The sequence below is a fragment of the Cryptomeria japonica genome, chromosome 1 (genome assembly GCF_030272615.1).
Source record: "Cryptomeria japonica chromosome 1, Sugi_1.0, whole genome shotgun sequence".
In the NCBI taxonomy this organism is placed as follows: domain Eukaryota; kingdom Viridiplantae; phylum Streptophyta; class Pinopsida; order Cupressales; family Cupressaceae; genus Cryptomeria; species Cryptomeria japonica.
The window spans coordinates 123842007-123914095 of NC_081405.1; the positions used below are offsets into that span (position 1 = coordinate 123842007).

General features: G+C 37.0%; 1 protein-coding gene across 1 annotated transcript; it reads left to right on the forward strand.

Moving 5' to 3' along the window:
• Positions 1-19665: 19665 nt before the first annotated feature.
• Positions 19666-25212, forward strand: LOC131026682 (tubulin alpha-3 chain). Its single transcript, XM_057956609.2, has 5 exons — positions 19666-20003; positions 20187-20401; positions 21630-21829; positions 24135-24643; positions 24734-25212. The coding sequence occupies exons 1-5, from the start codon at positions 19891-19893 to the stop codon at positions 25044-25046; spliced, it is 1350 nt and encodes a 449-aa protein (XP_057812592.1). The 5' UTR covers positions 19666-19890; the 3' UTR covers positions 25047-25212.
• Positions 25213-72089: the final 46877 nt, after the last annotated feature.

Below are 72089 nucleotides of genomic sequence, written 5' to 3' on the forward strand. Positions count from 1 at the left end.
GATCGTATGTGGGCCCTGAAGGCTGACCCAGGGCCCACCCAGGGCGCCATGGTCCCTATGGGGCGCCCTGGTCCCCCCAGGGCGCCATGGTCCCTGACAAGGGCGCCATGGTCCTTGCAGGGCGCCATGGTCCCTGACAGGGCGCCATGGTCCCTTACAGGGCGCCATGGTCCCTTACAGGGTGCCATGGTCCCCAATCAGGGCTTGGCGAGGGGTTTCAGGACTAGCATACGATGTTCGACAGTTTGCATTAGCGATTTTGATGATTGAGTACTGATTACGGTTATGTTTTTGTGTTACAGGGCCTTCCGTACATGAGAGAGCATATAGCGGGACATATTCTTCACAGTTTGCGAGATCAGATTCTGCGGCTTACTCAGTCAGAGAGAGACACACTGTCGATAGTAGGATTATGGTATGTGATCCTCATGCCAGCCATTCGGTTCCATCCTGCGATGCTGATGGCATTGATGGAGCGATGGGATCCTGACACATGCACTTTTCACCTTCTAGTAGGAGAGCTGACAGTCACACTCGAGGATGTGTACCGTATACTTCGTCTTCCTACCAGAGGAGCAACTGTTACATACGCGACCGATCGGTCAGCGGAGGATCATCAGAGAGAGCAGGTGTATTGCATAGGGAGAGTCATGCCGAGCGAGACGAGAGGTCGCATCATGGTTAGCTGGCTCTTACATCCTACAGCGGAGGTACCCCTTCTGAGACGCCTTATGATAGCCATCATAGCACTAGCCGTCTGCCCTAATGGGCGAGGCACACACATGCATGGGGGTCTCACATGGTGTATCAGAGCGATGGAGAGACACAGGAGAGTGTATGCTTGGGGTCGGAGTATGCTTGCACATCTCTATCACGACCTTGAGGAGTATGTATTTGGACAGGGGTGTAGTTTGATGACATGCACACTTTTGCAGGTGTGGATTTTAGAGCACTTCACATGCACCAGGCCCGTCGGCTTTCCGCTGAGTACAACGAGCGAGCGACCTAGGGTGTTCGCTTATCCACTTACCAGCGAGTGGAGATTTGGAGATTTGTTATATTGGAGAGTGATTTTTGACAGAGTGACAGCCAAGGTGACAGTGTGGAGACCTTACCTACGGATGCACAGATGGGATGGTATGGAGAGACAGTTAGCATGTCTACAGAGGAACCGCCTACTGCGGGGACGATATGCACACATCATAGTCCCTTTCTACTTCGACCGAGTACGGAGGCAGTTCGGGCTAGAGCAGTGTGTTCCAGCCGATGTGCCCATCTATACTCGACACTCGCGGGTCCTTCCCAGACCTAGAGCAGTAGCGAGACCGACGATAGATGACATCGAGACTACAGACTTAGAGGGATCTGATCAGGATGTAGTCACTGACTGCTCTGCAGAGCCTGGAGCACAGCGCAGGTACGTCTCATGGTTTATGAGATCATATCCAGGTCCTATCTTTCCACCAGATCATCCGACAGGCTATCCAGGCCCATGGAGACACGGAGACCCAGACGAGGACCAGGGATCCAGGTCAGAGGAGGCAGAGGAGGGAGAGGGTCATGAGGAGGCGGGAGATCCTGATCCACCTACAGGCGATCAGCCCAGTGCCGAGGAGGAGGAGGAGGATACAGATAGAGAGGAGGACGAGGGAGATGCAGGTGATGATGCGGATGAGGACGAGGATGAGGATGATGAGGAGGACGACGAGGAGGAGGATAGAGATGAGGAGGAGGAGTCGGATGCAGCTCCCCACCATTCAGGAGACGATACCATAGCACTAGATCCACCTCTTATTCCCCAACAGGGGGAACATGAGGCAATACGGAGGCCTGTCCCTAGTACCGTCCAGCCTACACCCATCGTGGATAGATTATTCGAGCGAGGGGAGCCTAGCGGTTCCCAAGCACAGATACTACCATATCATGATCCCTACTGGCGCGAGGGAGATCCAGGTATAGTAGGTTTATATTGATTGATTGACGTTTTGATGATATAGAATGGTACTAACAAAAATCTGTTCTACTACCACAGCTAATGTGCAGGAATGGCGTTCCCTGATTCAGCAGGCAATGACAGACATTTCCATGATAGCACAGATCCCCAGTTCCTCACAGATTGCCTATAGGCCTCAGGGGAACGCGGGTCGGCATGAGGATTTGTTTTTCCCATTCCGAGTACAGGTAGATATATGGAGGGAGAGAGAGAGAGTCCTATCAGAGGACCTCCAGCAGGCGCGACAGAGAGAGAGAGAGTCCTATCAGAGGACCTCCAGCAGGCGCGGCGAGATCTAGCAGCGGCTCGGACCGAGGCTACCACCTATCGCGCGATCCTTATGGATAGGGATCGCAGGAGTTCCTCTCGGAGTCACTCACGATCTGTATCGCGCTACACACCCATGGGTCCACCTTCACGGCCAGATTAGGAGGGAGCGTCCAGTCGACACTCTCCAGCCACTAGCCCTAGGGATAGGAGATGATTTTATGATGTAGGAGAGGTCACATTTTTGGATGTATAGTGACCTATATTTGTATACGATCCACACATATATATATGTATATATACATGCTTCTCTTTTGTCTCAAATGTGTTATCTTTAATGCTTAAAACAATGTATATTTTGTTTTGATTAAATCTAATACATCTGGTAAATGTACATGTATGTTTAGAATTTAATTTCCATGTGATTGATTTCTCAATGCTCCATGATTAAATTGATACATGTGTGACTTAATAAAAATATTTAATCAAGTACTACATTGATGATAAGGAAGACATATGCATTAAGTCTAAGAATCATATAACTAATGTGATTTAATTTTGAACTTAAACACAACATGATACGATTCTACTTAACACATAACGACACTGTATAATATGCTAGCATAATGGAATGTAAATCTTTCACAATTTACATAAATGAATTCAAGACAAACCATAAAGTAAGAAGACACGCTTGTCAGGAACGAAGCAATATAGATTAAACAACATAACATTTAATCCTATTTTGCTTTAATTAAGAGACACTAACATATTATCCAATGTTTGAAGAATTGAAAAGATGAAGAACGAAGAATTAAGCATAATATCTACGCAAGTGCATAGCATTGATAGGTTCTTTAAGAGGCGTACCATCTACATCCGCTATTTTGTAAGCACCTGATCCATAATCCTCAATAACGATATATGGTCCAAGCCAATTAGGACTGAATTTTCCCTTTTCTGTAGGTAAGGCATTCACATTGCGCTGATTCTCATAGAGGACTAAGTCACCTACTGAGAAGGAACGTTGAATGACCCTATCATTATAGCTTCGTTGTAGAGTTTTGTGATACACTTGAATATGCTCAAGAGCGTTTATACGTTGTTCATCAAGCATCTCAAGCTGTTGAAGTCATTGTTCTCTATAAGAGTCATCATCTACTATACCTTTGAGAGAAACCCTAAGTGATGGAATCTCTAATTCTAAGGGCATAATAACGTCAGCACCATAAACAAGATTATAAGGAGTAGTTCCCGTAGCAATTCGTACACTCGTTCGGTAGGCCCAAAGAGCATAGATTAGCTGGTTACTCCAATCCTTACCATGCTTATTCACGGTTTTGCGAAGAATTTATTCAATTATCTTATTGGATGATTCGGCTTGACCATTTGACTGAGGATAGTATGGTGTAGAAAATTGATGTTTGATATGATACTTCTCGAGGAATTTCTTCACGTCCTTATTCTTAAACGATGTCCCATTATCTGAGATAATAGTAGAAGGTATCCCAAATCGAGAAATGATGTTTTCTAGAAGAAATTGACAAATCACTTCAGCAGTGGTAGAGCGAAGGTGAATAGCTTCTACCCACTTCGTAAAGTAATCTGTTGCGGTTATAATGAAGGTGTGTCCTTGAGATGAAGGAGGAGAGATTTTACCAATAAGATCCAAACCCCATGCGGAAAAAGGCCAAGAAGCTACTTGAGAACGGAGTTCTTGGGCAGGAGCATGAATCAGATTATTGTGTTGTTGACATTGATGACATTTTTTAACAAATGAAAAGGAATCCTTCTGCATAGTTTGCCAATAGTATCCCATACGAAGCAATCTATGAACTAAAGATTTGCCCCCAAAATGCCCCCCACAGGCACCTGAATGTGCCTCTTCAAGAGCAACAAGGATTTTTGACTTGTTAAGACAACGAAGGAGAAGACCATCATAACCCCTTCGGTAAAGGACATTAGAAAGAATGATATACCTAGCAGACAGCTTGCGGATTCTAGCCCTAGTGTTTCTATTAGCGGAATCAGGAAAGGTACCATCAGTCAAATATCTTACGATATGCGAGTACCATTCATCTGAGTCTATAAAATCACAACATGTTACCAAGCTAGAATCGTCTACAATAGCTAGAGAAATAAGGTTGTGAATAACAAATTTAAGATCAACCACAGGGTCCTCTAAAGATACAAGAGAAGCCACACATGCCATTGCATCCGCATGTCGATTATCTTTTCGAGGAACAGGTTCCATAGTATAAGAATCGAAATTTTGTAATAAAGAGATAGCAAGGTCTTTATATTGTGATAATTTGTCTTGTTTTGCTTGATATATTCCTGTTACTTGTCTTATAATCAATTGCGAATCTCCATAGATATGTATGTGTTTTATGTTCAGAGCTAAGGCTGCTTTTATTCCCGCTATAAGAGCCTCATACTCAGCAATGTTATTGGTACACGGGAAATTTAGACGATAGGATAAGGGAATGGGTTTCTCTGTAGGAGAAATCAGAACAACACCTGCCCCCGATCCCGTATGACACTTAGAGCCATCAAAGTATAACTCCCAAGTTTCATCTTTCTCTATAGAAAGAATGAAGTCGTCAGGAAAGGACTCAGGGTTAGGGAAGGAGAAAGGTGAAGGGGCCTCAACTAAGTGATCGGTCAACACTTGTCCTTTAATTGCTCTTTGTGAAACAAATTTAAGGTCAAATTCAGTTAACATCATAACCCACTTAGCTAGACGTCCTGATAAATCAGTTTTAGAGAAAAGATGCTTCAAAGGCTCAAACTTTACCATGACATGGACTTCTGAATTTAAAAGATAATGTCTCAATTTCTGAGTCGCAAATACCAAGGCCAAGCATTGTCTTTCTATCGCAGAATATCGGGTCTCATAATCGAGTAAGGTACGACTTATGTAATAAACCGGACATTCCTTACCATCTTTATCATGTTGTGCCAACAATGCTGCGAGAGCATGAGAGGAAGCAGCTGTATACAGAAGGAAAGGTTTAGAAGGTTCGGCAGGTTGAAGAATAGGAGGACTAGCCAAATACACTTTCAAATCTTCAAATGCTTGCTGACAATCCTCATTCCATTGAAAGGTGATATCCTTTTTAAGAAGTTGAGTAAAAGGAAAGGTACGATCCGCAAGCTGAGACACAAACCTACGAATAGCTTGAATCTTTCCTTGTAAGCTTTTAAGTTGAGACACATTTCTAGGAGGTGGCATGTTGACAATAGCATCTATTTTCTTAGTATCCACCTCAATCCCACGATGCGAAACTATGAACCCTAATAGTTTTCCACTATCCACACCAAAAACACATTTGCGGGGATTCAAGCGCATGTGATATTTACGAATTCTTTCAAAGATTTGACGAAGGATTTTAACATGATCTATGCGAAGAAAGGATTTGGCCAAAATATCATCAACATAATCCTCTAAAATCTTATGCATATAATCATGAAAGATAAGGGTCATCGCTCGTTGATAAGTTGCACCGGCGTTTTTGAGTCCAAAAGGCATCATTATCCAACAAAACGTACCCCAAGGAGTGGTGAAAGCAGTTTTGAATTGATCTTGAGGGTTAATAAAAATTTGATTGTAGCCTGAAAAACCATCCATGAAGGATAACAAGGCATGTCCTATCGTAGAATCAACTATCATGTCAATGTTTGGAAGAGGGAAATCATCTTTTAAAGAAGCCTTATTTAGATCCCGAAAGTCAGTACACATTCTTATTTTGTTGTCTGGTTTAGCCACAGCGACAATATTTGAAATCCATGGGGAATAGTCAATAGGGTGGATAAATCCAGCCTCCAATAATTTTTCAATCCCAGCCTTAACAAGCAGAGCCACCTTAGGATTCATTTTTCGAATCTTTTGTTTCACGGGCTTAGCATCAGGAACTAAGACAATATTATGAGTAACGATCTTAGGATCTATACCAGGCATGTCAGAATATGCCCAAGCAAAGATCTCAGGGAATTCATGCAATAGTTCTTCATATTGTTTCTGTTCCTCTTCATCCAAACATTTCCCAATTTTAATGACTTTCTCTTTATTGCAAGGATCCATCTTAACATCAGTGGTGTCACTTATGAGAAGATTACTTTGTTGAGGAGTATCCTTTAACTGAGGGAATTCTTTCACAATCTCGTCATTATCAATCTCTTTTCCAAAATAGGCTTCAGTGTTCAAACAATAAGGGAGTCCCCTATTGTGATGATAATGAGGAAGAGTGTCATAGGCTCCCAAGAACTCAGCTAAAGCATCGTCAGTAGGGAAGACATCCAAAGCACAGGCACACGAAGGATCCCCATCAATATACTCAGGATGATGTATTGATAAAGATGTAGAGATAGCATTAACACTAATGCATGGTCTTTTAGAAGCTTTAGTACGTTTGCAGGGATTAAAGCCAAGTCCAAAGGCATAATTGTGAAAATTAGTCTCTAGAGGAACTCTTATCCCTTGTTCATGAGCACCACAACCTTTTCCATGATACCCATGCTTAGCAAAAATGCGAAAACCACGACCATAACGATCAACCATTTCAGGAAGAGAAGGTGGTTTTTCATAAGACAAAGAATCAAACTCTTCATAATTAGAGATGTGAGGAGAAGAAGTTTGAGAGGCGGCCACAAAATTATTACTCATAGATTCAGGTAAGGTTGATTCTTTCTTTTCAACTTTATGATTTTCAGCTTCTTCCTTCTTTTCAACTTTAATTTCTCTAGAAGGAACCTTATATTCACCCACAAATGTAGGATTAAAATCAAGGGATCCCCAATCGTCGTCTTCGAGGATCTTCCCAGGATCAAAATCCTTCTTATGTGTAGTTTCAAGTCGAGAAGAATCTTCTCCAAGAGCTCCAGACTCATCCAAAGAATTCTGATCATCGGAGAGCGAGGATTCACCGATAGGTATCTTATTTAAAGATTCATCACTAGATGAGGACGGCTTAGAAGAACCCCCCTTAGAAGTGGATGTTTGCAAACAAGCTTGAAAATTAGTATCACCTATCAAGGTATATGTCTTATTGTTATAAATAAATTTAACTTGTCTATGCAATGTAGAAGGGACAGCTTGCATACTGTGAATCCAAGGTCTCCCCAGTAGCAAGTTGTACGTTAGATTTCCCGACATAACATGGATAGGTGTAGGCAAAGTAACAGGCCCCACTGTGATGGGTAAGGTGATAGTACCTAATGAAGTTTTAGCCACATTATCAAAGCCTCGAATAGGACGAGAGTCCGGTTCAATTAAGGATGTATCCACATTCATCTTATGCAAAAGATTAATGCTACACACATTAAGACCAGAGCCATTATCTACTAGTGTTCGCCTTATAGCCGTGTCTTTCATGATAACCACGATCATCAAGGGATCACATTGATGTTGGATTTCACTAGTAGGCAACTCATCTTGGGTAAACACAATTTGAGCTTTAGGATTCATCACAGAGTTAACCAAAGATGCTATATTACTAGATGTATTCGGTGGAGGAACATTCAAATCTTTCAAGGCATCTTGTAACATTCCATGATGAGCGGAAGAAGTTTGAATCAAATCCCAAAGGGATATCTTAGCAGGGGTAGCTTTAAGTTGTTCTATGAGATCATATTCCTTACTAAGAACTTGCAAAATACGAGGAGCTTGTGGAAGAATCGGTTGAGGATTCGGAAGAGAAACTGGGATAACAGGAGGAGGACTAGGTTGCCTATTATTTCTGGTATGATAAGTATGGGCAACCGCATGATAACTCTCTCTAGTTATTTGCTTGGCATAATTATAAGGACTTATAGGTTTTCTTCCTTGCACAGTGATGATTGGTTTATTCGGAGTACGAAAGGAATCATGATCATACCCTCCTTAGACAGTAAGGAGAGGTGACTTAGAAACTTGAAAGGTGGGAGAAGGATAAGCTCCTTGGAATTCAAAGAGAGGCTTTTTATGTTCATTCAAGTTTATCATGTTAACTAATTTAGAAGTTGTGTTTTTGTCTAAAGATTTCGATAAAGCCGCAAAGTCATCAAGAGCATCATCCAACAAAGCATGATCATATCTATTGAAAGGTTTATCTTTTGATTCAAAAGGAGACATCTCCTCATAGAGGGGATTGTTGAAAACAACCATGTTACTAGATTCAGTGGAAGAGTTGATAGGAATGTACCCTTGAGAGGACTCATTCAACTTATCTTTCTCATCACAACGAAATGGCATAGTAACAAGGTTTATGAGTTTTTGGTAAAATGAAGGTTTGGCATCTTTAGGGTTTAAAAACTCATCTAAAGCTTCATCTAATTCATCTTGGCTATACTCATAATAATCATCGAAAGCATGAACATTTTGCAAATAAAAATCTGACATTTTGAAAAGATTGCACAAAACTTAAACACCCAATGCAAAGAAACACACTTTTTTTTTTCTTTTCTTTTTAATGAAAATGAAATGAAAACACACTAAATCTAGATCTAGATCTAACAAATGCAATGCAAGAGGAAGCAATGATAGATTCACGTCGGGTTCACCAAAATGTGTGAGAGAAAAAGTGACACTAAGCAAACATGCCCTAATCTCACTTTCAATCACACATTTGTGGAATACGAAAGAGCCTAGAGATATCGCACAATTGGCTACTTCTTTTTGTGAAAGAGAGAGCCACGGGATATCTATTCCCTTGTTGAAATTGTAAGATCAAGTAATGCAAGTTCAAACCCTAATCCCAAAATGCAAGTATGAACTAATAACAAGATTGCAGAATTGAGATTAAACAATGAACAGCTGTAAATACAAGGATGAAATAAGAATGCAGATGTGTACCCGGAGTCAAAATCGGACTGAAAATGTTCGGGATGGGGGCGCGGGCGCCACTGTCCTGAGAACTGCACTGGAAACTGCTGTTCTGCACTCTGGAACACTGTCGGAAAGCTGTCTGAAAGCTGTCTGTCCGGAGGACCAGGGCGCCCAGCGCCTCTGTCCCAGGGACCAGGGCGCCCAGCGCCCCTGTCCTGGCAGGACCAGGGCGCCCAGCGCCCCTGTCCCAGTCTTCTGCTCTGCAATTTGATACAGAGTGCTGTCTCGACCTTCTCTCTCCGGATCTGTATCCCGCGGTGTCGTCTGAATCCCGAAACCTGCAATGATATCTGAAAAAGGGTGTATGGGCGGCTATATAGGGTTTTGCCTTAGTCAAACCCCCGCTTCAGTGATTTCCACCTCCACGAATAGCCAAGTTGTTTTGTAAAATGTATTGTGTGTGCAGACCTAGTGTGTGTGCAAGGTCCTAAAATGCAAGAAATCAAACTAGAGCAACCTAGAAAGTAAACCCTAATTGCTTGTAAATGATAACGTAAATGCTCTAAATCAAGATGCAAAGTGATCTAAAGCATGAATAAATAATGTATTGAAGCTTATGTAAAGACATGAAAACAACATGAAATCATACCCAACCCTCAAGGGAGGAGTACAAGCCAATCTTCAGTCGGTAATCTCCTATTGTTCTTCAATGTCTTCCAAGCCCTAAATGGATGAATGAATTTGATAGATGCTTGATAGAAGGATGTTGTAAGATGTTGAAGTCTTCAAAGATCTGCTCTTTCGCTGCATATGAAGTTCCTGAAAACAAAATTCCCATCCCTTCAAATGAAGAAAGAGAGCTCTTATGTAGGAAACCCTAGATCGTAAATTCGTATTTTGGCCGACCTAGAGATTGAATATCCCGCCAATTTCTTGGGGTTAAGCTTTATTTTATGATTGGATCGTGCTCCTAAAATTTCGGGAAAAATGTCCGGGACCATGTGCACTCCGGGCGCCACGGTCCCGACAACTTTTCACCAAATTTTCAGGGCCGTCGGATATGATGATTTTAGAGAGAATCCCGAAGTTACAGGTGATTTCGAGATGTTTTGACCCCAAAACCAAGCCCCCAAGTTCGAAATAGGACTTAATTAGGGTTTTTGATTGAGTGATGTATTGGAGGAATAAAATGCGAAGGGCGTGCTTTAGTGAAAGGGCCCAACTTTATGATGTAGAGAATGATGAAATAGGACCTTAGACCTAATTAATTTGATTAATTAAGTGCTAAAGGAGAAATGCAATGCAGAATGTAAAATGCACTAAGGCGGGTGCTAAACTAGGTGTGAAATTGTACCACCCTAGCGAGTGCGTACAATTTACGACGCTACAGAAAGTTAACTGCATTTGAACTTAATAGTTTTGATAATAGTGTTTCCAAACCTTCTGAATCTGCCTTCAAGGCTTCAGTAATTGGTACATCAGCAAGGAAAGGAAAAGATGTTTATCATAATCATGACTGCAGGTCTAGTCATGGCGGTAGCAGAGGTGATGGTGATGATGAAGATCATCTGATGGAACTTGAGGCATTACTTGCTAGAAGATTCCCTAGAGGAACATGTAAATATAAATGTAAATTACCCTTGAAGTGTTTCTCTTGTAGTAAGATTGGACACATAGCTACTAATTGCTCTAACATTGATAAGAAAGATAAGGCTAGAAGATTCAAAGGAAAAAACAAGAAACATTGTTATGTTGCAGTGGATGAAGGTGTGACCGATGATGAATCAGAAGAAGGTGACGATGAGGAGATAGTATTTGTTGTTGTGAAGGAGGATCTGACTGATGAGAAGGCTTTGGTGTCTCATATGGATAACATCGATGAATGGATAATAGATAGTGGTTGCTCACACCACATGACCAGTGACAAAAGTAAGTTCCTATCCCTTGAAGAGTTTGATAGAGGTGTTGTAAGATTTGGTAATAACTCTCCCTGCATGGTTAAAGGTAAAGGATCAATTTCATTAAATGCGAAGAGTAATGCAGATGATGTCTTTTGGGTTGAAGGACTAAAACATAACCTCTTGAGTGTTGGACAACTTAATGATAAGGGATATCTACTTGAATTCAAAAGTGGAGTGTGCAGGATTTTTGGAAATAATGGAGAATTGATTGCTACTGGGAAGCAAACTAGAGGTAATTTATTTCATCTGAATACTAATGTAAATGATTGTTTGGTGGCAAAGATTGAAGACAGCTGGTTGTGGCACAAGAGATTTTGTCATGCCAATTTTGACAATTTGATTAAAGTTAGTAAGTCAAGTATTGTTAGAGGTTTGCCCCATCTTGTGAAACCGAACAATGTATTATGCAAAGATTGTCATATGGGTAAGATGAACTCTGTATCCTTTAAGAGTAAGTCTTTTTCTTTAGAGAATATTCTTGATTTGGTTCATACTGATCTTTGTGGTCCTATGAGGACTAACAACTATTTTGGTGATAAGTATTTTATGATCTTTATTGATGATTATTCCAAAATGATGTGGGTAACTTTTCTAAGGGAAAAGTCTGAGGTTTTTAGTAAGTTTAAAGCATTTAAAGATCTTGTTGAGAAAGATACCGAGAAGAATCTAAAATGTTTGAGATTTGATCGGGGAGGTGAATTTACTTCTGACGAGTTTGTGAAGTTCTGTGATGAACATGGAATTAAGAGGTAGATGTCAACTCCTAGAACTCCACAACAAAATGGGATAGTAGATAGAATGAATAGAATAGTTGTTGAAGTTTCTAGAACCATGTTGATTCAAGGTGAAGTACCGAAGATGTTTTGGAGAGAAGCAGTCAACATTGCTATCTATACTTTGAATCGGGTACTTGTCAAAAAAGGTAATAACAAAAAACCTTATGAATTATGGCATGGAAAGACTCCTAGTGTAAGCTATTTCAAAATCTTTGGGAGTAAATGTTATATTAAGCTCGAGATGATTACACTAAAAAATTTGATGCTGAGTGCGATGAAGGCATTTTTCTTGGTTACTCTACAAAGAGTAAGGCATTTAAATGTTATAGCAAGAGAACTAAGAAGATCATTGAAAGTGATAATGTGAAGATAGATGAACTCCTTGAGAAATTTGGTGAGTCCAGCAGATTTGAGCCTGAGAAAGATGAAGAAATACTTGTGTTCATAGAACCGAAGGTGCAGAAGACTGATGAGCAAAATGTTGCAAAAATAGGTGCTCAACTAGTAAATGCAGAGAGTGATGAAGAAGATGAAGAACATGAAGCAGGAAGCACAACATTGGAATTGGTTATTCCAAGGTATGTCAGGTTAAATCACTCAGAAGAACAAATAATTGGAGATAAACATGTTGAAGTACAAACAAGGAGGAAAATAAGAGAAAATTCTTGTTTGATTTCTACTATTGAGCCAAAAACAGTAAGAGAGGCATTAAAGGATGATGACTGGATTAGTGCAATGAATGAGGAGTTAGATCAGATAGAGACAAACATGACATGGACACTTGCTCCCAGACCGAAAGACAAGAATGTGATTGGAACCAAATGGGTTTTTAGAAACAAGTTAAATGAAGAAGGAAAGGTTGTGAGAAATAAAGCAAGATTGGTTTGTAAAAGCTATGCATAAGAAGAAGGAGAAGATTATGGTGAAACCTTTGCACCTGTGGCGAGATTGGAAGGAGTAAGAATGCTACTTTCTTATGCTGCATTTAAAGGATTTAAAGTCTATCAGATGGATGTTAAATCAACTTTTCTCAATGGCATCCTTGAAGAAGAAGTATACATAGAACAACCGGATGGATTTGCTTTGTATGAAGACAAAGATATGGTTTGTAAACTACATAAGGCACTGTATGGATTGAAGCAAGCATCGAGAGCATGGTTTGAAAGGTTGCATGCACACCTGATCAAGATAGGATTCCAACGTACCAGTGAGGACAATAACATATATCTAAAGATTGATGGAGAGAAAGTATTGATAGCTGAAGTATTTATGGATGACGTTATCTTTGGTGGTAATGATGACTTATGCAGATTTTGTTGAGGAGATGAAAAAGGAATTTGAGATGTCTCTTATTGGAGAGATAAAAATTTTATTGGGTTGCAAGTCCAGTAGTTGGATGGTGGAATTTTTGTCTGTCAGAGTAAGTATGTCAAAGAGGTGTTGAAAACATGGAAGATTGTAAACCGGTTGGTACTCCGATGGTGACAGGCTGCAAGTTGTCTAAGCAAGATGGCTCACCATTTGTGGATGAGAAAGAATACATGTCTATGATTGGTAAATTGCATTATGTCTTTCATAGTAGACCAGGTATTGCACATGTTGTTGGATTGGTTGCTAGATTTCAAAAGGATCCCAAGGAGACTCACTTGGTAGCGGTGAAAAGGATATTCCAGTACCTGAAAGGCACAGTAGATTATGGTTTGTGGTATCCTTATAGAGGAAATTTCTTTTTGGATGTGTTTACTAATGTAGATTGGGTAGGCAATGTAGATGACCAGAAAAGCACTACTGGTGGAGCTTTTCTTCTTGGAGGCAAATTGGTTGCTTGGACATGTAAGAAGAAAACTCGTGTTTCTCAGTCAACATGAGAGGCAAAGTATGTTGCAGCATCAATGAATTGCACACAGGCAATCTGGATGAGACATGTGCTTGAAGGATTCAGATTTGATACGTTTGAACCGGTAACTAGTTACTGTGATAATACTAGTGCAATCAATATTTCAAAAAATCCTATGTTACATGCAAGAACAAAGCACATAGAATTAAAATATCATTTTCTAAGGGAAAGAGTACAGGCAAAACAAGTCCGCATGGAGTATGTGATAAGCAAAGAGCAACTAGCAAATATTTTTGCAAAACCATTGCCGAAGACAACCTTTGAGTATCTTAGAGGTAAATTAGGGGTCAGACCCCTACTCAAACAAAACTAGAATGCATGATGCATCAATCCAGTGGGCTTCATGACTATATTTCACTTTGGATTGATGAGATTCAGGCTGCTCCGCAAGGGGAGTAGCTTATATGTGTTTGCAAACATGCTGAAGACAACAATTGCAACAAACTTGATGATTTGTGATGCTTATGCACCTTTGGCATTGTTGTCAAAGGGGGAGAATAAATATGATTAAGAGAAGACATATGATTAGTTGGAGTAGATATAGTGTAACTAACAGATGAGATGCAATAGAGAAGAGAAGAGTTGTAGAGAAGGTCCAGAATAGGAGTATGTTGATATTTAGTGTTGCCATCAATGCCAAAGGGGGAGATTGTTGGCATGTTTGGCATAACTGATGATCGTGAATGACTGTACTGGTAGAGGAAGATGACATGATCAGTTATTTATATTGTCATTGATGGCAACCAGGTTCAACTGATGTTTAATGATATTTATAGTTGGTTTTTGGTGATTAACTTGTTGGCTAAGTGATTTGGTCTACCAGAGTAAGAGTTTGACAGTTTGACAGAGTTTATCAGCAAGACTACGAATTAGGACCTTAATCGGTAAAGAAGATAAGTTTTGATGGAATCGGGTGATTGGTGATGTTTGGTGACTTTTGGTTTGATACATAAGCTTTTATGATGGATTTGAGTATGTAACCAGAACCACATCCTATGATGGTTATTGGAAGGAATGTTTTAAATTTCAGATGAAGTTTTGCCAAGGTTTAAGGATCGGTAAAGAATTCTCTTAACTGGTAATGATTTTTGATTTGGCAGTGATGTACATCAAGTTCAAGTGTTGATGATAATGCGACACAAGCCACATGATGAGTTTGAAAGATGTTTTGGTGCGTTTGGAGAATGAATTTCTTGGGAATGTGCTAAGGGTTTGACTTTGTACCAGATCGACTTGCTGTGACGATTTATGATCATTCAATGATCAATATTGATTTGTAATTGATTGTAATGATCCTTATGATGATCTGTAATGAGTTGTAAAGATCTATGATGATCTATGTAGTAAGTCTTAGGGTTTTGATGCCAACCTAGTTATAAAAGTTATTTATGTCGACAAGGTTGATGTTTTGAAGTGTCAGTGATTTTGAGAAGTGTGAGAAGCTGAACCAGTGTGTGTGAGAAGATTTGCCAGAGCGATGCAAACTTAGAACTTAATTGGATCTGATCAATCAAGCAGTAGAGTGCTATACACAAATCATTCACTGTTGTTCTTTAACAATTACAACAGCTAAAATCCATTAACCGGGTAGGTCCTAACATGCCTCACATTGTAAAATCCCCTAACAGGGTGACTCAATATCTGAGTTCTAAATCCTCTCGTGAGGTTGATCCTAACAAATCAAAGCTTCTAATAGAGCTGAGGTAAATCCCTTGATCGAGTGACTCCTAATAGGGTATGCTCCTAATAGGGCATCATTGTAAGCTTCTAATCGGGCTTGGCTCCTAACAGAGTGTATTCCGAAAGAGTGCAAAATATTTGTGGGTACTAATTCCCTCAGTGGTTTTTCGCTATTTGGGTTTCCACATGAAAAACATGGTGTTCATGTGTGGTATGTTTTTCTTGTGATGTTCATGTTTTATTTCTGACAACTAGTAAAGACAGTTTATGTTTATTTATCAAAGATCTTAAAGTGGTTACTGGTATTGATGATTATATGATTGACGAAGCATTCTGATCAGTTAATAAGTTGGTAATTGTGTTTGTTGATCTGACATTGAATTAATGGCTGATCTGATTAATAAGTTTGCATAAGAGGAAATGATTATCTAGGTATGATAAGGAAATTTGTTATGAAGATTTGGTTTAAGTGTTGAATGTTTTTAGATCTGAGATAAGTCTATTTTGGTGTTGAAAGTTTCAGTTTTTGTTAATACTGATTCACCCCCCTCTCAGTATTAACCAGATCCTCTAGGTTTATCAGTCTATGTGTATATGTGTAGGTACACATATATACACCTACACATGGTCTCATAATTCATGCTTAATTTATATAATGGTACTAAATATCTTATATGCACTTAGTCCAATGATTCCACATTCTAGTTATCTCATTTACTAGTAGAGTAGGCTATTATAATAACATTAAATAGAGTACACAAATATATTTTACAGTGTTTTGACAAAGCATTGGTAATATAAGATATGTATAACAAAGTATGAGTACTCAACTACACTATAACAAAGGTTGCCATTATTAAATATGCATGGTAGAGTATATGTGCTTCATGTTAGTGTGAATGAGGTTATTTACTAGTTAAACATTAGTGGGGACCTATTCACATGTTAACTTTACTTAGGTCCCATGTGGCATTCTAGAAGTATTAGTTGTTAAGATAAGAACACATCACATGTTTTCTTTATGACTTCATTTAGTTTTGGTCTCTTGGGCATTTGATATTTTCATTAGGCATTTAATAAGTGTCTCATGTTAGTTTTTCTTACTATATCTCACCTAAATTCCTATATATATCAAGGGTCTTGTAGATTTGTATCTAGAAGTATTAGTTGTTAAGATACAAACACATCACATCTTATATTTATGACTTCATTTATTTTTGGTCTCTTGGGCATTTAATATTTTCATTAGGTATTTAATAAGTGTCTCATATGAAATATGCACGATAGAGTATGTGTAATTCACCTGTAATATAATGATTAATAAAAAAATGAATATGATAGCGATTTATACTTGGAAGTATTATAACAGACATAATTATTCACCACTTCACCATATGATATCTAAGATAAGAAAGAGCGTCACATTTTTAATTTATTATGTTTGTTGTTTGCATTATATGAAAATTTACTTCACTACAAGGATTGGATAAATTAAACTTGAACAACAAGGTAAGAAGTTAAATTGGCTGGGTCAATCAGCTCCAAAAATCAACATAGTATAATGTTAGCTAGAGATAGATACATAAATCCAAAAACATAACATAATAATAATTGTTCTTGCACCCTTATGGAGAATAAATGCAACAATATCATTGGTATATTCATAAAAAAATTATTCTTTTATGGTACTTTTTTTGTCTTTATAAATGACAATTTCATGACCCACAATTTCCTCTATAACTTGTCATTTCTCCAAGCAATAAAGATACAATATGCTTTACTTTATTCACTATTTGGTGGGTGGCTAAATTGACTTTTGGTTATTTTATAATCTACTCATGTTACGTTTGTATGAATGTGTATATATGTGTATATGTGTGTATATACTCACACAATATATATGCATAATCTTATTTAGGCATAATGTGGGATCTCTAAAAAAACAAAAAAAATTGTGAAAGGTATTAAATATGAACCCCCAAAAAGATGCTATAGATGAGTTCACTTAATAAGGACCATAAAAAGGGTGATAAGAGGGTTTTCATAGAGTTTGGTAATGGCTCGAAAAAAATTAAACATTTCACAAAAAAATTATATATTTTAAAAAAGCAAGCTCCTCTTTCCTTACATTCTTTTTATTCTCTTTTGCAAGAAGCCTTTAACAAAAATATGCATGATATGTATTTCATGAGATAAATAAGAAAGGTTCCAGACATCTAACCTATGATTTATCTCCTATGAATTATCTTTCTTTCAAACTTTCTCTTTTCTTTATGTATTTTGCTAATTCTTTCAAAATTTCAATAACTCCTTCCTTCTTCCTTTTGTTTTTCCCAAAAATCCCTTAATAAAATTCACATTCAATTTTCCCTCTTCTCCCTCCATGCCCACATGGTACATACCATTTACAACTTTCTTAAACTCCACTTAAGTGTAGTTGACTCCACTCAAATTTTACTTGCTTTTGCCTCATTTCTAGGTGTCGGGGTGGGGTGATACCAATTCCAAGGAGGAGTTGCATTAACATTTTTGGTAGGGTATTTATTATTTGAATTTCATATTTTTATGCATGTGCTTTTAAAGTTAATTAGTCATTCATATTCTTTGTATGATACTCCATCTTAATCAAAATTAATTCTTTTTCATATTAAAAAAAACAAGTTAGATAAAAGAATTAACTCCCCCCCAACCTTTCATCTACCCAATTGATAGCCATGAAACAACACAATCAAACATCTAATTTCATAACCAAAATGTAAACAAAACTTGACCTTTAACCATAATTATTGGTTAAGCTAGTTATGAAGAAACCAACAAAGACGAATTACTACATGGAACTAATAATTATAACAATGACAATACTATATGTGCATGCATGTATATAACTGATTCTTGATGGCATGGTATGATTACTTATAATTTCTATCTACTACTCTCTTTAATGATGTGTTCCCTCCTCTTCTAGGAGGGGAAAAATATTTCTTTGCATTCATCTCATCATCATAAGGCAGTTAGTTCGTTAATCATAATCATAACATAATCTAGTTAATAATCAAAATTTACATTAATGATCAAACAAGTTAATACTACTATGTATAACTATATGTAATGAATCATAAATTTACATTAGAATGGTCTAAACAATAGAACTACATATATTCACATTTTAAATCTATATAATCGAGACATCAATTTTTTTTTTTGAAACCTCATTAAAATATTTAAAAATTGGATATCACATAAGGAAAGCGAAAGCCAAAGACAACAAAAAAGACACAAACTTAGTAGACCCCCGTGGAAATGGCTATCTAGCCCCTAAGATGCACCAAGACATCAATACCCCTCATATATTATAATACATTGTAATGGATGCTTGGTGCATCCTAGAGGCTGGATATCCATCCTCCCCTCCCGCCTCCTCTATCCCATGATTATTTAATAATGATTATTTTTTATCAACAAGGAAGGTTAAATTTATCATTATATAATTAAATCTAAACAAATATTGGTAAGAATTTTATAAGTTATAGAAGAATAACATGTGATATCAATTTTTTAAGAGAAACTTTCAACCCCACCTCAAAATTCTCTTGTCTAAAATCTAAGAACTAAAAGGTCCCCACTTCGAAATTCCCTTGAAGTCTAATATCTAAGAACTAAAAGGTCCTATTTCTTATAGAATATTCTATTTTATGTTTTAGTATAATTTTTTCTTTTTGATGAACCATCTACTTCATAAAAATAGCTCTTCAACTACTCAAAAGACCCCTTCCCAAAGAAATAACTTTAATATGATTGTATGTTAATCAAATTTATAAAAATTGTAACTAGCTTCATAAAATAACATCTTAAAATATGAGCCTCATCACTCCATATAAAAAAATTAAACCTATTTAATGTGATGTCAAAAACCAAAAAAAATTGTTCGCTCTCTTTTGTTGTGAGAATGAGCACCCCGATTTTGTTGCCTTTAATATCAAAAACACCTTAAAAATTGAACCTACCATTCCATAAGAAAAATTTAAACCTATTTAATGTGGGGTCAAAAACCCCCCCAAAAAAAAATGATTATCCAAATACTCAATAAATATTAAACGTAAAAACTAAATGAGAAAATCATTTTCAATTTTTATTTTATTAATTTCTGGAAGCTCCACATTACCTAATCCTGCCACCGCATCCACCGGAACAATCAGGCTGTCCACTGCATTTCGTTGGCATTGCCCACTAGATAACCCCTCTAACACAAAATAAACAAATTCAAATAATTGAAGGGTCCACACGGATTCCAAATAAAAATCCAATACAGTCCAAACACAAGAAGCTAATTTTTTCAAAAATCTTGTGTACTAAAGGACTCGAGAAAGAGCTTCAGATCAGTTTGCTTTACTTAGGTTTTTGATCGGGCCTGCAACAAGCAAAACTATCTCCCTCCCTATCCGTACAATCCGCTTGAAAATAAACTGCATTTATTTCGCATCATCTTCATTTTCCGATAGAATTAGTGGGAAATGAGAGAAATTATCAGTGTTCATATTGGCCAGGCTGGAATTCAAGTAGGAAATTCATGTTGGGAGCTGTACTGCCTCGAGCATGGAATTCAGCCAGACGGAACTATGCCCAGGTGAGTTTTACTTCATTTTTTCTGTTTTCTGTTTTTGGAATTTGAAACCCGTGTCGATCGCTGGAGTGGGGGCTTTGCTTTGGTGGGTTTCTGTTTGGTGATTTGGGTTTGCTTGATTATATCTTGGATGGGCTTTGAATGAAATTTGATGAGTTGTGTCGGGAACTTTTGTTTTTTGGGCAGTGATACGTCGGTGGGTGTGGCACACGATGCTTTTAATACGTTTTTCAGCGAAACTGGGGCGGGGAAGCACGTGCCCAGAGCTGTGTTTGTAGATCTGGAACCGACTGTCATTGACGAGGTTCGAACTGGGGGCTATCGGCAGCTTTTTCATCCTGAGCAGCTGATCTCTGGAAAAGAAGACGCTGCCAACAATTTTGCTCGCGGTCATTATACTGGTAAGAAAACAATTTTCTTTTGTCATCTTTGACTCGGACTTAATAAAGGACACTATCCGAAGAAAACTGTGGTACCTTATTCTCCTGTTTGTTTCTCTTGTTATGAATCTCGTCTGAGGTTATTAGCTGGCTTTTAAGTGATTCAGGGTTAGCTTGGATCACACTGTTAAGATTTCTTAATATGGCTCCTACTTAAATGTCTAGCTTAATTGTTACACTACGACCCAGGTCATGTGGACGTTTTCCTTGAATTTCAATATAAAATTCATTTTTTAAAATTTCTGTTTCGTAGTGTAGATGAGGTTCTGGACTTTTGTGCAATGTGGCAAGTTTGGATCGTATATGTAAGAAAGGCGAACGATCGAATGTACTTCTTATGTTCAAATCATAACCTTGGTTACACATTTTTATGAACTCGTGTTGCTATATGTACCTATAGATTGGATTCGGACTCAGTCCCAAGGGTTATTTGTTCTCTATGTCTTTGGAAGTTGTAGAGCCGCCATGGCTCTTCTGACCGGATTTTTTTCTCTTTTGCATCTGCTCGGGTTCTGCATGTGGATCCATATTTCACTTACCCACATTTTGATATTCTACAACCTTGTTGAGATTTCCTTATGGTTATGGGTCATCACTCTACACCTCAATGACATGTCCTCCTGGTCATGGGTCACTGCACCATGATCATGGTAACATGTTTCTCTGGTATGGGCCCACTGCCCCACCACCTCAGTGATATGTTGTCTTTGTTAAGGGATGCTGCTCCTCAATCTTGGTGACATGTTTTAGTTATGATATCTTAGCGGATCATGCAGCAATGCATCCCTTTACCATTACACTACAAACTTTTTAACTTGTAAGATTGGATTTGAAGGTCTTTTATCTTTTTCTCTTTTTAATGTGATTGAACCTGTGGTGGTTTAGATCGCTCTCACAGTAGTGTACTCTCTACCATTGCTTCGCAAATTGTTGACGTTTTTTGATTAGATTTGAAGTCTGCTAGTTTTTTAATTATTTCAGTGTGGTGTTAGATTCCTGGATCACCCTCAGACTACTGTTACACGATACTTTTAACTAACTAGATTAGATTTGAAGTCTGCTATATTTTTACATTGTTACATTGAGGTGTGGACATTTCTTGATCATTGTTACACTAATATATCACTTCAACATTATATTCACAGCCACTTGACTCGTAGATCTGATTTGATCTTTGTTTTTTTTACAGTGGGAAAGGAAATTGTGGACCTTTGCTTGGATCGAGTAAGGAAACTGGCAGATAATTGCACAGGTTTACAGGGGTTTTTGGTTTTCAATGCTGTCGGAGGAGGAACTGGATCTGGGTTGGGTTCATTGCTTCTTGAACGGCTTTCTGTTGACTATGGCAAAAAATCAAAGCTTGGATTTACCATTTATCCATCTCCTCAGGTAAACTATGATCAATGCTGCAGAAGTAATTAATTGGGTATATTTTGAGCACTTTGTAAGAATTAGTAATGCTGATCTGATGTAGCTTGAGCATTTTGTAGCTGTATTAGTTTTGTTATAGAATTGCGTATGCTGTTTGTCCTTTTATTTTGCAATTGGAGATATTGACTAAGACTTGATGAACCCATTTTTTCTTTACCCAAGCATATTATAGTTCCTTTATTAGTGATGGACCATGGTATTATGTATGCTGTCTCTCCTTTTAGTTTGCAGCTGGAGACATGTGAGTAAGATTTTAAGATTCCATTTCATCTTTTTTGCTGCACCTTTTAGTGGCTCCTTAGTTTCTTTTCATATCATGATGTGGCTTATCCTCATTTGATTTTCATTGCTTCCTTTTCAGAAACTCATTGCTTCTTTTCCTTAACGAGAAATTAAGTGATCTGAATCTGTTTTGGGGCAGTTCTAGTATTGCTCTATATAATTGGGTCAACATCAGTTTTTATGCAGCCCCCTTGGTTTAGGTTGTTTCTCTGCTCTACTTACGTAGGTATTAGTTACATGCCATGAGTTGATGCTGCCAAATAGGTTAAAATTAGTCTGTTATGTTATCTTTCTTTCGGTGTCCTTTAGATAGATATCTATAGTGGTTAAGCTAAAACATTTATTAGGTAATGTGTTGTGTGTTAGAAATTGAGTTTTATCAGATTCCAACATTAAAGGAGGGTGTGTGATTTTAAGTGAGGAGAGCTATATATCATTGAGTAATGTTTTATATTCTGGATTCTTTGTTGAAAAACCGTACCGAGTTTTTAACAATTAAAAATTAAAAATTAAAAACCGTACACATCAAATTAAAAATTAATTAATTATTTTAGAATTAAAAAATATCATTATGTAATATCTATATAATTAAAATTAGTCTATTGTGTTATCTTTCTTTCGGTGTCCTTTAGATAGATACCTATAGTCGTTAAGCTAAAGCCTAAAACATTTATTAGGTAATGTGTTATGTGTTAGAAATTCAGTTTTATCAGATTCCAACATTAGAGGGTGTGTGATTTATTTAAGGAGAGCTATATATCATTGAATGATGTTTTATATTCTGGATTACTTTGTTGAAAAACCGTACTGAGTTTTTAACCCAAAAAGGGGTGTATCATTGGATAGTGTGTGTAAAGTCGAGTTGAAGTGAGGTGTATATTGTTGTATGGTGTGTTGAGTTGAGTGGAGGTGTATAATATTGGATACAGAATTGTGTTAAATTGTATATGTGTTAATGTATTTTTAATATTGTTTATGATATCCTTTTCCAGTAAATGTGATATATAGAGTTTAGCGAATAATTGGGTAAATTGTTGGGGGATGGTTTATGATAAAATAGTGTGGGCATTCTGATATTCAATATTCTCTCATTAATTTCTTTTTGCTTTCAATGATTGGCCTTGCCTGATTTGAGTTATATTTGCCTTTGTCTTACTCAATTCAAAGAAATTGTGTGGGTTCTTGGTGCAAAGAAATTGTGTTGAAATTCTTAATTTTGAATTGTTGGAGATGAAATTTTAGTTCTGCAAACATGGGCATTTTGATATTCTGGTGTTTTATTTGCTTTTGAGTGGAGGTTTATATTATTGGATAGTATGTTGTTCTGAGCTGTAAGTGTAATGGATTCTTTATATTGTTTATGTTATCCTTCTTCAAGAAAAGTGTTATGTGGAATTTAGTGAATAATTCTGTACATTGTTAGGGGGTGATTTCAGATTTCTACTTGCCATGCCGAGGATTCCACTGATCTGTGCTTTTTTTATTATATCAAAGAGAGCCATAGCTTTTTTTGATTTGATTATTGTTTGCTATAATAAGAATAAGTGCAAATGTTATTCTTCATTCTCTCCAAAATCAAGTTCTATACTTGCAATAATATCAAAGTTCTTTCTGTTATTCATTCTGCCCTAAATTCCATTTCTTCTTTTACCTATTCATAAAATTTCACTTTTCTATGTTTCATGTTCGTCTAAAAAGTTTCTCTGCTTGATTTTAACTTACTCATTTTTTTCCTTCCCTTAGATTTAAAATAAATTGCGTACATTTGTGGCACCAAAATTCTTCTCATTTATTCTTTTTCTCCTCAATGATTGGCCTTGCCTGAATTGAATTTTATTCTTCTTTGTCTTATCTAATTGAAAGAAATTTAGGTTCTTAGCTGCAAAATTATGATGTTGAAAAATTGAATTATGTGACATGGAATTTTAGCTCTGCAAATATGGGCATTGAGGGGTCTTTGAAACATTTTATTTTGCTTCAGGTATCTACGGCAGTTGTGGAGCCATACAACAGTGTCCTGTCAACTCATTCTTTATTGGAACACACAGATGTTGCAGTTCTTCTGGACAATGAGGCCATATATGATATCTGTAGAAGATCCTTGGATATTGAGAGGCCCACTTATACAAACCTCAATAGATTGATCTCTCAGATTATATCTTCACTGACCACATCTCTTAGGTTTGATGGAGCCATCAACGTGGATGTGACAGAGTTTCAGACAAATCTTGTACCATATCCTAGAATCCACTTCATGCTCTCCTCCTATGCTCCAGTGATCTCTGCAGAGAAAGCCTACCATGAGCAGTTATCTGTGCCTGAGATCACAAATGCAGTATTTGAACCCTCCAGCATGATGGCCAAGTGTGACCCAAGACATGGAAAATATATGGCTTGCTGTCTCATGTACCGGGGGGATGTTGTACCCAAGGATGTGAATGCAGCTGTGGCAACCATCAAGACTAAGCGAACTGTTCAGTTTGTTGACTGGTAGGTGGACAACTGTTTTTCTTTCATCTGTTTGATCTGTAATTTCATTCAATTGTGTTGCTTAAGCTTCTTTTTTTGGGTGGCCAACAGGTGTCCCACAGGATTCAAATGCGGAATTAACTATCAACCACCCACGGTGGTGCCTGGAGGAGACCTTGCTAAGGTGCAGCGTGCAGTGTGTATGATCAGCAACAATACTGCAGTAGCTGAAGTGTTTTCTCGCATTGACCACAAATTTGATTTGATGTATGCTAAACGAGCATTTGTCCATTGGTATGTTGGCGAAGGCATGGAAGAGGGAGAATTTTCTGAGGCTCGTGAAGATCTTGCTGCTCTCGAGAAGGATTATGAAGAAGTTGGAGCAGAAGGTACTGATGATGTTGATGGAGAAGAAGAATACTGAAGTTTTATGTAACCTACTTCTACTCAGAATTGCAATAATTTTAAATAGTGGCTTGGATTGATTTTTCATTTTTGTAATATACTATTATCAATTTCTAGTATTGGGTACTGCCAAATTAATTTTTTTGTCAATGGAAGGTAAAATCAAATCAACAATTTATGCTTCATTCTTTTCATTGCAATCTGTTAAAAGTTTCTTAATAAAAATAATTTGGCATCATTGTTCTGGGAGGGAGTTTTGGACTTCAGTTTTGTGCTGGATATCGGTTTGTTATCATGTAACTCAACCAACAATGCTTCTAAGCGTTTGCTGTTGACATGATATGATCAAATGTATATTGGTGCGAAATATCACCTATATTGATTTCAGTTGGTTCCCCATTCTGGAGTTGAATTTGACTCCACGGACGATGTACTGCATTGATAACCTGTTGTTGGTTTTGGAAGAAAGAAACAATAATTGCCATAGACATGAAGTCAAAAGTCAAGAGGATAGTCGTACATATTTGGTCTATGCCATTCATAATGATTCAACTCATAGACAAATAGAATGACAGACTACTTTTAATAGATTTGCAGGCTCTATTAATTCTTCCATATAAATTATATTTTCTAAGTTTTGTTTGTCTTTTTAAAATTATGTTGCAGGTTTTTGACTATTTTTTTCGTCTTGATTCTTTTTTCCTTATGCTTATGTTCTATGCTATTCAATGAGAGTGATTACATTCGGATTGTTATGACCTCGTCTGCAGTGCATGCCTGATGAATCTACTATAATTCTAAGAAGGTGCTTTTTATTGCCTGATCTTGCTTGTGGCTACAGAATAGAATGGGTTCTCTTGCTCTCAATCTTTCTATTCTGCATGCCTTTTGAGTTTCTGCAGGCATGTTATCCATTTTGGGATGAATGTTCCATGCAAAACCTGTTTTTAGTTAAATTTCTAATGTTTTATCATTTATGACTAACATGCAAAATTAATTTTTAGTTGAATTTCTACTGTTTTGACAGGGGAAGTTGTATGAATGGTTTTATAATTGTACTTATCTGTTTATCGCAATGGTCAATTATATTTACCATGCAAGATGGTATAGAATTACTATAATATCAAACTGATCTGCATTATAAATATGAAATCAATGCTCGGTGATTGTGGATTCTTAGTGCATTATCATATTTTCTTCTGTTAATAGATGAGTGCACTCGTGGAAGATTCCATGGACATTAATGTTAAGGTAATTGTTATGCAAGTCCCCTGCATTTATAGCACAGGATTTTACATTAGCTGACTGTTGAATGCACTATAATGGATGCAAATAAATATGAAACGATTATGTATTTCTTTGAATGACTTTCACTGTTAAAGGTGGCTGGAGACGTCAAATGTTACTGTTCAAAAGTTGAAAGCCTTCTTGCCTACTTATAACTGCAAAATAAAACCCTCGAGGCACAATAAAAGCATCAAAGTATTACTATTTGCAGTTTCCCGTCATTAATGAAGGGACGTAACATTCAAATATTGGTTTATAAGCTGTTGCAGGTGGAATTGAAGATGTTATTATGTCTAAGTTCATAAAGATAACAATGAAGACAAAATTGTTGCTGAAGACATTTGATGCCAAATCATGGAAAAAATATTGATTTAATTAACTTGGAACTCAATTAGATTCTGGTTGGTAATTTGCGTGCACTTTGGTTTTGTTTCCTATTTAATTAGCGTCGCAGTATATGAAGGATAAATTGTATACCCGCGGAGGGAACCACAATTTCTATTCACGGTTCTTTGGCAACATAATGAACAATGATGGATTATGAAAGCTATGAAGCCTGAATCAAAATTTAGTAAAGAAACTTAAAAAACGAAAGAAACTTGGGGTGAACAAAGAAAAACCTGGCCTCTTTGGTCTCCACTTTTGTACTTTGCAGTCCATGTAGCTCAAAGAACTAAGGAGAAACAACTCTCAGGATCATCATAGCTTTCATAATCCAATTGAATTATAAATTAAGAATGAGGAATATTACAGGGAAATTCAAGAATCTTTGATTTATAAACAGTTGTTCAAACTAGACAAAAATGAAAGCATAATCCCAATCACTGATGAAGATGCATTTCTTTTGGTTGAAGAATTGCAGATAAAATTCATTAACGAAGAGGGTTAATATGGCCGAGACACTTCTAGAAGGAACTACGAGGAGACTTGAAAAAGGTTGCCAAGAATAAATTAAAGTTGGAAGGCACATAATAACAGTTGAATTCTAACTTCTGTGAGATTTGAAGTTGAAATTAAAAACAGGTCCAGAAACGTAAATGATCTCAAGCCTCCTGATCGCCACAAATGAATGTCTATGAAAGTCGTCATATACCTTGAATCAATGTTTTGTAATGGTGAAAACTTGATTTTTTTTCTTAGGGAAATTGAATCCGTCATATATACGGTAGAAATCACAGTAAAAAGAAAATGAACATGTTGGGCATTGACTTGTTTGTGGCAGATCAGAGACTATTGTCCATTTTTGGAAAAAGGAAAAGCATTTACATCTGTACATTTAAACTCTCAAATTATAATTATATCTTTGATTTCATTCAAAAATGTATTATAATATGGCTTTTATAAAAAATTTAAAATATAATTTATTGAACTGCTATCATTGGAGAATATTTATAACGAAAAACAAGTCATTATGGTGATTTTATCAAGGTAAATCCTAATATTCCAACACTTCTCCGAAGGTTTACATTCCACATAATCAACAATGCTGATTGAAACAAAACAAATACATATTATTTAGAGGCTTTTTATTCAAAAAATAAAACTTGAATCAAGTATACCTCCATCAAGCTGCTTCATAACACTTGTAAAGGTGTAGCTTCCAAATTGAATTCTTGAGTTTTTGAATTAGTATATCTCTAAAGGCTCAAATCATAGATCTCCCAAACAGCAATCCATTGCTCTATCAAGTTGTCTCATGGTCCTTGGAGTCGAACAACAATCCTTTGCTCCGTTAAGTTGTTTCATGGTCCTTTGAAGGGCATAATTCTCTCAGAACCCTATTTATCTTAAAAAAATAAATTTCACAATATATGCATTTTTCAATTTTATCAGCTCTATAAAAAAAGCAAGGCCTCCCTCCAGTCCATTAATTAACCTGTTGGAATAACCCTACAATTCTATGGGTAGGGCTTGATTGCAGTCCCATAGCCTCCTCCTAAGTTCCCACCCCAATTAATCAGCTTGTTAGAGTACGGGCGAGTCGTGCCCATAGAATTGGGCGGGGCTCCTCATAGAATAGTAGGGGCACTTGATAGTGAGAAGCTAGCTCTAAATGATGAAAATCTTTCAACATCTAATGTCTTCAACCTCCAATGGTGAATGCTCAAACTAAGTATTTATCCCTAGTATTTTTAAAACAATAATTTTCAACAAAAGCACTATCTAGAGGTCCTCATCCTCAAATTCACATCATTTGATATGCAGTAATAATATTCAATTTATGGACCTGGAATCCTTCCAATAAGAAAAGATGCTCCTATTGGAATATGAGGATATCTTGTCTAAAGAAGAAATATTCTGGAAGCAGAAATTGAGGGAGAATTGGCTTAGTATGGGAGACAAAAACACTAAGTTTTTCCACAATGTAACAAAGATTAGAAGTAAGAACTGGATATCAAAACTGGAGTCCAAGGACAACCGGATCATAGAGGATCTTGATGAAATCAAGAAGGAAATCACTTCTTTCTTCTTCAATCTCCTAAACAATTTTAAAGGTTCTCAGTTGTCAGAGCAAGAGAAGATGTTGGATGTGATCCCCAAGATCATAACAGATGAGCAGAACCAAAATCTAAATGAGAGAACAAAGATGGATGAAGTATTTCAAGCCCTCAATCAACTGCCCTTGGGTAAAGCTCCTGGCCCGGATGGCTTCCTAACGGACTTTTTCAAGAAGTGCTGGCACATATTAGGTTAGGATCTTGTGGAAGCTCTAGAATGTTCAAGAAGATCAAGAAGGCTGCTTAAGGAAGTAAACAACACATTCATCATCCTCATCCCAAAGAAGGAGAATGCATTAAAGCTGGGTGATTTCAGACCTATCTCACTTTGCAACACAGTTTATAAAATCCTTTCAAAAGTCATGATGAATAGAATGAAGCCCCTCATGGAATCAATCATATCAGAAGAACAAACATGGTTTGTTGCAGGTCGTTCAATTCTTGATGGAGCTATAATAGCACAAGAAGCAATCCATACTCTCCAAAGTACAAAAAGACCAGGTATGATGATTAAAGTAGATATTTCAAAGGCTTATGATAGCGTAGACTGGTGCTTCCTTTGCAAGTTTATACAAGCCTTCGGTTTTGCATAACAGTGGATTGACTGGGTCTTTGAATGCATCTCCACTCTGAAATTTTCAATTTTGGTAAATGGGAAACCAGAAGGCTTTTTTTCCTCGACAATGGGAATCAGACAAGGAGATCCTATCTCTCCTTTTCTCTACATTATAATGGGGGAGGTTTTGCGTAGGACATTAAAGAGAAGCCATATGAACAATCTATTAGAGGGAATCAAAGTAACCAAAAACTTTGCAGTCACACATCAACAATTTGCAGATGATAACCTCCTTTTGGGGGTAGCAAAAATCAAAGAGGCTTCCCATCTAAAACAAATTCTAGACACCTTTGGGAAAGCCTCATGCCAAATAAGGAATAAGGACAAGTCCAAGGTCTATTTCTTTTCTACCTCTAGACTCTTGCAGTCTAAAATACTTTCAATTCTAGATTGTAGTGAAGGATCTCTCCCTTGTATCCATTTGGGAATCCCAATTGATCATGGCATTGTGAATGCTAAATCGTGGGATCCTCTTAAGCTTAAAGTGGATCAGACCTCAAACTCCTGGAAAGGGAAATGGCTGTCTTGGGCAGGAAGACTAGTAATGATTCAAGCAGTAATATCGGCCCTGCCCATCTATCTATTATCCATTCTATCTCTCACAGCAAGTGCAAATGCCTTTCTAATTAAGAAAAGGAGGAATTTCTTCTGGCAAAACTCAGAGGAGAAACACAGAATAGCTCTAATTGCATGGGGAAAAATAATCAAGCCCAAAGTCCTAGGGGGTTTAGGCATTAAGGATCTCAAATTGCAAAACAAAGCCCTAGGGGCCAAACTAGTATGGAAGTTCATCAAGAATCCTAAGATCACATGGGTTAGAATGCTAGCTACTCAATATTTACCAGATCAAGAACCTACCAATCTTCTAAGAGCAAACTCATTCCCCAAGGGTTCAAAAACGTGGAATTTTTTAATCTCTTGCAGAAACCTGATCTCAGAACAACTTTCATGGGACATCCGGGATGGAGCTTCAAGCCTTTTTTGGGAAGATTCCTGGGGAGGCTACCCTCCTATTGCGAATTCACTTAACATTCCTACAACAGAGAATTGGCTTAAGCACCATTGGGGTGTTAGAGTGAGAGATTATCTGATTTTTGATGGCTCACCCAACTCTCAAAGTTGGATATGGAAATCATTGGAAGGAGTTCCAACCGCAAGGAATGATTTAGATCAACTCAAAGAACTCTTAAAAGCAAGAAATGTTAATTCGAGAAGAGGGAATGACTCTTTAATTTGGGCACCTTCCAAAACAGGGCTCTACAATCCTAAAGATGGTTACAAAGTACTGGTCAACAATGATGCTCGGGATCAATTGGATATTCCCAAGAAGTTGTTTTGGGGCTCTAAAGTCATTCCTAAGGTAGGGATTTTTGCATGGCTAGCCTATCAAAGGAAGATATTAACTGCAGAAAAATTCACAAAAATGGGGTATGCAGGACCCTCTAGGTGCATCATGTGCAAAGCTCAATCAGAGACAATGGATCATCTACTACTCACTTGTCCCTTTGCGTCCAAATGCTGGCGATGGCTCTATGCTAAACTTGGGCTGATCATAGCTCTACCAAATGACATCAAATCCCTGTTTCAAAGCTGGCCTATCCCAACTAAGGAGTCCACCCTGAGCTTAATCATGGAAGTATCCCCTTCAAGTTTAGTCTGGGAAATTTGGAAGGAGAGGAATCGTAGGCTATTTGACAACAAATCCAGAAGAATAGAAACAATCTTGAACTCAATTGAATCGATTATTGTGGATTCAGTTAACTGTAAGATAACCTTTTCTTTGGGATCGCCTAAAGTTTTTTCATCTTGGGATGAAAGCATAAGGAAAAACTGGCATGGAATCAGGATTCCTCCCTCTTTTGGGCAAAAATACAATATGAGAAATACCACTATCTGGTCTCCTCCAAAGCCTGGTTGGATAAAACTAAATTTTGATGGCGCCTCTAGAGGCAACTCAGGCCCTTCAGGCATAGGATATGCAATCAGAGATCATATAGGAGCAACTCTTGGGAAAATGGCAAAGCCGATCCCCCCAGACACAAACAACATAGCAGAGTTCAAAGCTTTGCAATTTGGACTGATAGATTGCATAAAACATTGTTTTAATAACATCTTAGTGGATGGTGACTCAGAGATAGCAATAAATGCCATCAAGAGGAAAAACACTCCAAATTGGAGATTGCAGGAAATTCTAGAAAGCATAATTGCAAGCTTGGACAGGATTGAAAACTATGAAGCCAAGCACATCTACAAAGAAGCAAACTCAGAGGTAGATGTTCTCTCAAAATTAGCTGCTCAAGGAACCTATCTCTATAGTTGGGATCAGGGTAATTTGCCTGTTATTCATGCAGACCATCGCACTTGACAGGCAAGGGTCCCAGAGGTTTTTATTCAGATGCGAGAGTCTCTTCAAGAACATTCAGAAGCTACTTAACATTTTGCTACCTGGGCAAACATTAAATTTAACCTTGGCGGCTAAGTTTAACGGTTATTTCAATTCAAATTTAATCTTACCTTTTTTGGGGAGAGTGGGCCCGCATTTAATCACGTCATCCAAGCTTCAGTCATGTCCTAAGCTTTCTCCGATCCTCCTTACGAGATATAGCTGCCAAACTGTCAAATCAACTTATGGTTTGCATGGCCTGAACAGGAGATTTGGCATGCCAAGGACAACATCCCTCGCCAGCTTTGCTGGCAAATTTATTGCATATCCGACCCTCATTATTCGGCATTAAAGAGTGTGCCAGCCGCCTTCTTCGCATTAGTTTTCTGCATTCTGTTCTCATTCTCATCCTCTTGCTAATTACTCTCAGAGTCCAGATTTCTCCCTTTGTTTGATAGCCTGCATTGCCATCCATGTCGACCGAGCCCTCTTTTGGTTTCATTATGAGCGTGTATCCCAGACCCATCTCTTGTTTTGGAGCAGACACTCCAATCTCTCTCCCGGCATCGACGTGCCAAGTTTCATTCAGGAAAATTTCAGAGTTGAGGCTCAAGCGCCTCCTCCTCTACTCGGATTTCCCTCTCATATTGGCAGTCAAGATGATCTTGGGTAGCAGACAACTGAACAGAGACTAGTATCCTCGGGATAACACCAGTATTTCTCAAGGTTTGTCGCCTCTCTGCTAGACCTAAAACTTGCCAAGCAGGCAGTTTGGACTCTCACCAAGAAGATTTTTCCAGAGGAGGTCACCCAAGAGCTCCAAGAAATTCTAAACAAGGCAATTCATGACTCTAGGGCTCCTCGACCAGGTGATAGAATCCTTTTCAATGCTCATGGAGAACTAATTAACTATTATCCTTTCCTGCTCGACCTGAAAGGAAAAGACTTGGATAGGCATCGAGTTTTTGCGGGAGTTGGTCTTGGCTACCTTAAATGGAGGTTCCTGGGAGATAATTCAGATGACCCAGGCAGAGAGGATGATCTAATTCAGTTTGCAAGACTCAATGACATTCTGCCTCTGAAACCAAAAGATGAAAACCCTCAAATGGAACAGGCATGCAGGGGTGGCGCTAGCAGGGGTCGTCGCGGGTCCGGACTTGGCCGTGGTAGGGATCGCCCTCCGAGCAGATGCCGTGGGTGTGCGAGAAAGGAGCATCTGCCATCTGAAGCCCACAAGGAAAGTGCAAGCTAGGTCCCCTTTAGCTTCTTTAAGCTTACTGTTTTGACTCTCACGCGGGTATTTGTTTTTATCAGCATAATCTCTGTTAATAGGGCAGCAAGCTTCTGCCATTTAGACTTTAAGTTTTTTATCAAAAGAGATTCCTCAGACTTACATATGTTAATTAGGAAGGACTCCTTATGCCTTCCATGGACTGCCTAGTTGCATTCCTTCTCCTCTACTAGAAGGAATTTTGATGCTTCCATTTTGAATTCTGCTAAAAATATTCAATTTATTTTTTATTTTTTATTTTTTATTATTGCCTTGTGAGTATAACACATTTTCATGTTGAAAAATCATATTTTTTAGTGTTTGAGAAGTTATTTGACTTAATGTAAAATATATCATTATTATATTTTAAAGGCAAATTGTTTAATAAACTAGCTTAACATTTTCATATTAGAACTTCGAATATTGCAGCTGTCTAATAAGAGACCTCAAATTGCTTATGTTATTTGACATAGTATTCAATCTTCCATTTTGAATCGAAATAGTTAAAATTTTAAGAAAAGCTTTGCATTAATTGTTTTTGTTTCAAATATTTTATTCAAACTATCCCAAATTTTTGATGATAACTTATGTAAATTTTCACCATAAATTTTTATTAGTAACATTTTCATTTTCATTCTTCTAATGTAAAAATTGAAAAAAAATACAAAATCTCTATTTAAAAAAATGACAAACTAATACAAATTTTACCAATTAAAAATCAATTAAAAATCAATTAAATATATGAAATCTTATTATTAAACATTTTCCCCAAAACAAAATCCACTATTAAAAGTCATAAAAAAAATGTAACAGGATTTTTCATAAGAAATCTTATTATTAAACAATTTCCCCAAAACAAAAATCCACTATTAGAAGTCTTAAAATAAATGTACCAGGATTTTTCAGTTGATGAGGGCTCGCGATTTAGGTGAAGCATTACACTGGAGGTTACTGTAGGGGAAAATCATCTGACCAATCTGTAGCGTGAAAGTACACCAAGATACCCGATCTACCTATACCTCTGATTACTTTTTCTCCATATCTTATTTCAGCTTGAGATAATGAGGGCACTTATCCTTTTATCACAGTTACTTCAAACACTCAAATGTGGAATATTTGGATTGCAGACAATTTGGAACATGTGATGCTTCTCAAAAAAAAAGTGACAAAAAATCCTTACTTGAATTGCGAGAAATTCGTTGTACTGATCTGCTACAGAAATTCTTTGTACTGATCTGCTGCAGAAATCGCATCAATTTATGCTCTCCATGTTTCCGCTACAGAGTTTGTTGAATACCAAATTCGTAAGCAGTCTCTTTTATTTATACAATACATAAATCACTTTCTTTTTGTTTAATCTTTGCGAAGAATTTTCTCCTTTGCAGCGACTGGACTTTTCTCTCAATTCTCATGGCTCTTCTTCCGTTAATGGTGTTTCACAGGCGCAAAAAGGGTTTTGTTCTGATATTATATTGGAAAATGGAAGAGTATTTACATTTGCATAGAAAAACATTCAAAATGAGAATTATATCATTGAATTTATTGAAGAGTATTGTAATATTATGTTAATAAAATAATTTTTTTAAATAAATATTTTAAAATATAATTTATAGGTAAAATAAAGAAGACATTATGACGATTTTATTAAGAATTTTTTTCATTGAATCAATGCAAATAAAGAAATTACAATGAAATAGGGTAGCACAATGACTGTCAAAAAAAAAATCAAATGATTACTTAGCACTAACTACAATGAATGTTCATTAGAGACAACATACACAACCATACAAGAGGCCACAAATAGAGACAAACAACAGAAACAAAGGTAATAATCCAACAAAGACAACTACTGCAGCCAAACAAGAGACCACAAATAGTAAAATTTACATCTATAGTTTGTACTTGAACAACATCCGTATCATCAAGTGATCACTCAGTAATAATAAAGCCTAAAAACATCTACCGCATTTGAAGCCCAACAAGAACATCAAATACAACAGTTTGCCACCATACTATGGACCACATAGACAAACTTCAACATATTACATCTCAAGACTAAACTTGAACCAACCTTGGAGTTGTCTTGAGCATGGAATGACCTCTTTCTAATATTGGAGAGCCTGATGCTTGATGTAATTCAAGTAGTATATGATTTTTTTGTTCTTTGAATCACCTACTGTTGAGAGCAAAGAGAGACAACTTGAAACAAGGTATTAGACTAAGACTTTAGGATTTATGTCTCCTAGTGAATAGATTGATTTGAAAACAGTGAAATGCACCTACATCTCCAAATATTAAGCAAAACAAATCATCTCAAAGAATCAACTACCACATTATCATAAAATCCAACTCCTAACAAAGCTTTTTTCCAACTCAAAGATTACTCAAAGACATTAGGAAAGAGATAAAATATAACATTCTATTTTTTACATGCTATAGGATGGTCCCAAAATATATGCTTTATACTTTCATTATGCTGACAAAATGAGCATTTGATGAGTTGGATATTAAATTTCAGTCTTTCCCCAACCAACAGTTTGTAGTGCATGACTTTCTAGGCTAAGCTCTGAGCATTGGCCTCAACTTTAGTTCTCCAAATTTGTACACACAAGTTCCTCCATTTTCTTTCACTAAACTTACACCTTTTTTCATTCAATCTTGGATTCAAAGACAAGCCAAGAAGCTTTAAATAGATCTTTTTTAATGGGAAGCAAGCAAAATGATATTTATTCAACTAGAACCAATCCTTGGTGAAATTATATTGCAATGGGGTACATAGTTTCATAACAAGGTCCATAGGGACCAATGCTTTCACAAAAATAATAAAACTTTCAGCCATTTTGTTCATTTTAAATTTATCCTTCATTGTTTGCCATGAGATCCAATCGAAAGAATTGAAATCCCACACATCACCAAATTTAAGAACTCCTTTCTTAAGCAATAAGAAGCATGTCTGGGGAAAGCCATAGCTAACGGTAAACTGTGGTATTGCACTTTCCTATTCTACCATATAGAAGAGTTTCCAAATTTGAACCTATGCTATAAGGAGGCATCTTTCCAACATAAAATTTTACTAATAGTCTGCTAGGCCTTTCATATGGATTGAAGAGGAAAATATGCTTTTAAGTGAAAGAAAGGGGCAAGGATAATCTTATCAATCCAACTAACCTCTTTCCATTTTTTATTAGTAGTGGAAAGAGTGATACAATGTCGTATAAGCTTTTTACAAGGTTCTTTTGTTGAAGTTATTCTAACAATCCATTTGGTAGCTAAGGCATACCCTTGCATCTTGGAATCCTAGAGACCCAAACTGCCTTTTGCTTTTGGTTGAACATAGTGTAACCAAGAAACATATTTAAAACCAGCTTTTCCTTCCCAATTAGACGACAAAAATTGATGAATAATTTTATTAAGATCCTCACACCCTTTCTTGGAAGGCATCCAACAAGAAGAGTAATAGACATGAGAGGCTAAGAAAATCTTGTTCACAACCTAAACCTTTATATCAAAGGATACAAACTTATTTTCTCAAGTCAACAACCTATTTTTTAACTTGGAGATGAACCATTTCCACATATTTGAAAGGGTAAATCCCAAGCCAAAGGGGATCCCCAAGTACCAAGTAATTTGCCCATGTTTAATATATGTCCAATCTTTGGGGATCAAAGAGGAGCAAAATTAGACTGAATCCTAAAAAAAGTCTTGTGGTGGGCTAACTTTGAACTTGGAACCGAGTAATATACATTCATCACCTCCAAAATATTATCAATTTCCTCTTAAGAATTTTGAATGAATAGCATACTTTGATCACCAAAATGGGACTTAAGCACTACCGCATTGTCGGGAATGGAAATCCCTTTAATCAAGTTCATTTGATTACATTTTTCTAACAAAAATCCAAGAGCATCAACAGTAAGAACGTATAAGAAGGGAGATAATGGACATCCTTTCTTGATTGATCACTGCAAGGGAATGGTTTAGATAGGGAATGATTAATGACTGGTTGGGTTTTGGATTCATTAAAAAGCATCTTAATCTGTGAACAAATCTTGGGGCCAAACCCCAACGAATGTAACATCTTAAAGATGAAACTCCATCACATTCTGTAATACGCTTTCTCAAAGTCCAACTTAACCAACAAAACATTTTGTCCTAATTGGAGGGCCCATTCACTAATTTCCCATGCCAACATTAAGTTACCAAGGATAAATCTACCCCCCCAAAATCTTGTTTGTTCATGTCTAACAATCTCTTTCACTATAGGTTTAATACTAGAGGTTAGAGCTTTAGGAATAATTTTATATGAGGCGTTTAGAAGGGTAATCAACTGCCAACTAGATATGGAATCTTCATTTTCCCCTTTAGGAAGAAGCTTAATCAGGCCTTTATTGGTAGTAGACCTTAAGGAGCCTTGTTCAACCACCTCCAAATAGAGAAGGTAGAAATCATCCTTGATATATGGCCACATAGTTTGATAAAATTCAATTGAGAGACCATCAAAACCAAGACTTTTATTAAGGGGCATTGAGAAAACAACACATTCAAGGTCTTCAATGGATAAGTCTTGATCTAAGAACCGACTATAATCTGGATCCACCTTCATAGGAATGTGATCTTTTAAGATATCTTCTAATATTAATTGTGCATCTTGCCATTGAACATCTTCTCTTACAAGATTTACATATTACTGCTAAAACATAGTTTTAATCGCATCTAGTTCTATGTGAAGAATCCCATTGTCATCACATATTGCACCTATAAACTCTTTCTTGTGCTTGTAGTTTAAGAATTTGAAAAAATACTTTCAGCCTCTATTACCCTCCTTACTCCAATGAAGTTTGGCTCTAATTTTAGCTCCTTGTCCCTTGTATATGTCAAGTTTACGAAGCTGGGCCTCAATGGAAACAATAAAATCTTGTATGTTGGTATTATTAGGATCAAACATAAGTAGTTTTCTAGTATGCTTTAGTTTGCCTTGCAAGGATTTCACCTTGTGTTTTCTTTCCCACACAAATATTTTACCAAAGGAGTGCATGAACTCTACACATTGAGAGATAGCATGATGCCACCATTCTCTATACTACTCATCCTCCTTAGGTTTGGGGATAGAGTTCTAAATACCAATCAAGGGAACCACACATCAAGGATTTTTAGGGTGGGAAGTGTTAAGTTTGTAAGGTAGGCACTTAACTTTTGATCCCAAAAACAAGCAAAGGATGGGAAAGTGATCCAATAGTGTAGTAGAATAATCAATATTAAACCAAGTACCATTGGATTCTTGTAGCAACTGTAGATTGGGAGAGACATAGAACCTATTGATCCTACTAAATTTTCGGTCCTCTCCAAATTTACAATTGGACCAAGTGAACCAATTATGAGTATGAGATGAGAATTAGTTATATATTGGGTCTAAAAAAATAATGTTATTTGTACAATTCAACCATTTATCAAATTCTTCGCAACTTAGCCTACTATGACTATTCCAGCTACAAGCAATGGGGTGTTCCACCATATTGAAAAAGCCTCCTACCACCCAATCTACCTAATACCCAATCTACCCAATCTACATTAGGTTGATTATTGGCCATCCAATACCACAATAAGCACCTTTCTTTGGCATTATTAGGTGCATATACATAGCATAACCCAATTGGCTATCCATTAATAAAGGTGAGGGCCCACACATAGTTGTGTGATGGGTCCTTCTCTTTATCAATTATATATTTATAGATCCATGAAGACATATCAAGAACAAACCTGCCTTGACCATCTCTATGGGATGTATGTAGAAAAGTAGCATCTATCCATACATTACAAAGAGAAAACTCAAGACAAGTACCACAAAGCTTAACTTCTTAGAGATAAACCAGATTTGGTTGTCACTTATTAATAATATCATTAATTCCATATTCCTATTGGGGTAAGGATATTACCCTAATGTTCCATGATAGAATTTTGCAATTCATAGCTAAGAGGACTAATTTTCTTCTTGATGCAAAGCATCAAAACAGTTACCAAGGACTAATGACTTGTTGGTAAAATTAGTTTCTTTAGTAATGGAGAAGGGGGATCTTGATCTATTTCTCACAGAGGGGGGAAGAGACAATGAAGTACGATCAAGAGACCTTGTAGAAGAGTAGGGTTCTAACATTGGCAAAATTTGAGAAGCTAAACGAGTTTTTTGAACTATAGTTGATCTAGAGGGCTCTTTTCTTTTCCTTGCAACTCTCTAGCCACCATACATAACTGTATCTTTATATGATGGGGCAGACAACTTAGAGTGACCAACATTGCTATCTTGGACATTTAGAGAGGAATTGATAGGTTTTTGCATGGTTGCAGGGTTTGTATGAATAGTTGGAGATTGTGAAGGAGTTTGGAGAATTTGAGGACTGTTTGAAGTAGGAAATTGAGGTAGGACAACAAATCTAATCCGTCTAATAGGACAATCTCTAATCTTGTTGGCAATAAAAGCATGCATTCAATTTTGGTTAAATATACGAGGGGCTGGGAGAACTCGAAGCTAGGACCGATAAGTTTAATATTTTCTAGAAGTTGATTATTTAGATCCATTTCAACAGAGTCTCTAGGAGGTACTCTCAAACTGGCGTGTCTTTTGATTATGTTTGTGCTAAAGTAATTCAAAATAAATTCTAAATTTTATGGTTTGATGTCTTTTTTAGAGTTATTTACTATTTTTTAAATGAGAAATATTTTTAATGTTGTAGAATTGAAAATTTATTTGAAAATTTTATTTTATATATTGTATATATTTTAGTGTCTATTCTTGTAGTGTTTCAATATATATTTAATTAATTTTTAAAGTTTTTATAGGGTGGCAAACGACTCAAATATTTTTTTGATTAGAAAAGCAGCAAGACAAGGGTACTGGCCCTTAATATAATAGCCCTTAGGCGGAAAAAGAGAAAATAAAATAGGGGTGAGAGCCCTGAACAAAACAAGGTTGCACAGGCCAAGAGAAAACTTGTTAAACTAGCAACAACCCAAACCAAAATCAAGGAAGGGGAGAAACACCCGAGCCTTGACAAGGAGGAGTTTGGGGGAGGTGGGAAGACTTCCCCTTCCGCCTGCGATAAACCAAAGTCAAGACAATAATGTCATTAGGACCATCAAAAGAAGAAACAGGTGGGGAGGACCCCACATGGAACCAATCAGCAACTCCAACAGAGCAACATCATGAGCAAAATCGACAAAGGTAGAATTGAGTTGCAGAGCAAGAGTAGCAAGAGCAACAAGAGAGGGATCCTTAGGGATGGAAGGGGCGACAATAGTGATAGCAATAGGATCGATAGTATCTTCGACAATAGTGAGAGGCACAACTTCATTTCGGGAGGAGACATCATCCTTGCGAGAGGAGCTAACAAAATATGAGTTAGAGGCATTGACAATCAAGTTGCATGCTTTTATTGCCAACAAGATTAGAGATTGTCCTATTAGACGGATTAGATTTGTTGTCCTATAGGAATCACACTAACTTTGTGGATAATATTGGTTCACACTAACTTTGTGGATGCTTCTCAATACTATGAGCAACCAAAGGCTTATAGGAATCACTCACCCAACGATGGAGGTCTGAGAGTGAAGGCCAAAACCCAGCAAATCTGCACACCAATGCACAGTGTTAGTGTGAACCAATATTATCCACGACATCCTGTCCACAAACCACTACAGGAGAGGACTTGACACAGGGAAAAAGATGAATCCCCGCAAAGCAGATTTGGCCACACAAGAAAAGATGCTTTTTTACCAGCAAAAGAAGAATGTCTGGGCGAGACCTTAACACCCACAACAAGGACACCATCAACAACAACAGAGACAAAGGCAGCACCACCAGACTGAGCGTCCACAACACCAACACCCACAGGGAGAGCACCCGTGGGGGGAGGTGGATGGTGCGACCCATTCATAGTAGCAACGATGGTATTCACAATGCCTAGCACACCCACGAGGGAGGCACCCAACCCAACCATAGCAGAAGCAGGGATGTTAATGACGCCAACAAAATTCCTCGCGTGAGGAGGAGGGAGACCCGAGACACCTAGCACGGAGGGCAAGGCCCCAAGAGGAGTAGCAGAGGCAGGTATACAAGAAGTGGCATTCAAAATTGCATAGGCGGGAGAACCGACATTCAAAAACGCACAGGCGGGAGAGCTGTTAACCATAATTTTTTGAAGACATTTACTATCGTATGCTAATGTAATTGTGGGTGTGACTTGGTCAACATTGTAGCTATGGTAGTGCATGTGTATTGAACTATTTTTTCTTCCGTTAGTGATTTGGTCACAATCATGATTGCAATAGTGCTTGTGTGTAATGAATTGTTTTAATATGATTAAAAGCTAATCTTTGTGGCATTTTTGCTTTTTAAAATGACAACCCTTCACACTAGCTCCATCAATTAACTATTTTGAACCCCATCATCTAACTCTCTCTTTCAAACACAACCATTGCAATCTATATATTTTTCTCATATTTAATTATGCTTTGTGAATTTTGAAAAACCCCTCTTTTATTTTTCTAATTCCTTGTGATTTTCTTTCATAGCTTTTGTTACTTCTTTACAATCAACATGCTTACTTTTTCGTAAACCTATATTCTCTCACCTATTTATCAAATAACCCTTGGCATCCTTGGAAATCTTCCCTAACAAAACCCTTCTGGATTGCATGTAAGGTTGAAAAATAATAAACAAGGCCTTGAATAATGTAGGCTTCCAAGTAATCAAACAAAATTCCCCCTTCCCCTTCCCACCCCCCTAAATACATAGGTTTAGGCTCAATATTTTTGTAAAAAAAATCAAATTTATAAATCACAAGCACAATGTATCCTTGCATATCATTGTATACCGCCTCCAAAAAAATGAAGTCATTCTAAGCATGGGTTGCCATTGTATTAGTATGGTCATTATTGTGATCGTATGGTCTCTATTGTTATAGAGGATGCTACTACAAAAGTCTTGATCTAATTCAAGAGTTCATTTTTGTGGATTTCGCACATTTTATTTTTTTGGTACCAAATTGTTTTCACATTGGTATGGTTGATATCACAATTCTATAATTTTATGTTTAGAAGTCATCTACATATCGTTAATATTCTTAAAAACAAAAAAATCAAATTTGTAACCGATGTCACCTTTTTGTACCCTTCTTTGTCATTTTGGTGGAGTACTCGATTTAGGACCAACTAGGTTTATGAGTTATCATGTATCATCAAAAACAATTTATTTGAACATATAGATAAAATTAATTATTTATAAAGATTTAGTTGCTTATTGAGTAGGTTTTTCATCAAACATGCATACTTAGAAGATTGGTATAAGTGTTGTATAGATTTCTATAGGTGTCCAACAAGTCAACTATAGGTTGCCACATGTATGAAACAAATTATTGTAGATGCAAAATGAGTTGTTATAGGTGTTAAATCTTGTACTCAATTGGTATAAGATCTTTAGAGGAGTGTTTTCTCAATTTCATGTACATATTCATGTTTACATTCTTTGATTCAAATTGTTATTGGAATATTTTTTTATTGTTCTCAAGAATATGGCAAGTACCAAAATAGTGATGCAATATGTAATTTAAAGATTCAAATATCAATTTCTTTGTTTGTTGCTGGGTAATTTTGGTGTTGGCAATATGCAGAAGGTCAAGGGGCATGATGTGGCCAATCTTCTTTTTTGGTAACTAATTGACTCTTAAAAAGAACTCTTGCTTTTATCTTTTACTATGTTAGCAACACTAGGGCATTTAATAGTTATGATTAGGCACATGTTTGTTTATTTTAGTGTGACTATTCACTTTCCTTGGTATGAAATTTGTTCATATTCATTTTGGGAGGTGTTTTATTATAGAGTATTGTATGTTGACAGTCATTAGAATTGGATTAAGGGGCATTTAGAGTTTTGACTAACATTTCAAGTAGTTGGAAAATCATTTTTGTGGTTGTTTGTTGATATTCCATTTGTTGGTATGAACATGGATATTGAATCTGTTTTTAACTCAACTTATCTTGATTGTTAACAAACAATAGTGCATGATGGTCTATGAATAAAACAAACTCCTTAGATAGAAAATAGTATCTCAACTTCTTTAATGAACAATTTCATAAAAATATTGATCATAAACCAAATAGCTTTTTTTTGTTTTATTCAAATTTTCATTGAAGTAGGCAACGAGCTTACCCTATTGACTTAAAAATCCAATAATTGTTGTCCTACTAGTAGCACAATCCATTTGAAATACTTTCTTGAAGTCTAGTGATGCTAAAACTTGTCAATGCTAAAACTTGTCATTTTGTCACCTTAAAAACCAAATGCTATTTTCTATTGAAACTATACAAATAACTTCATGCCTATCACCTTTTCATTATTTTTGTCATAGGATAGGTACACATATGCCATTAAAATTATTGAAACTTTTTCTATAGAAATTTGCTAGCCCATAGGAACTTCATGCCTCAAACATGATTGTTGGTGATGACCACTCCATAATGGCTCTTGCTTTCTAAAGATCCATCTACAAAACTTCTTGGCAAATCACAAAGCCCAAGTACACTAACTCTTCCTTCATTAAATTAAATTGCACTTTCTCAAGTTTTCCAAGAACTTTTCTTCCTTCAATATTTACAAAAGGAACCTGAATGCATCAAGTGTTTGCTTTTGGTTTTCTTACGCATCAAGATTTCATCCAAATAAATTATTATAAACTGTAGCGTCCTAAATTATAATCCCTTACAATTTAGTCCACATTTTGGGCCCTCACCTTAGTCTTCATCCCTTAATGCTTAATTTAGACCTGAATATGCTCGCATCATGCAAATATGGCCTTATTTTCACTTTATGCACAACATGGCCCCTTAGTTTGGCCCTAAACTAGGGTAGGACTAGGGTGTGGCGCTTTGGTCCTCATTGGGATCATGGCGCCACACTATGGTCCTCCTTATTTGGGCCCCATTTTGAACCCCTTTGGCATTATCAAATTTGAGTGGGAAACCCCTCTATGTGCCGACCTATGTTAGAAAATTAACATGTTTCTCGATGGGCAAGTATATAAGGAGGCTTTCCCCTCTCATTTGAGGATCATGAGACCCGATATATGAGACAAGGGCGAAATTATAATCATCAAGCATTCAAGCATTGAAGTATTCATCATTAAGCATTTCTAGAGGTCTTCAAGGCTGCATTCTTCATTCATCAATTATGGAGCAATATTACATCAATCATATGCAAGCATGTGTGTGTGATTAGGGTTTTGTCATGTGCATGCCATTTCATACAACATATGTGATTACAGTCAAGAAGCAAAGCATCATTATTAGTCATTGCAGATCTGAGGTATATCCTTTCATTATTTATTTCAACATTTGCAATATTTCAATCAAGGTTAATTCCTAAATTGAGGTTTGACTTAGGCAAGCCCCTATTTCCAACCTATTTCCCTTTCTCTGTGTGTGTGCAGGAAATAGGTACTAAGCTGCGATCTATAGAATCGACATTATTTGCAGAGACGAATCAACCCCCTTTGGTGTGTGAAAAGTTTGGAGGTCTAGGGCAAATTTCGCTATGGTCCTGACATTTTTGGAGCTTTTTTGGGGATCATGTCTGAATCTGCTTATATTTCTCAGATCTAGGTGCATGCCTCAATTCGATGATTGTAGCTTGTTGTTTTTGTGTTTTTAACTTCATTTTTCAACAGTTTACCCTAATTTCAACAATTCAACTCACAAAAGAGGGCAAACAAATCCACCCCTTGAATCCAATCAGTATTAAGTCCTTACCCTTATTGGTTTGTGATTGAATCTATTGGATCTCATCCCTCTTTTGAATGTAATAGGTTACTAAGCAAAAATTAGCAGTTTTCATCTTTCTTGGGGTGGAACCCTAATAATAAGATTTTCACCATTACATTTTGGTGAATCACGACTCCTTACACCTTTAATTCAGATTTATGTTCTTAGATCCGAGTGTTTATGCAATTTAAGATTCAAATTTTCATTTACAAGTTTGATTTTCATTTGAATTTTAAAAATTTAGAGGTTAATTTCACAAAAAACCCTAATTTTAAATTCTAAAATTGAACTTGTGGTTTGCCTAATTTGGATTAATTGTTTCAGATATGACTTAGAAACATTTCATAATTCATATTCAAATTCATAGATCTCATTTTAATCAAATTATATAAATTTATAGGTTTAAATCATAAAAACCCTAGTTTATTTTGGTTAATTTGATTTTTGGATTTCTTCGTTTTTCACATCAATTTTCAGATCTGATTTTAAAACTTAATAATGAAAATTAATAGATTTGATTTATTACTATTTCATAAATGATTACCTTGCTTTTCACTTATATTTATCAAAATCATGTGTTGGATAATGGCTTCTTTCATTTCACATTGCTTCTTTTCATTTATAGCACTTTAGCATATTGTGTTTTTAGAGTTACAAAATTCCTTCCTTTCAATCAATTTGATCTCAAAGGCTTTAATTTATAGCGCATGTTGTTTTTTGGTGATGTTTTTAGGAAAGTGCATTTCATATATAGATCACCTCAAAGCTTTTGTAGATCCCAATTCTAGAGATGTTAATGAGAAACCTAATACTTGTACCTCTCCTAGGGTATTTAATGTGAATGAAGTAAGATATAATACTCCTATAAATGATCTCCCTAAGAATTGAAGATCAATATAGCCCCATCTTCTTCTCATACACATACCCTAGCGCAAGTGGGGCAAAAACAAAATATTGGTTTTTCTATCTCTCTAGATCCTCCTTATTCTCCTAGAGCCCATCATAATCATCAAAACATTTGTAGAGAAGATAATGTCATGCATTTCATTCATGATCTCTCTTCCCACATAAAATTAAGTAAATATGAGGCCTTAGATGATAAGGATCTTCCTTCCCAGTCTACCAAAGAGGACATGCATGATGAAAGAAAGGAAAATACTCCTTCACAAGATATTTTTTCTTCATCTACTAATCCCTTTGTTCTTTCTAAACATCCTTACACTACAAACTTCAAATAAATTTATTATAATGTTCCTCTGCCTTATCAATTAAAGGATTCTTATAGGAGTGGCTTAAACATAATATCAAAACAAGGTTTTAGAGGACGCAAACTTGGATTTGAGCAAGGAATTAGAGTCCCTAGAATTAGAGTCCCTATTAACCCTCCTACACAAATTAGTACAAAAGGACTAGGAAATAATAATAAATATCCTACGGATGACCTCCTTAGGATTCAAGACTTCAAAGACCATCTTGCAAGACAACAAGCCATTCGTGTAGCTAAAAGTGCTTCTTCTTCAAAAACTCCTTTTTGTTCATTTCATCAAACTCATGATAATTATGCTAATGATTGTTCTGATTTCCAGAATGCAATGAAATGACTTATTAATAGTGGCAAAGTTAAAATCATTTATGAAAATCCTTCTTATTCTAATAAGAACTCTTGTCCTAAATCTCAAAAGAATAAGCCTACACCTATTTATGATCAAGAACAATTAGCAACTATAATCTTTTGGAAATTGAAGTATGACAAAAATGTTGTTTTTCCCTTTGTAAAGTTTAGCACTAAGGATAAAAAAGGTAGTGGAAATTGTCTTTTTCATCATGGTGGTTCTCATTCTCTTGGAAAGTGTAAAGCATTTCAGGAATTTGTTCAAGAACAATATGGTCTTGCTCGTATATGTCTTTCAACTGATCTTTCTCTCTTTCTAGGTGAAAAGGTAGTGCCTCAGCACTCCTTTCACCCTCATATTTCTCCTCACCCTATGACACAAGTAGTTAACTTAATTGGGGGCTCTTGTTCATTAGAGGTGGTGCTTTTCCAAATTCAAAACATCTTGCGGTAACAACATGCTTCTCTTTTACCTCTATCTTATCTTTTACAGTTTGACCATTTCCTTTATGGATTGTATTTTTCGTAACTTGATGTTCTTTCTTGCATATAGTTATCCTTCATGCAAACATATGTGTGTTCCTTGGTTAGGACTTATTTTTTTGTTCAAAATGACACGTCTCATATGGACAATCTCTCCTTGGGGAATGAGTGATCCTTTGTTCTCATTTATCCTTGTCCTCTTGCTTGGGGGGCAAGGATAGCATTTTCCCTATCTCTCTTTCTATCTAAAATATCACTATTCCCTTTAGGGGTTACATTTTCCATGTGTTGATATCCTTTCTTGCATGTAGTGGTACATCTCTTATGAATAATCCCTCCTTAGGGGAATATGTGATCTCTCTCTCTCTCTCTCTTTGAAGATTACCACTTCTTTAGAGTTGCATTTTGTAAGGAAGTTAAGTAGCGGAATAACTTCCTACACCAACCTTGAGAGGAGGGTAATGCAATTTTTTTTACAGATAGTCACAACAGTTATAGAAAATAGAAATAGACATAAGAACATTCAAACGATAACACAATGATTTATGTGGGGAAAACCCTTTCGCAGGAAAAACCCCAAACTCTAAAAGCTACCCAATATATTACTCAACAATAAAAAAAAGATATGTTGTAACAATCTCCTAAGATGGGAGAGCAGCAGCAAGGGGAGCAGCAAGCGGGAAATTCAAATTTCAAATCTAGGAATGATGGATTTCTTGGGGATGGTAGTCTTTCTGCAGGTGGAACTGGTAATCAGGCTGGTTTCCAGGCATCTTAGGGTACTGAAGGGGACAAGGCGACAATCAAATCGGTGGAAGACAAAGATTCCAAAAATGGGGACCCACATGATAGAGGTAAGGAAAAAAAATGGTCTTCACTTTTTGGAGTGAGGCCACTGGTGAAATTTGGGCTTCCAAAAGTTAAAAATATTTCTGATCCCGCGATAGGGGTTGTTGCTATCTCTATTCCGAATAAGTTGGTTGATCTCACTGTGTCTGGATTAGCTATGAATTTAGTTGGAAGGTTCACTAGTTTTAGAGCTAACATTGATGTTGTTAGGAATTTTATAAGGAGGAAATGGGTTCTCAAAGGTCAAGTGGATGTGGCGGCTTTGCCTAGGGGTTTTTTCTCCTTTTCTTTTAATACCAAAGAAGATACGAATAAAGCTCTATGTGAAGGGCCATGGATATTTGACAAGTCAATCTTGGCTTTACAGAAATGGGCTCCTAACCTTTCTCTTGACGAGTCCTTTTTTGTGTCGGCGCTTGTTTGGACACGTCTCCCTGGTCTTCCGCTGGAGTTATGGAATGAGGAAGTCTTTAAAGGGATAGCGGGTTCATTTGGAGAACTTCTCTCGATCGACCCAATGATTGCAGCTAAATCAAGGTTGGTTTTTGTTAATCAAATGATGGATAGGCCTCAATCTATTGAGATTATATCTAAATTGGGGAAATGGACCCAAGTGATTGAATATGAATCTCTCCTGTTTGCTTGTTTTCATTGTAAAAAGTTGGGTCATTGGGTGAAATCTTGCCCACTCAAGAAGAGTAAGAGTGGTAAGAGTGATAGTAGTTTGAAGTAGAAATGGCAAATAAAAGGGAAGAGGGAAGACCCAACTGCAGAGTGTGCTCCTGATAAGGAAGGATTGAGTTGGAAAATGAGGAAAAGAAGGATATGAATAGTAATAATGAAAAATCTGTTTGTGCCTGTTCTAACAATCAAATAGAGAGCAACAAGGAGGAAGAGCAAAGGATACATGTAAATGCTCAAAAATTTGAATCAAAGGACCAGAAGGGAGGGCCTATTATCCATGAAAAAGTTGATGAGATTTCCAATGATGATGCTTCTGCCTCATTCAATACTAAAGAAAATGGGGGAGACTTTAATGAAGCGTAGGACTATAACATTTCGGATTTTGAGCCTTTTCTGTTATTAACAAATGGAAGTCCTAAGCCGATCCAATGCAAAACTCCACCTAATAGTTTGGAAACGGGAAGCAAGAATAAGAAAGTGGCAGATGTAGGAAGTCACAACAAAAAGAAGGGGAGACCTTCCCTAAAAAATCAAAGGGAACAAGAAAGTTGGAAGAACCATGCTAATGGGACACAAAGCTCCATCGAGTCAGCCTTATCCCCAGTTAAAGGATGAAGATAATTTCATGGAATATAAGAGGGCTGAATGCCCCCCATAAGCAGGATGTGTTATGTAATATTATAAGAGATCATAAACCGGATGTTGTCCTTGTTCAGGAAACTAAGATGTGTAAGGATAAAGTGGAAAGGATTAGAATATTAAAAAATAATGGGGTTATTGGAACCAGTTCAGAGGGTGCCTCTGGAGGAACATCGATTTTTTGGAACCAAAATACTATTATAGGGAAGGAAATCATTTCAGAAGTCAATAGGAGCTCAGTTCTGCTTGAGCATATTAAGGATAACTTTGTCTGGGTTATCACTATGTCTATGCACCTAACTCTAAAGCTGGGAGATATAAATATTGGAGGAGCCTTGCTGAAGACAAACTAAATTTTGCTGATAAAAGCTGGATAATAATGGGAGATTTCAATACACCTCTTAAAGAGGATGAAAAGATGGGAGGCCTCCCTTTGCAGCTGGAGGGAAGACAAGATCTTATGGATTTTATTAACGATCAAGCTCTTATGGATGTGGATCTCCAAGGGATTAATTATACTTGGACCAATCGCAGAACTGGATATGATCTTATTCAAGTAAGGTTGGATAGATCCCTGATTTCTCTTGAGTGGCTTTCTAAGTATAGTTTCTCTTTGGCGTCAATTATTAAGATTGGATCTGAAAATTACCCTTTCTTTTACTGCTAATTCTTTTTCTACTAAGAGAAATTTCCCTTTTAGATTTGAAAAAGCGTGGTTATCCCACTCGTCTTTGGAAGTCTGTGTTGCTGATTGGTGGAATTATGAGGTTGAGGGAACGACTTTATTTAGAATAGCCAAAAAACTTAACATTATAAAGGCCACAATCAAAATATGGAACAAAGAGATATTTGGTGATATCTTTAAAAGCAAAGCCCAAATTAAGACTGAAATTAAGGAAGTCCAAGATAAAATCCAAGAGGAAGGACTTTCAGAGGACTTGAGATCTGTTGAAAATAGGTTGCTGTCTAAATACCACACAATTATTTCTAATGAAGAGACTTTTTGGAGACAAAGATCAAGAGCCTTGTATCTGAAGGAAGGTGATAAAAACAATCGGTTTTTCCACTTAACAACTCTAAAGCATAGGGCGGTTAACATGATTTCCAAGTTATCTTGCAATAGGGGGATTTTATTGGATGAAAATGATATAAGAAAGGAAGCTTTGCATTTTTTCAGCAATCTTTTGGGAGGGATGGATGATTTGGATGTCAGAAATCAAGACATTCTTGTGCAGGCTATCCCTCCCATTTTAAATGAGGATGACAACAAATATCTCTCTTGGATCCCTTCGAATCAGGAAATAAAAAAGGTGGTGTTTTATTTTCAGGGAGATAAGTCTCATGGTCCGGATGGATTTCCAATGTTCTTCTTCCAAATCGTGTGGCATATTATGGAGATTGATATCTGTAATGGAGTTAAAGAATTCTTTGGTTCAAGGAGGCTTTTAAAAGATTTGAATGTGACCTTCATCATTCTTATTCCAAAGGTTTCTGGAGCCGACTCTCTTAATAAGTTTAGACCTATTAGTCTTTGTAATTCTGTTTATAAGATTATGTCTAAGGTTCTTACCTCTAGAATGCTGGATATTCTTCCTAGGATTATCTCAGCTCAACAGAATGGTTTTGTCCCTAGTAGACAGATTCTAGACTCTATTATTTCAGTTCATGAAAATATTCACTCTTTAACTGCTGCAAAAAATCATGATTTTTTTCTTAAGTTGGATATGTCTAAAGCCTATGATAGAGTGAATTGGCAATTCCTTTTCAGAATTATGAAAGCTTTTGGGTTTGGGGAAAAAGTGATTCAACTCTTCTCCCAATTGACTGAAACTTCCTCCTCCACAGTTATTGTTAATAGATCCCCTTCTAGTTTCTTCAAAAGTTCTAGAGGTTTAAGATAGGGGGATCCCATCTCCCCTATCTTGTTTACTATTTTAGCTGAAAGTCTGGGCAGATATATTATTAAAAATGTGGAAGATGGAAAACTCAAAGGCCTAAAACCTTCATCTTCCAACATAACCTGTACTCAAGAGCAGTTTGTTGATGATTCAATTACTATGGGGGAAGCTACTATTAGGGAAGCAAGAAATATGAAGAATGTTATGGACACATATGAAACTGCTTCCAGCCAAAAAATTAATTGGGATAAGAGTTCTTTGTTCTTCATCAATACCCTTGTTGAAAGACAAATGAGGATTGAAAGAATCATTGGATGTAAAATTGCCGAGTTTCCTTCAACTTATTTGGGGCTCCCTCTTTGTATAAAGCCTTCGGAGAATTTCTGGATGAAGCTGGTTGATAAATTCAATTCTAAATTGGCTGGTTGGAAAGGAGCTATCCTTAGTCAAGCGGGCAAGGTAATGCTGCTCAAAGCTACTCTTCAAAATTTTCCTATTTATGCCCTTAGTCTGTTTAAAATCCCCAAAAAGTTTGTGGAGCCAATTGAGAGAATTCAAAAAAAGTTCCTTTGGTCGGGAGTGGAAGACAAAAATAGAATACCCCTTATTGCTTGGAACAAAATTTGTACTCCTAAGGTTGTTGGGGGGTTAGGTTTAAGGAATATAATTTCTATGAATAATGCCTTGTTAGATAAACAAATCTGGAGAATGAAAGGGGAGGAAAGAGAATGGAATTTAATCTGGAAAAAGAAATATCTTTATATGCAACCATCTAAGGAAGAATTTATGGATAACTCTTTTTCTATTGAAGGCTCTGCAATTTGGAATGCAGTTCAAACGACTAAAAATTGGGCTGCTGCTGGAAGAAAGTGGAAATTGGGGAATGGTAGAATTATTAGATTTTGGGAAGACAGATGGCTCTTGGATAAACCTCTGGAGGATATTCATATCCTCAAGGAATGGAAAGATTGGTTCAAAAATAGGTATGGTGGCTCTGTTAGAGACTATTGGAGAAACGAGAAGTGGATTGAGTTCAGCCAACAATGTACAGGTTTAAAGTTTCTTGAGATTCTCCTCTCTTCTAAAATTTTTAGGGACAATAAGGATGGTAGTTTGATTTGGAGTGAGACTTCAGATGGGAATTACTCAGTGTCTTTGGCGGTAGCTATCCACAACAAAGTTCCGGAAGAGATTCCTTTGTGAGCTAAAGTGTGGATAAAGAAGTTGATACCCAAAGTTAATATCTTCTTTTGGATTTTTATCCAAAACAAGGTGCTGACTCTTGATAACCTCCAAAAGTGTGGATTTGTTTTTCCTAACAGGTGTTCTCTTTGTTGGAGGGAAGAGGAGTCTGCTTGTCACATCCTCTACTAGTGCACTTTCAGTCAGGAAATCTGGAATATTATTTTTAGTAGGTGGAAGCTGGGCTGGGTTTTCTCGAACTCTCTGGGGGAGTTCTGGCAACAATGGTACTATCCTAATTCCAACCCTAAGAATATTGAGCTATGGAAAATTACTCTCCCTAATGTTATATGGAATATCTGAAGGAGTGTAAAAATAGGATTTTTAGGGATAAAAGTGCTAACCCTGAAGTAGTGGTGGATAAAATATATAGAGGGATTTTGAATGCTTAAATGGAACTGATCATGGTTTAGCTGCTGCTAAAGAGGATTTTATTGACAGATGGAACCTCTCTAATATCAAATCTAGTAAGGATAAGGGAAGGGATGGTCTTGTGTGGTGCTTTCCATCTCAGGGATGGATTAAGGCCAACTTTGATGGGGCGTCTAAGGGGAACATGGGTAAAGCTGGTTATGGGGGCATTGTCAGGAATTTTGCTGGAGGTTGCCTTGTGGCAGTTGCTGGCCCTCTGGGTAATCAAACTAGTCATTATGCTGAAGCCTTTGCTGCTTTGAATACTTTAATTATTGCTAAAAATCTAAATCATGATAATTTATGGCTGGAGGGAGACTCTCTAAACATTATTAAGTGCCCTCAAGAAGAAACTGAGCCATCGTGGTCTATAGAAAATAAAATTTTTAAAGCTAGAGAAATTATAGCTAGCTTTAAATTTATTATAATTGAACATGCCTTTAGAGAAAAAAATTTGGTAGCGGATGGTTTGGCAAACCTAGGCGTAAATTTCGAAGCTCAAACTATTTGGAATGGGGAAGGTAATATTAATTTTAATATTAAAGATCTTTTAAGAAAGGACAGATTCATGGGGAAAGATGGATCACACAATCAAATATGAAAGTTCTAATGAGTAATCTTCACATTTATAGAAAGGTAATGATTACCTGGCAGAATGGAAGAATCTTATTCAAAGCTATTAATCTTTCGCACACTTTGTGGGTTAACATTTTCAAAATTTTGAGAGTCAATTGGAAGGAAGCTCCGAAATTGCAGAAGAACAGACTTGGTATTACGAACTTGAAAATGGGGGGGGGGGGGGATCTAAGGAGAGAGGAACCAAACAACATTTGCAGATGGAAGGAAATGCCAAAGGTATGGACTAAGCTGGAAAAAGTGTTCATGACAAATTTCATAGAGAAGCTGGTCGATTATAATAAAGGAAGAGTTAACCTAGCAGTCACCAAAGTCACTGAAAATTGGATTAACGGTTCTTTCAAAATTCATGGTGTGAGGTTTAAGCTAGATGTGAGCCTCAGAACGATGGTAACATGTATGCCCCACTCAGGTCTTAATTTATTTAGAGACTTGAAAGTTTCTAATAATGCGGTTAAGCTTTTTCCACGCAAAGAGAAGGAGAGGACAAAAATTGGTAAAGCTACGAGGGGGTATTATGATGCTTCCAACATTATGAAAATTTGGGGCTGTGTGTTGAATGCTATTATGGAATACATTACTGTGGAGGGTCATTTTACTAGGGTCCACACATACCACTTTATGCTGTTAAATCATTTCAGGCATGAGAAGAGGATTTCCCTTCCCCACTACCTCTTCAGGTCTCTGTTGAGGTCTCTTAATAAGCATAGAAAGAACCCTATGACTCCGGTGCTTTATTGTGGCCTCATTCTGCTCATTTATGAGCATTGCAAAATCCTTTCTATTTAGGAAAATAAGAGATTGTCTGTGTCTCCGGGGAAAGGTAAGAGAAAGATGGAGGAAGGCGGGCCTAGCAAGGAAGATTCGACTCAGAGCAAAAAGAGCAAAAATGCTACTGGGTTGAAAATTCAAGAGGACAAGGATATTCAAAGGGAGATGGAGAATGACTCAGATGATATCGAAAAAGATGGTAGTGAGATGGAAACTGATGACACTAGTGGAGAGGAAAGCTGGAAAGAGGAGGAGGTGGGGGAAGAGGAAGGAGGAGCTGAGGATGTTTCTGCTCAAGATAGCCCTACCCACAGTGTTAGTTTAGGCACTGTCAATAGCCAGCCAATGGAAGAGAAGGATAATAAGATTAATGAGGAAAAAGAAATGGATATGGAGTAGGAGAAGAATAAGGAATTTGAGTAGGAGATGGACAAGGAGAATCTGAGCAAGGATAAGGAGTATGCTGGAGAAGGGTTAATTCTGGATAATCTCAAAAACCTATCTGAGGCTAGAATGGGTTTTGACAGGTGGGCTTATGAAGGAATAAAGAATCTTGAAAAAAATGGGAAGCAGTGGGAAGAGAAAAGGAAGAAAGATGATAGGGACCAGAAGTAGTGGAAGAAGGATATGGAGGAAAAAACTAAGAAGATGGAAGCTTAGATTGATAATTTGGAGGAAGGAAAAACTGCTATGAAAAACATTTTGATAATGATTCTGGATATCCTTACCACTGTTACTAAGAACTTAGAAGAAATCTCTAAGGTCCTTGAGGGCTCCAGCACTCCCAAACCAGTCGTGGACCTTGATATTGATGAAGATGCCATTGAGATAGGGACCGTGGAAAGTGCTCCTGGTGGCGCAGCAAAGAGAACAAGGGCGAGCATGAAGAAATTTGTTGTGGGCTCTTCTAAGGAAATCCCTAAACTTAGGGATAATATTAAAGAATTGCATGGGATTAGTGGAAATCTGGCTAATGCCCTAAAAAACATTAAGTTGTTTGTTTTCTGTCTTTTATCTGTCTTGGCTGGACGTTGCTGGTTTTGTGGGCCTTTTTTGCTGGATTTTGCTCGTATCTATGCTAGTTTTTTAGCTGTTTGTTCCTTCTTGTTTCTTAATGCTCCAATTTCTTAAGGATCTTTTCTAAAGGGTTTCGGGGTCCCTTCAAAACCTGCTTTTACCGTAATCAAAAAGAATAAAAGATAGATTACAATATACTTGCAGAGAAATCTCTTCACAAGAGTACGACTAATCAAAGATTCATAGGTAACTCAATATCCATAAGACTCTTACACACAACCTCTATCTCACACACCTCATATAAAGGAGATACAATACAAGAAACCATCAAACGGTATTACAAAACCATTGGCTGAAACCACCCAAGTATAGACAACCTTGTCTCCAATCTAGATGCCCTATGATATGTTAAAACACACATCAACATGTGTCCCTCCCTTTTATAGATCATTTATTTGTCCAATACAAATTATATTTCCTATTTCAGGAGTACAAACTTTCGGAGGCCATAACTTGCAAACCGTGTGTCCAATTGATGAACAATTTGAAGCGCCAGAAAGATTGAAAAGTGCTCTATCACCTCGTAAATAGTTATGCTATTTATGCTTACTTTTTAGGGCATTTTAGAGGGTCTAAATTCCACAAAATTAAGTTTAAACCTTTAATTGCACCCCTCCAAAACAAAAACTTTAATATATTCAAAACTAGCTGTGATCTTGTGACAAAAATTTACCAGCATGCTTAGGTAACCAAATAGAAGCTTTTGGGATAATTTCGCAACATTTCGTGCTTAAATGAAAACTTACTATAAATAGTAACCTCATGTAAATGCAAGGTTGAGACGCCATTTTCCCAACATTCTCCCACTTGTCAAACACCTTGCAAGAGCAAAGGGAGTATCAACACAATGAATCAATTTCTAGGGGCCATGAGGCCCATAGACTTTGAACACAATATGAAATTCTCTATGTTGAAAGCCTTAGTTAAAGAATCTGCAACATTCATCAAAATTTCTACCTTAACTAGCTTCACCTTGTTATCTTTGACCATATCTCTGACAAAATGACACTAAACATCAATGTACTTGGTCCAGGCGTGAAATGCCAGGTTCTTAGCTAGGCAGATTGCACATTGACTATCACAATATACTGTCACCGCTTCTTGTTTTATTCCAATATATGAACAAAGTCTCTTAAGATAAATGAACTCTTTACAAGCATGACTAGCTGCCATATAATCTGCTTTAGTAGTGGACAAAGAAACCATAGCCTGTCACTTACTCATCCAACTAATTGCACCACCAAATAAAGTAAACACATAAGCACTGGTGGATCTTTTTCTATCAATATCACCTACCCAGGTTGAATCCACATAACCATGAATATCAAGGGAAATCATGTCTCCAACTAAATTACCATGATAACACAAAGAATACTCCAAGGTACCCTTCAAATATCTTAAGACTCTTTTGACTGCATCCCAATGAATTCTACCTGGATTAGACATAAATCTGGACAAAACTCCCCCCTCTTGGGCAATATATGGTCTACTACAAACCATAGCATACAGGAAACTTCCAACTATAGTTTGGTAAGGCACTCTGCTCATGTCTTCCATCTTCGATGGGGATGTAGGACAATTTGCAACAAATAATTTCATTCCAACTGTAAAAGGAACACACAATGGTCTACAATCTTATATGTTGAACCTCTGTAACACTGAATTCACATACTTGCTCTAGCCTAGCCATAGATTTCTATTCACTCTATCTCTTTTAATTTCCATCCCAAGAATGTGCTTTACTGCACCAAGATCTTTCATTTCAAATTTAGTAGCGAGATGAGACTTCAGTTCTGAAATCATACCTTTCCCTTTACCAATGAATAACATATCATCAACATACAATGCAATGTATAGGAAATGATCATCATCATATTTATAATAAACATAGTGATCTGATTTAGAATGTTCAAATCCTAGACTCAACAGATATGTATCAAATTTCTGGTACCACATCTTAGGACTCTGTTTGAGGCCACATATAGATTTCTTTAATTTATAGACCAAATTACTTTTACCTTTCACCACATAATGCTCTGGTTGTGTCATATAAATATCCTCCTCCAAATCACCATGAAGGAAAGAAGTTTTCACATCCATTTGCTCAACCTCTAAATCATAAGGAGCAACAATAGAAAGCAAAAATCTAATGGATGTCATTTTTGCAATAGGAGAAAATATCTCACCATAATCAACACCCTCAATCTAAGAGTAGCCTTTTGAAACCAACCTCACTTTATACTTCTTAATGCCTCAATCTGAACCAATCTTTTTCTTGAACACCCATTTACAACCAACAGGTTTCCGTTCTTCAGGCATTGGTACACGATCCCTTGTATCATTCTTTTTCAAAGCTGCCATTTCTTCTTCCATAGAATTCTTCCAGGATTCTGCATCATTCATACCTAATGCCTCTTCTATAGATTTTAGATCATCCACATTAGTATTCAAAGTAAAATTACATTTGCAATCATCTAGTGAATACCTTTTAGGTGGTTGTCTATGTCTTGTAGACCTTCGAACAAGCTGAGTTGGAGGTTCTTCCTCCTCTTCTAAAGATTTAGAGCTAGATGAGCTCTCCTCAACTTCTTGCCTATCTAGGGGTCTCGATTCAACTCTTTCAAGTGTAGAAGGGAATTGAATCACATCTTCCCTTTTAGTCTGTATTGGCTGCAATGTAACAAAAGGAGACTTAATTTCTCTAAATATAATGCTTCTACTATGAATTACCTTTTGTGCAATAGGATCCCAAAGCTTGTATCCTTTCACACCATAATTATACCAGATGAAGATACATTTCATAGCCTTGTTCTCCAAATTTGTCCTCTTCTCCTTTGGCACATGTGCACATGCCTCGCAACCAAAAAATCTAAGATGTCTCAATGAAGGCTTGTGACCCGACCATGCTTCCATAGGCATTTTATCAACAAGAGCTAATGTAGGAGACCTGTTAATCAGGTAGTAAGCAGTGGCAACAACTTCAACCCAAAACTTCTATTCTAGATCAGCACCACTCAACATACTCCTATCCTTCTCCATCAGTGTCCTATTCATTCTTTCTACAACTCCATTATGCTATGGAGAATACAGAGCTGTCTTCTATCTGTTAACGCCACAGTCTTTACAGAATCTATCAAAATCATTAGAGCAAAATTCACCGCCATTATCAGTCCTCAAATATTTAATTTTCTTTCTAGTTTGCAACTCAACCATTGCTTTAAATTCTTTAAATCGACTGAAAACTTCAGATTTATTCTTTAGAAAATATACCCATGTCCTTCTACTAAAATCGTCAATAAATGAAACATAATATGTGGATTTTCCAATCGAAGGAACATATACATGACCAAACACATCAGAATGAATAAGATCCAAAACACCACAAGTTTAATGAGAACTCGAGTAAAACTGAACGCGATTTTGTTTTCCATAAATGCAATGCTCACAAAAATCAAAGTCAAGATTACAATCATTCAAACCTTCAACAAGGTTTTTATTTTTCAAGGTCCTTAGACCATTTTCTCCAATGTGGCCAAGCCTTTGGTGCCATAACAGTCTTCTCTTAAGGTAACTTTGCTTCAGAAGAAAGAGCACCCTTAGGCTATGCTGTTTACGCCCACTTTTCAGGGTGTTTCTAAAGTACCCAAAATTGAGTTTAAACTTATAATCACACCCCTCCAAAATGGAAACTTTAATATCTTCAAAACTAGCTGTGATCTTGTGATGAAACTTTACCGACATGCTTATCTAACCAGCCAAAAGCTTTTGGGAGAATTTCACAACATTTCGTGCTTAAATGAAAACTTACTATAAATAGTAACCTCATGTAAATGCAAGGTTGAGACACCATTTTCACAACACTTTTCACATATTCTAATGTCTTTTCTTACATTGGATGTTTATTCATGTGAGTAAATTATGCATTTTCTTATGTTTAATCTCTCCTTAGAGGTTGTGTAATTATTCTCATTTCCCTTACACTTGGGGGGCAAAGATTTCTCTATCTCTCTTATCCTTTCTAAGGATCTACGTTTCCTTTGTTAAGCAATGTTTGCTTATGATTTGATGTCATTTCTTGTGTGAAGTTATTGTTTTGTCAAGGATTCTCTCTTATGCAAGAGGTGTAAGTCCTTGGCTATAACCTCTTCTTCACTTAGCAATGCATATCTTATTATAAACTTACCCTTTCACATTGGGTCAAAAGTGTGTCTTCCTTCATCAAGAATCTCTTTCACCTAGCAATAGGAGGAAGGTATGAATTCTTGTTCCCCTTCCTTTATTTTAGTAGAAGATGTTATATTTGTTTAAGAAAGTCCTCTTGGAGGTAGATGTATTTTGAACAAAGATCTCTTCTCCTCCAAGGATCTCCTTTACACTTGTTGCAAGATATCTCTTTTTCGACTATCTTATCCTTTCTTATAAGAGTATTCCCTCTTTATCTTGGATTTATGACATTGTTGCCTAAAGGATATCTCCTTGGTGTTGAAGGTCGGTATCCTTGTTTCGAGCTTCCTTAAGACATCAACATAAACCTATGTTGACATCTTAAGGGGGAGCACCCATATCGCTCCCTTTGAACCATATTGTACTATATTTTTGCATATCAATTTTGTATGTCTTAAATGGGGTTTTCATCCTCAGAAAGAAAGTAAACAAACTCTTAAAGCGAGATGGTTCACACCCGAATCCAGATGCAACATTTATGTATGTCTTAAGCGGGGTTATACATCACTGGAACCAGAGAAAAAAAAACTCTTACATGAGATGTCCTCAAAATGAGGCATGTATTTGTTCCAATCAAGGTTACACATTCTCAGAATGAGAGGAAACTCTTAGAGCGAGATGTTCCTGAAGCCATACATTTGCCGCTTGGCATTTACACATTTGCCACTTGGCATTTGCATTTCCATTGCATGTCTTGAATAGGTTGATGCACACTCAATACATGGTTCTATATACTTGAAACCAGACATCACTTGCACACACACATGAGGTTGATTGAAACTAGCTAAAAACAACTAGACTATTCCTACTCTCCTCCCCAACATGGATCACCTAGATAAACACATCTAGGGGCAATGTATCCATGTCCTTTCTAATCATTCTTCTCATGGATCATCTAGAAAAACACATGTAGCATGTATTCATGCTCTCTCTTTCCTTCTTCTCATGAACTTGTAGCTTTTCTATTGATAGTTCATGGATGATGCGTTCTTTGCTCTTTTATGTGATCACTTGTGTTAGAGAGAAGGCATTTTTCAAGAATGATATTAGTGGTTGAGATATTTTGATATTGAGGTCTCTTCGGCTAGTTTACTTGAGGTCTTTTTTTTGGTTTTTAGCTTGTATTGTGTGTCTTTTGTCTTTTAGCTTTTGTTGCCTTTTAGTCTTTGTTTGCTTTTTTGTTTTTGTCTTGTTTTTGTGTGTCCTTGCATATGTTTAAGTTAAGATCCTAAGATTGGGGGCTTGGTTCCTCAAAATTAGTGATGTCTTATACTCCTTTTAATTTTTCTCCTCATTGCTCCTTTTCTTCATCTCTCTTTCGTCTACTTTACCGTGAGTATTTGCACAGGTTCATACTCCTGCTAAAGTGGAGGTTAAATGTAGCGTCCTAAATTGTACTTCCTTACAATTATTCCACATTTTAGGCCCTCACATTAGTGTTCGTCCCTCAATGCTTAATTTAGACCTAATTATGCTTGCACCATGCAAATATGGCCTTATTTTCACTTTATACACTACATGGCCCCTTAGTGTGGCCCTAAAATAGGGTAGGACCAGAGCGTGGTACTTTGGTCCTCATTGGGACCATGGCACCACACTATGGTCCTTATTTGGGCCCCAATTTGAACTCCTTTGGCATTATTAAATTTTAGCGGGAAACCCCTCTCTGTGTCGGCCTATGTTAGCAAATTAGCATGTTTCTTGATGGACAAGTATATAAGGAGGATTTACGCTCTCATTGAGGATCATGAGACTGAATATATGAGACAAGGGAAAAATTATAACCGTCAAGCATTCGAGCATTCAAGCGTTGAAGTATTCATCATCAAGCATTTCTAGAGGTCTTCAAGGCTGCATTCTTCATTCATTAATTGTGGAGAAATATTACATCAATTATATGGAAGCATCTATGTTTGATTAGGGTTTTTTCATGTACATGCCATTTCATACAACATATGTGATTGCATTCAAGAAGCAAAGTATCATTATTAGTCTCTACAAATCTGAGGTATATTCTTTCATTATTTATTTTAGTATTTGCAATATTTCAATCAAGGTTAATTCCTAAATGGGGGTTTGACTTAGGCAAGCCCCTACTCCCAACCTATTTCCCTTTCTGTGTGTGTGAAGGAAATAGGTACATAGTTGCGATCTTTAGAATTGACATTATTTGTAGAGACGAATCAACCCCCTTTGGTGTGCGAAAAGTTTGGAGGACCAAGGATAATTTCGCTATGGTCCCGACATTTTTGGAGCCTTTTTGGGGACCAGGTCTAAATTTGCTTATACTTCTCAGATCCAGGTGCATGCCTCAATTCAACAACTATAGTTTGTTGTTTCTGTGTTTTTACCTTCATTTTCAACACTTTACCCTAATTTCAACAATTCGACTCACAAAAGAGGGCAAACAAATCCACCCCTTGAATCTAATTAGTATTCAGTCCTTACCCTTGTTGGTTTGTGATTGAATCTATTAGATCTCATCCGTCTTTTGAATGTAATAGGTCACTAAGCAAAAAATAGTGGTTTTCATCCTTCTTGGGGTGGAAACCCTAATAATAATATTTTCACCATTACACAAACTTACTAAGAAATTATTTAAACACTCCATGCATTAGTTTGATGAATTTGCTTAGTGAATATGTGATTTTATTTTTACTCATATCCTCTAATTAAATTTGATGATGTAGCATTGTAAGTTGTATCCTTATACAATTTCGTCCTCACATAGCCCTCACCTTGGTGTTCCATCCTTTAATGCTCAATATCTGCTTTGATTATGCTCACGCCCTCTTGAAATCTATATTTTTAGCTCATTCCTTAGCCTCTATCCAATTTTGAATCCTGATTGATAGGAATAGGGGGCCCTAGGTGCCTTGCTCCTTCCAATGCGAACCCAAAATAGGACCTCACAATGGTCACTTTATGTGGGTGGGAAATTTGGCTCCATGTCGGATTGCTCTAAATTCAAACACTTAATGCATGTTTAGGCATAAAAGGAAGCCTATCCCCCCTCATTTGGTAACTAGATGAGATCTCTCAATTTGGAAATCGATTACACTCTAGCGAATTCAAGACTAAGTGAGAAAGAAATCAAGCATTCATCAAACGTTGAAGAAGAATTCAAGTGAAGTTCAAGCATTCATGATCAACATTCTATGAAGACATTCTACATGACATACTAAACCCTTGTGTGAGGATTCAATCAAATTCATCAAGGTATCAAGTTAAATTTCAAGCATTTTTAGATCAGATATAGCCTTTCCTTTAAAAGGAAAGCATTCTACTTCAATTCAATTCCATTTTAATTATTTCAATTTCAAGGTAATTCCTAAATCGGGGTTTGACCTAAGACAAACTGCCATAAAAAAACCTATTTACTTCCTTTCATGTGCAAGAAATTGATTCAAGTATTATGAGAGAAGAATCTAACATAGTAGATGATGATAATCAAACTTATCTCTTGAAGGCGCAAAATGCAAAGGACTAGGTCAGTTGGCACCTCCTTGTCCCAAGAATTTCTGACAATATCTTGAGTGTAGATTTTGTGTGTCATCTTGACTGTGAAAACACTTAGCTTATTTGCATCCAACATTAACAAGACCAAGTTAGTCCGCACCTCTTGGTATTAACAATTCCACTTGAAATTTCTATCATAAGTTTTGATTTGCTTCCCTTCCTTAGATCCAAGTTTATAGCTTTGCATGGTATGTGGAACATATTGTTACTATTATTTTATGTCAAATTCTCATTGTTTGTCCTAGATCTAGCATTGCAATTGAAACCTAATTCAAATTCAGTTTCACCTCAAACAAAAGGGAACCATATCCAATATGCATTCAACCCTATTCCTAAAAGAATCGAGGCTGGACCTATTGGGTCCATTTTCCTTTTAATGTTGTATGTGTGAAATAGGGTTTTTCCTAGTTTACATAGCTAATCTTGTGTAGCCCTATTTCGAAACCTCACATTTTGGTGTACCCAATGTTGTTCTTTCTTAATTATAATTTATTATTATTAGATATAATTTGTATACATTTAATCAGTTATATTAACACTCATTTATCATATAGGCACTTAATTTACATAAATTTAGAGGTTCAATTTACAAAAACCCTAATTTATTTTGAAAAAATTGACTTACAGGTTGCATAATATCTAATTTATATGCTTATGACTGATTATTATGGTATGTTATTTTCATATTTAGAAGCATTTAGATATCACACCACTCATTTCATAATAATATCTAATTGGTTAGCTAATCATTTTACGAATAAATTGCATTCTTTAATCATACATATAGCTTGCGTTATCAAACATCTTGTGATTTCAAATCTTTGCATCCAATATTTCCTTCTTTGTGCATGGGTCTTATTACCCTTAGTCCTACATCTAATATTCCAATGAGAAGAATTGTGGACTAAGGGCTTTCCAAAGTTTAAATACCAAGGATATGAAGCTTGAGTTGGGTTGGATTGGTTGAAAGGACCATAATAGTGAGAGGGGGGGGAATCGGTATTCCCATAGATTCTAAATATTTTTCTCACTATTTCTAAACCTTTTACTAATATATCAATTTCATTAATTAATTTTATCAACATGAAATAACAAATATAGAATAAACAAGAAACACAACCACAAATGGAACACCGGTTTTTATACTTGGAAACGCCAAATGGGAAAAACCAAGAAGAGTGTTAGCTCTCAAGATAATATAACTAGTTATATGGTATTTACAAAATGGGGTGGCTCACTATTGGATAGCTCACTGCTAGAATGCTCATTGCAATAGATACAAATGATCTGATAAAAGTTGCATCTCCAAATGCATGAGATCAGTTCTAGATTAAGCTCAAATAATAACTTACAAAACTTACAATAGATACAGTAAAGGATTATTGTACCACTATCCACAAATACTTGTAGCAGATACGGTAAAGGTTTACTACAACATTGACCAAAAATCTGCACGCTCCTTACTATGCTACACAACACATACTTTTCTAATTCACACTCTACTCTTCTTCTATCTCGCTTCACACACACTTCACTTTATTATTCTACTAAATGCATACACATATATATACCAGAAAGCTTATACACCAGGTTAATATGTCAACCAAGCACAAATAATGTGCTTCTTAGATCAACATGTTATTCAATAAAGCCTTAACCAAAGACGTGATAACAAAGTCGACCTCCACAAGATCTTCTACATGCTTCCTTCATACATTTCATTTACCAATGCATATAACTTAATTACTGGAATAGAATAGGGGTCTACCAGACTCATAGATATGGACCATAAGCACAAAAATCCAAGCACAACAACTCCAAACTCCAAGATACAGATACCACATATACTGTTGGTATGTTTGTTGTTGCGGCAAAAGATTGAGCTATCAACGAATGTCACAATTTTTTTTTTATCCAGATCCACGGGAGGCAGTTAAGCCACTTCACAAATCCCAAAGGAGGTGCTGACCACCAAGTCAACAATCCCCCCCTCAACACAGACTAAGGGTCCCGCACCGACGAAATGAAAGAGACCTCCCGGGATTCAAACTTGTTACCCAAGGCTCTGATACCAATTGTTGGTATGTTTTGATGAATACTAAAAGGGGGGGGGGTGAATTAGTATGCCAAAAATTAGTGCACTAAAACACTTAAATAGTCTGAAGACAAACCGGTAAATGAGTTTAACAGACAGACCAGTTATCACACATGCAAACCAAAATGCAAATAAAGCATTCACCCACAAAAGCAATACAACCTTAACACAAGATATTTATCGTGGAAACCCAAATGGGAAAAACCACGGTGAGATGGAACTCACAAGTCACTATCTGTAGAATAGAGACCAGACCGATTAAGGTCAGACCGGTTAAGGTCTAACAATGTTCTTCACCAGAACAGATCCTGTTAGGAATCTCAATCTCTGTTAGGAGATAAGTCCGATTAAAGACTACCTTTCTAGAGGATTTTAGACTCACAGAGGTGAACCACCTTGTTAGAGGATTTTAGACTCACAGAGGTGAACCACCTTGTTAGAGGATTTTACAAAAGGCTTTTGGGCCTACCTGGTTAAGGGCTACAAACTTGTCAAAGATGTGAGTAATCAACAAGTGTTTGATCTATCTAATAGCATAGGCTGCTTGGTTAGATCTAGTATAGCTCACAATTATTGCATTCCAGCATTACTTCAGTCTTCTCTGTCTCTCACTTAGTTACAACTTGATCTTCTTAGATAAGATCACTCTTACAACAACTCATCAACCACCTTAAACCCTAGCACAACATAAACCCTTTCAGCAACACCATAAAACCCTAGACATGATGTCCTTTTAAAGGAATCTGATTTCATGTCGGTCCAATAGGATTACATTACAATTTCCTAGGTTCAATGAATCTAGACATACTCAGTAACATGACACAAAAAGCATCATCAGTGTGTCGGCACCGTCAAACAATCGATGGATTAGTAACTCATCACAAAATGCTGGTTGGTAACTCATCATAGAGTATTACCGGTTCATACAAAATACCGGTTGCTAGTTTGACAAAAGTGAAGACTGGTAAGAATATGTTATGCCGCTTTGCTCCCTCGTACCACTTGAGATCTACGAACTGCTTGGGGTCGACATGCCACTTTAGACCAGGAAGCACATTCTGCAAAATCACGAATAGTCTAAAGACTAGAATACAACATACCGGTTGGAACAGATACCGGTTGAGCTCTAGCTCATACATATAAAGGAGATCTCAATGCAAGTGTGTGTCCATCAATGCCAATTACAACATAAACATAAAAAATGCCAATAATCTCCCCCTTTGGCATTGATGGCAACACTTACGAAAATAAAATTTTGACATCTAAGTGTTTTACAACAAAAACATGCCATTAACAAAATTGCTCCCCCTAAGCATATACACTATCCCTTAATCAATACAATGTATAGCATTTTTGCATACAAAACATAAACATTGAGATATCAGAGCATAAAGGATATATCAAAATTTTAAAGCCAGATACTTCTCCCTATTCTTCTCCAAAATAGATAGAGTACATCTCCCCCTTTGCCAACAATGACAAAGTACTGCTGAACAACCCTGTTTCCATTTTGATATTAAAATAATAAGAGTTTATGACAACAAGGAATAATACTTGTCAAAACTGATTTATAATCCTGCAAAAATTGTTTCATTGATAAAGACCAGGACTCAAGTAGGGAGGTGGCCACTTCTTTCTCTGTTTGCATCTGGGATACCTGTTCTTCCATGGCATCAACTGTACTCATCTCCTGCATAACTGTCAAGGCATCCAGGTTTAGATAACACTTCTGAAGATTTTGCAGACGTGGAAGTAAAACCAGTTGTAGCTCCCAAAAATCTCTAGACCGTGTACTGATCTCTTGTTCCATTTTAGCTGACTGGATCTGAAACCCGTGAATGGTTTGCCCATAAGTTGCAAAGGAATCATAAGGTGGCTTAAATGTGCTTAAGTAAGACTGTAAGTCCGTTTGAATCTTTTGCTTCTGGGCTAGCACATCATCATAGAATAGATGGGGTTGACAGATTTTTCTTAGTAGCAAGTTTCCCTCATCCAAAGCGTCCCTTATATCCTTTTGGTCTTTCAGCAGTTCAGACCGGAGTTCATTCAACTTCTTCACCAGAGCAATGTTAAGAACCTTTTGATGCTCTTTCTTGACATTTGCCTCAGCTGCTTCTTCTAGACTCTGCACCTGATCATCCACTATAGTACATAGTAGCTTAAGTTGTGCTAGTGATGATTCAGTGTTGGGAAGATTAGTACCAGAGATCAAACCGGTAAGGGTGTCTACAACTGCTTGAATTATATCTTGCTCCTTTTTCCTTCATATGATTTGAAGGTGCTCTTGAGCAACCTTGATGCTCTGCATTAGCTCCGACTCACTTGCAGACTGGAGATCGATAGGACTGGAGATATCAGCCGGTTTGGCTTGACTCCTGGTTGCCTTTGGAGTCTCCATCTGTGTGCTCTTCATCACTTTCACTGCTTTGTCTGCTTCTTCCTTCTTCTTTTCTTGTTCCTTGTCTTCTTCTTCTTTCTTTTTCTTCTCAACTTCCTTCCTCTTCTCCTCTTCTTTCTCTTCCTCTTCCTTCTTCTTCTTTTCTTCTTTTTTCCGTTTTTCCTTTTCTTTATCTTCCTCTTCCTTCTTCTTCTTTTCTTCTTCCTTCTTCTTCTTTTCTTCCTTATCCTCTTCATCTTTTTGTTTTCTCTCATCTTCTTTCTTTTTTTTCTCTTCATCTTTTCTTTTCTCCTCTTCCTCTTTTCTCTTCTCTTCCTCTTTCTATTTTTTCTCATCTTCATCCCTCTTCTTCTTCTTTGCCTATTCCTTAGCCGCTTCTTGTCTGTCCTCGGCTTGCTCATTGACCTATTCGGCCCATTGTACCTATTTTGTTCCCTCAGAAGGTATGTCCTGAGTGACATCTTCTATGTCTAGGGCATCGACATCAATAGTGTCGATTGGTTCTTCAATTGGGTTTCCTTCTTCATCAAAAACTTCATTCGGTTTGGATATAACCGGTTCTTTTTCCACTTGCAGGTTGGCCATACGTGCTTTGTGAGATTGGATAGCATGATTCATATGCTGATGAGTGTCTTTTTCAACATCATCAATTCTTCCCTCTAATAGCTAGAGTCTTCTTCTCCTTGTGAAGAAGAGTCCCTTATTTTGGTCCAAAACATCAAATAATTCTGAGTTTGAGAGGTCAGGAAAGTACTGTGCAAAGACTTTCTTCCTAATCTCCTGTTCTTTTTCTATGGCAGTGCACCATTTATTATCTAATGCCTTATATAATGAATCCGGTGTCTGAGATTTAATCTCTCATGGTGACCGGTCATTCTTACACAAATAAATAATAATTTCCTGTAGTACTTTGTCTTTCTCCTCATCACTAAAATCATCATAGTAATCTACTAAATCATGAAGTAATTTTCTCCTAATATTCTTTACTATTCTTTGACAATGTGTCAAAGGTTTATATGAGGAGATATCGATATTTACCGGTGCAAATGTTGCCGGTTCATTCTTCTTCATCTTCTTTGTCTGTCTGGCCTTCTTTGGCATTTCATCAGACTCAATCTCTTCAGAGTCCGGTTCATTTGACTTAGTCTTTCTTTTTCTTTCAAAGAATTTTGCCGATGCCACTTCTAGTTTCTTCTTTGCAGGTGATCGCTTGGTCACTCTTGAAGTTGTAGTAGTAGCCGGTGCCGATGCTGCAGGCACTGCCTTTGCTTTCTTTGCTGCTGGTTCTTTTCCTTTCTTTATAGCGGGTTCCTTGACCGGTGCAATCCTTTCCAGATAGGTTTTGGTCCTTTTTGCCTTAGGATCAAGAGGTGAGGCAATAAGGGTTGAGGCATACCCTTCTAGCATATCGTACATCACCTCATAGCCCATTGGCTCCACTTCTTCCATTCTAGGCTCAACAACCTTCATTAAGCATTTGTCCACCTGGATGGTGAAATAGATGTCATCTTCATATTTCTTAACAATATCACCTGAGATCCTCATTCTTTGGCTCATCTTCCATCTGAACTCATCAAAATATTTGTTCAGCACATTAGAGTAACTGGTTCCGATAGCTTGAATGATTTCCTTGATCTGCTTGGTTTCCAGTTGGTCAGGAGACCACTGGACATCTCCTACTCCAGGAAAGTAGCCTTGGAAATATAAGAACAACTCGACCAATAGTTTTCTGAACTTGAATCTCAGTGCATTATCTTGTTTGATTGACTTCAGATTAGACAGGAGCTTCCTCTGCATACCGGTGCACAGGTCAAATGATGCATCCTCTTTAATCATCCGGTAAGCGGCATTTACCGCTGTAGCAGATACAGAGTTAATTCTGCTGGCAGAGAATGTTCTGTAGCCTATCACTATGCAGGCATACTTAACAAGATCATCCTTTATGGAGTTGACTGTCATGCCTCATGAATCAGTTGTTGAACCGGTGAGCTTGGCCATTTCATTTTTGCTTACCGTTCTTAGGGTCGACACTTCCCCTGTGTTGCAGTAATCGGTGACTGCATGAATTTCCTGAGGTGTGATATCATGCGTCCTTTCTAGGTACATCTTGTCACCATGGACTCTGCTCAAAATGATCCTAATATGATCCTGTGTAAATTCTTCCAGAAAATATACTGCATTATGGAGTTTCTTCTTCTCTAAGATACTATATTCCAGTTTGATTTTCTTGTCCTTTCCACAAAATAGACCTAATTGAGAGTGGATGGCTAAAGACCCTAGGTCTTCAATCTTGTAATCAATATAATCAGAAATTCCCTCTTCCACTATCACTCCAGCTGGAACTTGTGATAGGGCATTATACGTTGACTTCCTTTGAATGAAACTTTCAGACTCAATAGATGTACTAGAACTGGTATGAGACGCGGAAGCCATTGTAGGATATTTTAAGAACTTGAAGAATACCTTTAAAATGCGAATTTAGGGCTTTCTGATTCTCTTCACTCCACACTCCGTTGGTTCCCAAATCACCGCTTTGTGTTCTCCACTTGACCATTTGCAAACTGAATTTGAATCTCCTTCAAGACTTGTCAATTTCTTGAATTCTCAGCTCAAATCGACTTTTCTTCACTCTGCACTTTGAAAAACTTTTCTTCGCTCAAAAAAAGATAGTGAGAAATGATTTGAAATATGCTTTTATACATGTCTCTCACCTACCACCATTAATGCTCCTCTATTAGGGTGTAAACCCTAATTTACCTTTTTACCGTTTCCGGTCTTCTGCCAAGCGACAGGTATCGCATACCAGTTAAGGTCTTTTATCGGTGTAAATCAGGTTTTCAAAAGCATTTCGCCATTTTCTCCCCCTAAGCCTTTTGAAGCTTAGTTACCGGTTCCAATATTTCCACACTAGGTGCAGAAACTGGTTCCTCTTCCAACATTATTGGTTTCTTCCTCTAGGTTTTGTTCATGTTCGCTTGAACTGTTTCAACATCAATTTCTCCTTCCCGAGTGACCAGTATATCATCAGATATACTCTTTCTGCTTCTGCAGAATCTTGCAATGTGACCCAATTTGTTGCAGTGGTAGCAAACTAATCCAGGCGCTCTCCAAGGTCCATTGTTCATGTTTCCATTCTTCCTTCTACATGTTGCAGCAATGTGACCATGACCATGACAAATCCAACAATTTGATCTCCATCCGGTTGCCGCTTGATGGCCATCGCTTCTTGACTAATGATTGAAGACATTAAACCGGTTGCGGTTCTGGTTCACAAAAGGTTCAGGACCAACTCCTTGGGTCCTCTGAGGATATCTTCCGGTGTTGTTCATGATAGACCCGCATTTAGATGCTCTATGCCCAAACTTGTTGCATGCATAACAATGACCGTTGAACTTATTGGATCTAGGTATATTGTTAATAAAGTAAGGAAAATTATTGTAGGCTTTGCTCCTACATACATTGGCAGTGTGTCCTTCTTTAAGACAGTTAAAGCAAACAGGTTTGAATTTTTGCTTACCTTTTCCTTTGAAAGCCGGTTGTTTCTTTGATGCTTCAGCATTTGTTCCTGAGGATTCTCCTTCCTCATGTCCAGAGAAACCAAGTCCATTGGTATTCTTTACTGGTCTAGATGACTCAAGCTTTTTCTCTAGCTTAACAATACTTTTGCTGAACTTAGCAAGTATTTCCTTTGACTCAGAGAGTTCTTTGGAAATAGCAGTATTTGTCTCCATTAGGCTTGCATTTTCAGAGATGGCTATGTTTAGTTCATCTTGGACTCCTTTTTCCATTCTGCTCTCATGAAGGCGAGTAGTCAGTGCACGAATCTCTTGTTTCAACTTGGAGATCTCATGATCTCTGTCCTTCACCAGATCTTCAACTTTCCTCCTGTTCTCAAGCTCTTGACTAAACTGGATAGTCAATCCTTCCAACTCCTTTCTCAGGTTGGAGTTTGATTCATTCAACTTATTTACTACTGCTATCATGGCTTCCATATCTACTTCATCTGCAGAACTATTTTCAGATAGCTCCATCAGCTTTTCTGCATGCTCTCTCCTTTTTGCTTGAGGTGCCTTGTTTTTGACTATAAGATCATCAAAGGCTTGCTCAGACTGAGTGAGCCATTGAGTAAGTTCCCTCAAGGTGTATTCCCCCATATCTTTTTCCAAGTGGTTAAAATTATAGAAAGGTAGGCTTTGATACCAATTGATGAATACTAAGAGGGGGGGTGAATTAGTATGCCAAAAATCAGTGCACTAAAACACTTAAACAATCTAAAGACAAACCGGTAAATGAGTTTAATAGACAAATTGGTTATCACACATGCAAACCAAAATGCAAATAAAGCATTCACCCACAAAAGCAATACAACCATAACACAAGATATTTGACGTGGAAACCCAAATGGAAAAAACCACGGTGAGATGGAACTCACAAGTCACTATCTACAAAATAGAGACCAGACCGATTCATAGAGGTGAACCACCTTGTCAGAGGATTTTACAAAAGGCTTTTGGGCCTACCTGGTTAAGGGCTACAAACTTGTCAAAGATGTGAGTAATCAACAAGTGTTTGATCTATTTAATAGCACAGACTGCTTGGTTAGATCCAGTATAGCTCATAGTTAATGCATTCCAGCATTACTTCAGTCTTCTCTGTCTCTCA

Coding starts and splice junctions, on each gene's coding strand:
- LOC131026682 (XM_057956609.2), top strand. CDS start 19,891: ATGAGAGAAATTATCAGTGTTCATATTGGCCAGGCTGGAATTCAAGTA. Junction 20,402..21,629: donor TGCTCGCGGTCATTATACTG/GTAAGAAAACAA, acceptor TTTTTTTTACAG/TGGGAAAGGAAATTGTGGAC. Junction 24,644..24,733: donor ACTGTTCAGTTTGTTGACTG/GTAGGTGGACAA, acceptor GGTGGCCAACAG/GTGTCCCACAGGATTCAAAT.